The 51,448-nt window shown below is 35.0% G+C and overlaps 2 protein-coding genes and 1 long non-coding RNA gene across 4 annotated transcripts; all 3 read left to right on the top strand.

Annotated features, from left to right (window-relative positions):
* The first annotated feature begins 9,478 nt into the window (after nt 1–9,478).
* LOC110106494 (chlorophyll a-b binding protein 3, chloroplastic) lies at nt 9,479–11,013 on the top strand. The gene is made up of 3 exons (XM_020836428.2): nt 9,479–9,687; nt 9,775–9,936; nt 10,334–11,013. Exons 1-3 carry the CDS (start codon nt 9,574–9,576, stop codon nt 10,841–10,843), a joined length of 786 nt encoding a protein of 261 aa, XP_020692087.1. The 5' UTR covers nt 9,479–9,573; the 3' UTR covers nt 10,844–11,013.
* A 1,856-nt stretch (nt 11,014–12,869) lies between these two features.
* LOC114579548 lies at nt 12,870–14,808 on the top strand. Of its 2 annotated transcripts, none has more exons than XR_003700577.1 (3): nt 12,870–13,133; nt 13,265–13,303; nt 14,564–14,808. It is a non-coding gene; the product is annotated as an uncharacterized LOC114579548 (long non-coding RNA). The 2 variants fall into 2 exon arrangements; XR_003700576.1 differs by lacking the exon at nt 14,564–14,808 and adding an exon at nt 13,759–13,962.
* Nucleotides 14,809–35,939: 21,131 nt separating this feature from the next.
* LOC110106486 (sphingosine kinase 1-like) lies at nt 35,940–38,992 on the top strand. The gene is made up of 6 exons (XM_020836416.2): nt 35,940–36,054; nt 36,141–36,218; nt 36,398–36,468; nt 36,920–37,216; nt 38,233–38,355; nt 38,526–38,992. Exons 1-6 carry the CDS (start codon nt 35,955–35,957, stop codon nt 38,721–38,723), a joined length of 867 nt encoding a protein of 288 aa, XP_020692075.1. The 5' UTR covers nt 35,940–35,954; the 3' UTR covers nt 38,724–38,992.
* The last annotated feature ends 12,456 nt before the right edge of the window (nt 38,993–51,448 follow it).

Raw genomic sequence — 51,448 nt, 5'->3', positions numbered from 1 at the left:
GTATATATTATATATATATATATTATAGTGATATAATATATATATATTACTATTATATATATATATATATATGGGCGGATCGAGATTTTTACGGAGCTACGAAGGAGCCTAAAGCCTCAAGCTATTTCGTGAAATTAAGGCCCCAAAACAAATTCCCCGAAGGAGATTACCATATTACCAAAGGAGATTACCGTATTACCCTCGCACGAATCTATAAAAGTTCGCTTGTGCGCGTTGACAGATGTTCATGTCTGGAAAATCTAATCCCTAATTTCCACTTTCCTTGACGGGTAGACGTTCACATTTTGAACGTGGACCATAGCGAGAAGATAAGAAGAGATAGGAAAGTCTGAATTAAACGACGCCCAAATCCTTCTCTGCACCTCTCATTGGTCCAGAAACAAACCAAGAAATCTCAATCCCCGCCATTCACTCCACTCACCAATCCTTAAGCCACCCTCTCTCCACACCTATAGAAACCAGAAAACCATAGACACCCTTTCGTTCACACATTCGAATGTAAAAATATCACAAACCAGAGGAAAACTCAGCCTCAGAATCAATGGCAGCCACCCATCATTCAGGCAACTCCATTCCTCGCGACAGGCTCGGTCCGGCTCGGCCACCCCAAACCCCTCTCAAGGAATGCCCCTGCAAATGGGAAAACGGAGAAAGTTCAGAATGCGTGAACAATCCAATTCATAAAAAAAGATAACATTTGAAAGTGTTTCATATTCTTCAAAATTCTTATTTTGTGTGTGTCAATCAGGTAATAGCTGTGGATGGACCTGACAGATGTGAAATACTTGGGACCTTTTCAGCACAGGGACACCGTCATACCTTAGGGATGGAGAATTCCCAGCCGCGATTATGGTTGGGACACGCTGGCTCTCGGCCGACCCGAGGGCATTGCCAAAATCGTGCTCTTGAGGTAAAGGATTATTCCTTTTGCATTCAAACTTCATCAAGATTACAGTTTTTCAAGCGCTCCGTTCATCACTTCTTCTCTTTTAGATATTCTTACAGGAGCATTCTTAAATAGTTTCCAGAAGAAAATGCCTGATAAAAAAATAATGACATGGATCTTTTACATAAAAAATTATGCAGCTTCCTCTTGTTCCAAAAAAGTAATGAAATGGTATGTGAATTTTAAAGTTAAATCTTATGAGAAGAATCAGCTTTCCTCAGGACCAAAACTTCATTGAGAGCCAAACTTCGCGTTCTCCAATGCTAGCAATCTTCACGAATATCACAAAGGAAAAGCAAAAATTCAGCTGTGTAATGAATGTTCCTTTTTGTACGATCCTAAGACTTTTACTCCTATTATTAGTTTAGTGATTTGTCTCATTATCAAAAAAGGGGGGAGGATTGTGTGCAAATCCTATTGTCGACATATGTAATGATATTGTAAAAAGACCAGATCTCTTGACAGTACTACTGCTTTCTTTCAAATTCCAGACTCGAAGATCGGTTATGAGCTATTCTTCCAGTGAACGAATCAGCACGAAGCCAGTTCATTGGAGGCATGAGGCGTTAGGGTTTGATGTCAGTCTGTACTTTTGTTTTTCATTTTCTTGAGTTCTACTTTAATGTCAAAAATACGACTCGGGTGCAAAGTATAATATCTCGCCCTTCAGCAACCACACAACTGCGTCGAGAGACTTTTGGAATTTTTATGTTACTCGAAGTATCGAGGCCAGAGATACGAGTCTTATTACATACCTCGCCCTGTGAACGGTCAGGCTGTATAATCATTCGATAAGTTACTAAATAATGGGATTTGAATTTTTTAAGGCACCATCCCATTTAGAGCATTATTGTGTCTGAGACGGATAGGATTATGTTCAAGGTAATATCAGCCACTGCGGTGACGTTAAGCTGCAACAACAGAAAGATATAAGTTCAGCCGCCACTTAGGGAAAAAGTGACGGTGGCTCTCTCATACTGTATTTTATTAAATTTATACATGCTTCAGGAGTACGGAGTCACATTGATGCAAGAGAGGCCTCGATTACCTTGGCTGACTATACACAATTATTCATCCTACAATTTTGGATCACCGGAAATTCAAGGGAGTAATTTAAGGATGGATTTTCTTCACGTATCGACAGTGCATTCATATCGATGTGGCATCACGTATTCTCGTGCTGCTTTGGCTATGGATCGGCCATACGATCCAGTCAAATAACTCAGTTAAGTGTATCCTTCATGCGACAATAAAATTATTAGCCAGCTGTGATTCAGCCGATCTTTCTTAGTAAGATTTCCTCTGATGTATGAACAAATGCGGCCAGGACTGTAACATCGAAGGTGTCCATGGCGATGATATAAAGCCAAGTTGTCTCAGTCGTTCTAGGAGTGCATCCAGGGCGATTGCCTCGGGCGCATTTAGTCTAGGGATATTTTGTTATGAGCTGCGCGTCAAGGCCGTATATCCATTATCGGCTGAGAAGGCTTGAACAACATTAAATCTACGAAATACTTGCATTAATTGAGCTCATCCTGTGGAAGCCTCATTTAAAGAGCTCTTGTCCTACACATCTTTGGGCACCTATCTCTTGTATGCTCTTCTCCTGTTGACCCTCTTTTGAGAAGGCTCCTTTGAGATATCGATCCATAGTTTATAATCTATTGAAAAGAAGAGAGTGTTGAGAAGAGAGCTATGTTGTGGGGCTGGTATCTTGGTGAAAGGATACACGTAAGGGTTGCAATTAAGGGATCAGCTTTCTACTTCTCTTCTTCTTAGAGTTTCTTAGTATAGTGGAAGGGCTCCGGCGTGTGATGCGGATAAGGAGTATACTTTTGGTTTGGTGGTTCTCTCCACTGCCAGCTTATCAGGATTGAATGGCTATATAAGCTAGATGCTTCTTCTAGGCCTCCATTGCAGGTGTACAGTGGAAAAGAGGGATGTTCATAGTTAGAGCTTCTGCCGCCTGCCGTGGGAGACTAAAGAGAGTCATGCTTTGTAGGTGAAATACTGAAGAGGCGGTGCCTATACCCAAGGATGTCACTGTATGCGGTCGAGCATTGACATAGGATAACCACGTAGCCCGATACCACAACATTAAAATTTCGTTTCTTGATTCTTGCTTCCGCACTTTAATTCGGATTTATTTTTTGTTGTTGATTTGTTTTATGCATATATTTTTCCATTACCTTTATTGAAAAAAAATTTTCGTTAAAAATTACAAATTTACACCCCCCCCCACTCTTGTTAGCTTGTCGGGCTCGTACTTCCTTTATAGGCATGCAACACATGGCTCGGCTCTCTATATAACTAAACTTCTCTATTTTGCTTTATTTTATTTAGATTCCCTAAAACCTCTATTTGGACATAACCCATTTAGATATATGTCCTAAGGTTCACAGAGCATAATATATACCGACTTTTTTAGATATATCTTGAGAAGATCATTCTAAAGGACATGCATAACTTTTAAGCGATCAGTTGTCTGTAGAGAAATTAAATTAGTAATGCTCATGATCAATTCCACTTGGGATGCATAGCTCTTCGATTTATAGGATATAGTACATCACTATTAAATATACTAATGCTTTTTATGAATGTAGATGTGACATGGTTTTCACTGTTTAATGATATTTATTTTATTCTCTTTAATCTTATAATAATTCACACAAAATCCAATAAGTACATAGTTCATTAAAATCTATTAAAAACACATTATATTTCATATTATAATCCGAATGTGCCTCATACAACTTTGTATAATTATTATAGAAATAAAATCTACAAAATTTAACGGATTCTAATACAATATTATAATGTTAATGATAAGATTGTATAGCATCATAACTCCAATAAACATCACTAGAATAATAAATGTAATTAATATGACGAGATGTCTAGCGAAATCTATATACTTACCTAATTATTCATTAGGATTTAAAAACAAGCTCTATATAATATCAAATCTTAGAAAATCCTAAAATAAACCAACATATATTGATTAGAAAAACAATGATCTATCTCACTTAAGCGTGGTGTTTTCTTTGTCAATAAAACAGACTACTTCAAGAAACAAAGCAGCACACCTCAATAAGTTTTTATTGTGCATCTCACTGAGGTAACCCAGGGTTGACCTACGGAAGGCCTGGAGTTTAAGTTACACCTCAAGTATGCAAGTGGAATAATAACCCAAGCGAGGCAGCAAATCGTTCGGTTACAATAATATGTGGTATAGTTGGTAAGTAAATATTAGAAAGATTATACAGAAATTATTTAGAAAAATTTATCTTAAGTATTATACTTAAATTAGTAACTTTAATTTAGTAATTATCCGATTTAATCTCCCCATTCAATCTATTATAAACATAATACAATTAGATTCCAAAATAATCCCTGATTGCATCATTTCAAACATCCTTAATTTTGAAATATCACTCAAACCTTACCAAAATCCACTGATTCTTAATTTCACCAATAATAAACGGACCTACACTAGATTGGGGGTCTTGCTTGTACCAACGGACTACTACTTAGGTTAGAGATCTTGATGGCTTTCTAATTTATCTCTGTGTTGTGACACTCTAGCATTGTAATATTCTAATGGTACTAGTGTGTTTCTTTTAGCTTACAAAATAGCTTTGTCGTGATATGTGCTACACTTTACATTTCTAGTATATGTTGTATGAGAGCTGTATTTTAAATTACCCATAGGTATAAGGCACGCTCTTGTTTGAGTTATCTATAAGTTGCATCCTCCCTGCTCTCAGGGACCTTGTGGAGGCTTACTATACTCTAAAGCGTCTGAAAAAGTGGTGTGAATCGCTGTTTAAAAGTTAAGTGTTAAAAATTAAATTGTATAAAACTACTTTAGGACCTGCTTCAATCTAAGTGTGCTCATGTCTCTCCCTCTATATAGATTTTACGCCATATTGTGGCTGTGGATTTAATTTTTTCAAATATCATTTTCATTAAATATAATAGAACAATGATTCTGCTGCTTGATTTTTCTCGCTGGGAGATTTCATAATAATGTAAAGCTTATAGGGAACCGCCGTGCAGTGTGTAGACCTAGTAAATTTTCTTCTTACTTTCGCATTAATAATCCTATATTGAGATTGTAAACAATTATGTGAAATCATAAAATAAGGGCATTTAGTGAATTAAATAAAATGAGAGTCCAAAGGGAAAAGAAAAACTATCCTTACATTCGACAATGTTCCTCTTTTATATTTGAAAGCACATATAATATTATAATATGGAGCATATGCCAGCATAGCAGGAAAAGACCTCGCACTCGCAGAAAAAAGGGAGCGCGACATAGCTTTATCTCTCACAAAGACGAAATCAAGAACGAGGACACAGACAACTCTAAGAGTATTATATAAATGCCTTATTTAAGTATTCACATCATTACCGCCGGTTGTTGGCCGGCGAGGCGGAAACCCACCATCCCTTACTTCTATACCAACGTACTACGTATGCATAAGTGTAAATATTGTCTACACTGCCAAATGAAATGAGACACTCTTTTTCTAGTGCTTATCTTGATATATTTCTCTATCGCCTTTACACTTACTATCTTGCGCAAAGTAGAACCAATATGATCGTTTCCTAGGATGCTACATCGACATGTGCCCTAAGTGCACTGATTCGTTATGCTCTATTCTTAAGATTAATATAGATTCCTAGACTCTACTCAACCAACACATGATAAGAGAATTTCTGATTAACTCACCCTAGAAATATAATGAATTCTAGGGGAGAATAGGCCATAAAATTCGTTCAGGTTGCATGCATTGCATTCTCTCTTCTTTTAGTACAATTTCCCCGCATTTGAGTAGAGTCCGGATAATCTGGCCCTATGGGATGAAGGTGCCGACCTAGGAAGTAGTCATTCTCAAAATTTATATTTTATAAGCTTTTTTTTTTTAGAGCATTTCTATATCGTCCACGTATGATTTGGAGAACTAGTTTCGACCCAGCATATTGGCCTCATTTGACATATTAAGCAAACTTAATAAAATTTAAATTTAATATTGCATTAGTAATTAGTAAGCCGTAAGTAAATCCACTAAGACGTGTTGGTGATCACTTAGAAAATTATCGTAGTCTGATCGCCCGCTCTCAAATCCAAGTGGCTCTAAAACTACTCCCTCCCTATTATCTTACATTGGCCTGACCCAATAACATAGAGATTTTATTTACCGATTAGGTGGTTTTAGCTGGCTTCCTTTTCCATGCATAAATGAAAGAGGTCCAGATGTATTACGTTACAGTCGTAATGATTATGTCGTCATATGTGATTCCGCAATACGACAACACATTCACTTTTATAGATTTAGTCAAAGGTTGATGGTACAGGGCGTATAAACACACCTTCTACACTTGTCATTGGTGGATCACAGCGTACGCATACCTTTACGGAAGCATTAAACCCTACCATCTGCATCACACAGATGATAGCCGTACCTGCTTACCTTCTCATCTAGTGAATGATTGAGAGCATACATACTATAGTGTACTTCTCTCTTATCCTCTCTCATATTTTCTCTTCCTATTTCATACCGCTACTTCCTCAGTCGAATGCGATTTTTGAACCATGTGTGACTTATTTGATACAAACTCAATAAATGAAGAGCTATTATCTTCTCCCTATAATTTTATTGGAAAACTAGAAACCTCCTTTGCACTAATATCATTTGGAGAGGAAGATTAAGTCAAACATCCTTATAGAGTGTCCTAAGTCAAGGCTCAGATATAATTAACTATGGGCTTTGCGCTTCCATGATGGAAACCGATGCCCCATAATCAAATAAATCTCATTCTGGCGTGTGATGATATCGCGCGAAATAGTGAGGGAAATCTGCTTGAATGGGATGGGTAGATAGATCCAATGTATCTACATGACGCTCATGATTAAAGTGGTGTGTGGTAGGAGGAAGAAGCACCTGCCACTTATGCCGGGCCATGAAGCGACTGAATCATATTATAACTCGATGTGGTGTCGTCAACTATAGTAAGGCCCGTCGGTTTGTCGAATTGTAACGAGGTCACTTCTGGTGCATTCTTTATTCATTATTTTTTTTGGTAAGCACAAAGTCCACAATGTACCTTATTTTTATGTGATACATACATAAATCAGGATATATAAAAGTGGTTCGAATACTTCTTTGCATCGAAAACCCATTGACCAAGAAATATCGTTCTTTTGAGGGACACCTCTACAGAAATTCTATTTAGTCTCTATTTAAATAATAATATGTTAAAAAATTGTCTAGTGACCACCATGGGGACAGGTTTCTCTCTCCATCGTGTTGGATGTTAAAATTATCTTCTTGTAAACTGCCCGCCAGGTTTAAGAGTTAATTATCTGTCATTCTTATATGTATATATATATATATATATTGCGTCCTGAAATATTCGCGGCGGTAGAGAAATATATAGTTTAATGTCTTAGCATTGTACGAAGATCCAGCACACAATCAGATAAGTGAGAGGGTGTAACATTCATAAGAGACACTAGAGTTTTTATGTGGAAAACCCCTAAAAAGGGGGAAAAACCACGGGGCCTGGCCCAGTTTTAATGAATCCACTAGTATTTGCAGTCGGTTACAAATGAGGCCCTTTCTTGAGAGAAGGCCTTTGATTGATGTAACAAATGTACATGAAATAGATTGCATTACATGGTGGGAGTTACATATACATATTTATTTGATCAGAAGGACCGTAGTCGGCAGGAGATCGGGGTCAGAAAGACCGTTGTCAGTTGATGGAGGTCGGACCGTAGTAGGCCACGAAGGCCTGAAGTACCGTAGTTGGTAGGAGATTGGGGTCTGAAAGACCGTTGTCTGTTGATGGAGGTCGGAAGGACCGTATTAGGAGACGAAGGCCTGAAGGACCGTAGTCGGTAGGAGACAGGGGTTTGAAAGACCGTTGTCTGTTGATGGAGTTCAGAAGGACCGTAGTAGGCGACGAAGGCCTAAAGGACCATAGTCGGTAGGAGACTAGGGTCTGAAAGACCGTTGTCTGTTGATGGAGGTCAGAAGGACCGTAGTAGGCGACGAAGGCCTAAAGGACCGTAGTCGGTAGGAGACTGGGGTCTGAAAGACCGTTGTCTGTTGATGGAGGTCGGACGGACCATAGTAGGTGACTGAGGTCAAAAGGACCGTAGTCGACAGTATTATGGGAGAACTATGGGCATTAGGTGGTGGCCTAGTGGAGCTCACGACCTTTGATGATGATCTGGCGAAGACAAGGGCCTCTAGCAAAGGTGAAGGTCTCTGGCGAAGGTGAAGGTCTTTGGTAAAAGTGAGGGCCTCTAGCGAAGGTTAGGGCCTTTGGAGAAGGCGAGGGCCTCTGGCGAAAGTGAGGGCCTCAGATGAAGACGTCAGGCCTGAACGTCGGGCCTTGAGCATAATGTTGGGACTTTAGCAGAACGTCGGGCTTGAACGTCGGGCCTTCAGTAGAACGTTGGGCTTGAACGTCGGGCATGAACGTCGGGCCTGAACGTCAGGCCTTGAGGTGGTGGTGCTGTGAAACTTTGACGGTGGTCCGGCGAGACTCCGGTGGTGGTACGGCGAGGCTCTGGCGGTGGTCCGGCGAGGCTCCGGTGGTGGTCCGGCGAGGTTCCGGCGGTTGTCGAGGAGGAGCTTCTTCCTTCTCTTCCTTCTCTTCTCTTCTTGCTTGGATCCCCTCTCACGAGAAATGAGGGCTATATTTATAGATTTTATGGAGTGGCATGGCTCGTACATAGGCGTGAGATCAGGGGCGAATAGGGAGTGGTTGAATGGACGGTCGATATCGAATCCTTTGATCATGTACTGTTCGTTGGACATTTGAAGGTCATAATGATGTTGGAATTAAGTGATCTTGGGCTCGTTGGATTCGTCTCGTCGAGCCGTTCGATTCGAGTATAAGCTCGTCGAAATCGGACCCATTTGGGCTCGGATTGGATCGAACTTGGTGTCGTTGGGTTCGTATTTCCGAGACGCTCAGTTTGACTATACGTTTGTTGAAATCCGAGTTGAGATGGTCTCCAAATTAATTTTTGAAGTTTCCAACTTGATTTTGCATCGAGATTCATGCCCGATCAAAATAATTTTTACATGACGTATCAATTTAATTTTTGCATGACGTATCAATTTTCGGAGCTACAAAGGAACTAAAGCCTCAAGCTATTTCTGAAATCTAAGGCCAAAACAAATTCCCGAAGGAGATTAGCATATTACCAAAGGAGATTACCGTATTACCCTCGCACGAATCATAAAGTCGCTTTGCGTTGGACAGATGTTCATGTCTGGAATAATCTAATCTCCTAATTTCCACTTTCCTTAACGGTGGACTTCACATTTGAAGTGGACCATAGGAGAAGATAAGAAGAAGATAGGAAGATCTGATTTGGCGACGCTCCAAATCCTTCTCTGCCCTCTCATTGGTCCAGAAACAAACCAAGAAATCTCAATCCCCGCCATTCACTCCACTCACCAAGTCCTTAAGCCACCTCTCTCGCCACAACCTTATAGAAACCAGAAACCATAGACACCTTTCGTTCACAACATCGAATGTAAAAATATCACAAACCAGAGGAAAACTCAGCCTGAGAATCAATGGCAGCCACCATCATCAGGCCAACTCCATTCCTCGGACAGGCTCGGTCGGCTTCGGCCACCCCAAACCCTCTCAAGGAAGCCCTGCAAATGGGAAACGGAAAGTTCAGAATGGTGAACAATCCAAATTCATAAAAAAGATAACATTTTGAAGTGTTTCATATCTTCAAATTTCTTATTTTGTGTGTGTTTTCAAATCAGGGTAATGAGCTGTGGTATGGACCTGACAGAGTGAAATACTTGGGACCTTTTTCAGCACAGACACCGTCATACCTTAATGGAGAATTCCCAGGCGATTATGGTTGGGACACTGCTGGGCTCTCGGCCGACCCTGAGGCATTTGCCAAAAATCGTGCTCTTGAGGTAAAGGATTATCCTTTTGCATCAAACTTCATCAAGATTACAGTTTTCAGCGTCCGTTCATCCTTCTTCTCTTTAGAATTCTTACAGGAGATTTCTTAATAGTTTCCAGAAGAAATGCCTGATAAAAAATATGACATGGATTCTTTTTACATAAAAATTTATGCAGCTTCCTCTTGTTTCCAAAAGTAATTGAATGGTATGTAGATTTTAAAGTTAAATCTTATGAGAATTCAGCTTCTCAGTGACCAAAACTTTCATTTTGGGAGCCACTTCGGTCTCCAATGCTAGCTAATCTTCTACGAATATCACAAAGAAAAGCAAAAATTCCGCTTTGTTTTAAGAGAGATTATTAGATGTGCAATAAGCAGCAGTTCTCCATTATTGTGCTTTCTTCCAGGTGATCCATGGGCGATGGGCAATGCTCGGAGCTCTTGGATGCATAACTCCTGAGGTTCTGCAGAAGTGGTTGAGAGTGGATTTCAAGGAACCAGTTTGGTTCAAGGCTGGCTCCCAAATCTTCAGTGAAGGAGGCCTCGATTACCTTGGCAATCCCAACCTTGTCCATGCGCAGAGCATCCTTGCTGTGCTTGGCTTCCAGGTAGTTCTCATGGGTCTTGTTGAGGGCTACCGCATCAATGGCCTGGATGGAGTTGGAGAAGGCAATGATCTTTACCCCGGCGGCACCTACTTTGATCCTCTTGGCCTTGCTGATGATCCATTAACATTTGCTGAGCTGAAGGTGAAGGAGATTAAGAATGGCCGGCTTGCAATGTTCTCCATGTTTGGTTTCTTTGTTCAGGCCATTGTCACAGGGAAAGGGCCATTGGAGAACCTCTTGGACCATCTGGATAACCCCGTAGCTAACAATGCGTGGGCTTATGCCACCAAATTTGTTCCTGGCTCTTGAGCAACAAGAGGTTTTCAAGAGCTTTGGAGATTGAATTTGTACTGTGAATTATGCTCATGATCAATCCATGATGATTTTCCTTTCTTGCTTGAATGTAGTTATGTATATTTTTTTCTTTTCACTTGACAAATTTGAATGTTGAAGGCTTAGGATGAATCAATTTCATTAAATAGTTGAGATGTTGCTTTGCAGCAGATAATTAAGCGATCAGGATTCCCTACAGTCTTGAACAATCTCTGGAAGGGAAAAGCACAGAGGGCTTGTTTGGCTTATTGAAGCTGAATGTATGCATTCAAAGTCATTGTTTGGTTGGATTCAGATAGAAATTAATATTGTTTTGAAATTAATCAACATATATATTGCACTCGACCAATCCTATAATAATCACTCAAATATAGATTCTTAATTTTCACCAATAAAATAAGTCAAAATTAAATTAATAAATTCTTCATTGGTGCAACAAAAATTAAGGTATGGTGCCCTTCCTAGCTTACACTTAATAAATTTAATCTGTTGTGTATAAGTCTCTTCTCTTTTTTTTTTTACAAAATATGAGTTTATTCCAATAATGAAAGAGGATACTATCAGCTTAACCAAAGAAAAAAGAAAGATTACACATCCAAAAACAAAAATGATGAGATAGCCAACTGCACTCAGAAAAAGGCACGTTTCCTGCAACCATCCAGATGTCAAAGGCGGAAACTAACAACAACCCACTAAGAAGTAAATGAAAGAAGCAGCAACATCCCAAACAAGGCCATCAAACAAAACAAGTTGAAACACCACCAGTGGCTGCTGATAGGGCTCGACAGTCCATGCTCATTGCCCATAAAAGGATCGAAGAAGCTGCTAAACCAACCCCCGGCAGCACATCCACCCAAATTAGAGCCAAACACATCTGCAAAAATCCCGAACTCCAAGCAACCAAGAAAGTGACATAAAACAACCAAATATTAGACCTTTTCTTGATTCACCTCTTCTTCACACTTCTTAATAAATCAAGAAAAGAAAATTTTGAAAGATATGGGTGCATATAGTTATGTTAAATGTTAAGACACTTGGAAGAGAGTGAATAACCGTTGGCACTTCTGTGCATTTCTTTATTATTATTATTTTTTTTGGTAAAGCACAAAGTCCACATTTATATGATAATAAAATAATATTAAATTTATAGAATGTTGAATTAGAACATTAGTCTCTATTTAATAATAATATGTTAAAAAAAATTTGTCTACAAGGGAGGAATCATAAGAATTCATCTTAGGAGTGCTAGAACGCTTAACTTTAGGGTTTTTAAAAAAAAAATTTCTCCGGTTATATAAAAAAACGTGTTGATGTTTAGTGTTTAATTCCATTAAAATTAAGGGATTTCACATAAATATTAAAATAAAATTAATTTTCATAAATTGATCCAAATACATTAAAGTAATTATAGTGAAATAAATGGTCCCTAAAATGGTAAGAAAATGTTATGAGTTTTGTTCTACTTTCTAAAAATAAAATAAATGATATTTGAACTTATTTTTATAAAAGGAGCAATTAATTTGAGAAAGTATCGTCGATTTAGCTTTGCAAAGAGTTTTTATTAATTCATTAAATCAATTGAAGCTATGACCTGAATTTTTATATAAACATTTGTCTGAAGTATGATATTTTTAAACTGTTTAAAAGAAGAACAGGGCAGTTGGAAATCATTGAACAGGATCAAAGAGAATTTTCAGAAGTTAGTTTTTTGTTTGATGTTCTTTGCAAAGAGTTTTTATTAATTCATTAAATCAATTGAAGCTATGACCTGAATTTTTATATAAACATTTGTCTGAAGTATGATATTTTTAAACTGTTTAAAAGAAGAACAGGGCAGTTGGAAATCATTGAACAGGATCAAAGAGAATTTTCAGAAGTTAGTTTTTTGTTTAATGTGTCATAACTTTGTATGATATATAGGTTTTGTTTGGCATAATTTTTTGTCACTATTTTTTTATTCATATATATATATATATATATATTAAAAAATTCTCATAGAAAACAGCTAGACAACTGTCAGGAAAGAAGACATGATGTCAAGTGAGCTTCAAGGTGCAATTGCTCGGCTTTTCTTACACAAATTTTCTAACCTGATTAACTAGAATCAGAGTTATCAAGGGAAGCTACAGCTGATGGAGGAGCTCAATTTGTTGGATAGGTTCTCTTATGTCCCCCGGATGGTTTTGGAGCTCCACTAGGGCTTTGCCCTAGCCGCCGCCTATCCGTCTGACAGCAAAATTATGGCTCCTCCTTTCAGTTTTTTAAGGTGGTCTCTTTCCTCTCTTCTTGCTTTTGTTCTTCTCCTTTTGTTTTTTGGTCTCTCAGCATGATTTTCACCTCAATCGCCTCGTCGACCGAATGGTGGACTCATAGTTGCTTGATCCGGATTTCCTGAAGGTGAAGTGGCATTCTCGTTCATTTTTGGATGTTTTTTTCGTAAGTTCTTTTTTAAATGGATTTCCTGATCTTAAGAATTATACATGCATTTCGTGGGCTTCCTTCCCTATGGATTTCCGAAGAGGAAATTTTAGCTTTAGCAGCTCCATTTGAATTTTCTTTAGTTGGTAAATTCCATGATCGTAGGCCATCACTTGATTCAATTAGGAATTTCTTTTTCAATCTTAAGCTTAAGAGAGTTTTCTTTGTTACCCTTCTAAATCTCAAGCATGTGTTAATTAAACTTGAGAATGATTTGAATTATAGTCGCATCTTCTCCCATCGATTGTATTTTGTGCATAACTGCTACATGAAACTTACCAAATGGTCGCCTTTCTTACACGTCAACGTGGATTCCTATGTTATTCCGATATGGGTATCCTTCCCTAATCTTTGTCCTCATTTGTTCTTCATGGTTTGGGTTCTTTGTCCGGTAAACCTTTAAAAATTGACAGTGCAATATCCGTTGGATCGAGACCTTCTGTTGCCCACATACTGGTTGAGCTGGATATCTCCGAGCATTATCCCGATCGTATATGTGTTGGCCCAAATACATTTGGTTTCATTCAATCTGTTGAAATGAAAGCTTCTCCTTCATTTTGCGATTTGTGTAAAGCATTAAGACATTCAGCTGTGGAATATCACAAACTTCGCCCTCATTTAGGTGATAATCTGGTGGGCACTTTGTCCTCACCCCCACATGTTAATGATGTTGTTATTGGTTATTTTATGGATGGCATGGATGAGAGAACTCATGTGGTTAATACTGTGATTAATAGTAGCCCCAACACTGATGGTTTTTCTCTTAGTGATGTTCCCTCTACTTAAAATGTTGAAGTATTGCCTGTTTTTTATTTGAATGAAGGTGAGTTAATTGTTGGTTAAAAGGCTATTGATATTACTAATGTTAGTCTTCCTCCTTATGTTGTTGTTTCTAATTTGGAGAATAACAATTTGTTTGGATCGAATGGTGCCATCAATGATGGCATGCAAGGTGCTGTTGGGCTTGGTTTAAATGTCATTCGTGACTCTACTGATGATAATAATATTACTATCAATAGTAATTTCTTGGTTGTGTCGACACATATTGCTGGTGTGGTGTTCAATGGCGTTCTTAATCCTAATGAGCTAACTCCTTTTTGTGGTTTTAATCATGTGGATTTAATTAGCATTTCCACTGGTATTGTTAATGCTTCCTCTTTGTTGTATTCGATTAAGGATGAGCCTCTTATAGATGTCCCTATTTCTTTTCTTTCTAAGGATGATCTGATAGATCATTTGGGTGTTGATTCGAATGCTAAGGATGTGGTTCACAGTAAATGGCTTGTTGGTGACGATTCCTTAGCTCTTGAAAATGATGGAGAGGATTTTCATGAGCCAGAGGACGATTCTTTGGAATTATATGGATTAGATGTTATTCACATTGTTGTGATGATTCTTTCAAGAAGGATGGTAAAAGGAGGAGAAAAAACAAAAAGAAATAATTTCTTTTGAGTGCTTTCTTCCTTCTTTGATTTGTTGTTGGTCTTTTTCCTGATGGGGTCGGTTGTTGAGCTTGTGTCTTTGGCATGTCTCATTGGGGGGCTTTCTACCATCTGCCTATTGTGTTTCTTTCCTTCGAGGGTTGTTGTCTCAATCGAATTTGTGTTTTTGGTTGTTTCTGGCTGCTTGCCTCTCTTTGTTTTGTAGGTTTTGGTCTTTGATTCATGAGGATTCATTTTTATTGCATCTGTTGTTGTACATGGTTGGAGGTTGAGTTGTCTGTTGATCTACTAATTGGTTTTGATTTTGGTTTTTCTTATTTTTTCTGTAATAGGTAGGATTTCAAGCTCATAGATTTTATTTCAATTGTTATAAATTTAGAGAGTTTCTGAATTTTTATTAAAAAAATTTGAAGCGGCAGCTAATGAAAAGTTCAAAGAGTCTTGGAAGTAGAATCTTTAATTAAAAAAAGATGAAAAGATCGATTGAAAGTTTTAAGATATGATAAAGTAAAAAAACCACAGAAAATATGAATAGTTCAATTTGCCAATTAATCTTCTACAAGTGTAAGCTTACAATTTAACGCAGCTCAGCATAGTTTAAAAAAAATATTCCGTCTCACGACCTGATTATAATGGCGGACTGAAAACATAGTTTGTGAGGTGGATCTTCTACATGTGTAGCAGAGGTGATCAATATGAACCTTTACGGACATCAATTTGAGGAGAGCTCCATAAATATGTGCATCGTAACACGTAAATGAATAGAGTAATTATCTCAGCACTCTAGGCGCCAACTCAAACTAACAGTTCAAGTCTTACAACCCATTTTCTATGACAGGATAAAGGTGTACCATTATAATCTTTGACTCATATTGTGAAATTATTTTAACTACATATTTTGCTTGATTTTTTATATAAAATGTTTATGACTTTTATAAGCTATAATTTATGTATCTGTGTATGTAAAAATTTTATTATTCTAAAAGAGATGAGAATGCTCAAGTCGATGAGTGGTTTCATTCTTAGAGACAAAATGTGAAATGAATATATACATGAAAGGGTTGGTGTAGCTCCTGTGGCAGGCAAAATGGAGAGAGTCGTCTTAGATGATTTGGACTCATCAAACATCAGATTTCTGATGTAGAAATTATTACGTGTGGAGTCCAGATGTAGAGTTACGTCCGGTTATGCGAATGTACACACTGTATACAAAAGTATACTGTGTACTTTTGTAAACAATATTATTTTTTTATTTTTTATTTTCAACTTTTATACACAATATGTATATAAAGTGTATTCTCACAGCCTGAATGTAATGTAATAATTTCTCCTTCCGATTACCTCATTAAAAGAGTAGATATTGGTCTATGTTAAAAAAGATAAAATTGACTAGAAAATATTAGAAATAATATTTGTTTTATTAAATTCAAATAAAAATTTAACTCTTAATATAAACAATAAAAAAAAATTCCTATAGCCGTCTCTTTATGTTGCTGTGAAATTATAGCACGTTAACAACTATACAAATTTCACGGGATGTAGATTTTTGAATCGCGCGACAGAAATTAATCCTCTTTTAAACGGATTTTTATTAGGTTTGGACACTTGACGTAGCTCTACATCCGGACGTTAATAAAATATCGCCACGTGCTCTTACTCTTTACCGCGCGACCCGACGACCCGACCCGGATCGGAACCCAATATTACTATGTATTAGCTAATTTGTACAGACCAGAGTATTGCTAAGTTTTGCTCGGTATTGCTCGGTAACGAGAAATACCATTATGTCAAGACCAATACCTAGCAATACCGAGTAATACCTAGTAATACCGAGCAATACCCCGATTTTGCTAGGTATTGCTCAGTATTGGTCTTGACAGAGCGGTATTTATCATTATTGCTAAGCAATACCTAGTAATATTGAACAAAACCTAGCAATACACGAACATAGCAATACCGGGTTTCCATTCTGGGTCGGGTCGTCGGGCCGTCGGACCGCACGGTAAAGAGTAAGAGCACGTGGCGACATTTTATTGAAATCCGGATGTAGAGCTACGTCAGGTGTGCGGACCTAATAAAAATTCCTTTTAAACAGTAAAACAGGCCAAGTTAAGTGTAAGAATATACATCCCATCTTCCTTGGTTAATTTTAGTGTGGATGTTTTGAACTAAATTTTCACGTTGGAAAGCAAAGACCAATTATTTTGATTGTAAATCTCCACTGATTATTTTAAATTGTAATTAAAAAAATAATAGAGGGTTAATTAGCCATACATTTTTTTTATGCATTTACCACGGCAAGTATTCCAGATGTGCAAACTGCAACTCTTGACATCACGTTCGAAACTATTCACCATCTGATCTCGATCAGACGGACCAAGTTTGCGTCTTCACTAGTTCCTTCTAGAGGAAAGAAATGTTGGAAGCTTCCCGATTTCCCGGTTCTGACTGATCGACATCCATCCTTGGTATGACATGTGTCAAGATACCGCGTGACGAAATATTTTTTTCCCTTGCGCTTAGAATAAGGAAAATTTTGGTCACCACGAATCTAGACCAGGATAATTCTTAAGGCAACGTTGACGCATCTTGGCCGTAAGATAAGTTATTATGTCCGAAAATTAATCAGGATGTGCTAAGTTATTTTTTTGCTCGGTGGCGATGTTGGGTATTGAATGATGTGGCGTGTTTTGATTGACTTCCGCACCGTCAGGTATCCGCACATAATAATTTCTCAACCATAAACTTAGCCGGCCTTCTCTGATCAACTAGATTAGACCGGGCCCAAGGCCCCGAATTGCAGCACAAATCATGTACCATATATTTCACCTTCTTTATAGCTAGTAAGGTTTGTGGCTCGATAATCGTAACAACTTATTTAAATTTAAATTACATAATTTATATTTGATTATTAATTATTAATTTTCAAGTCACTTTGTAATTTAATAATTAATTTTACTAGCTTCAATATTTAAATTTTGTAGCTAGAAAAATGTGAATTTGTAAGGCCTAGGAAAGTCCATCTAGTCCTTATGTAAGCCCTAGCCATTCTAAGATCTAGTCAACCATGTGGAGTACCTAACGTTCTCATGCTTGCCCAAAGAAATGTCAAACCAGTACCCAAACTATGCCTCATAGTGACTCCCCACTATTCCACTTATTTCGGCAACCAAAATTTAACCTTCTCTTTATTTTTTTCTTCCCCACTATTCCACTTATTTTGTAATTATTAATTAGTATTAATTTAATGGTTTCATCATTTTTTATATGGTCCGCAAATTTTTTGTAAAAACTCAAATAATTCGAGATTAAGGTTTCATCATTTTTGATGTCGCTCACAAATATATGTTTCTTAAAGCAGTTTTTTAGTACAAAATTTTAATTTTTTACTAAAAAACTACTTTAAGAAGCAGTAAGAAAGACATCCCAAACAAAGCCTAAATTTACTCTGTGTGCGTGCGAATTTTTATGATTTTTTTCTGGTCAATGAACATTCAATCCTTCGAGGGCAGGTCCTTCAACAACTTCAAGTTTTTTCCATGCCATCAAGCCCTCACCAGTTTTTTTAATTTTATCTTTTTGATTTAATTTGTGATTTTGGTTCACATTTTGGACAAGTATTTGGATTAATAAAAAAATATTTATTGTTCTATTTATTCTTCTATAAAAGACATCTCAAATGAAGCCTTAATGAATGGCTTTTGGCAAATTTTTAGAGGAAAAATATAGCCTAGAGAGAGAAATCAGTGTTTGTCATAGATTTTTTTAGTAAGAGGTCAAGGGTTTTTTTATTAAATTTTGCAGAATATTTGTGGGTTTTTTTAGATTTTATGGAGCAAAAAATCCCTCTAATAATGTATTTATTTAAAAAAAAAAAAGCCTTGGATTGAATTGGTTTGAATCAAACTTGGGTTGAGATTTTTTAGGTTGATTCAAACTAATTCATTAATGATCAAGGCAAATTGAAATGGTTTGAATCAACCCAAGTTTACTTAGTGATCAACTCCCCTTCCTTCCATTTTTTGTCATCCACTTATAGTTTATGTGCTCTAAGGTGATATACACTATAACATCACAGTCACTTGTGTAAGCACCTGATTCTTTTTAAATGAATTTTAAATAAAAATCTGAATTTCTATTTGAAATGGAGCACTACGGCACTGAGCTTACGAACATTACAGTGGCACTGACCTAAAAGTGCAGCGGTGCCAGAAATTGCCACATTGGCATTGAAGGCTTTGTTCTACAGTAATTGTGGATTCAACATGTAGCATCACACTGTTCTGTGGTTGCGTTACGACGCTACACAATAAATTCATTCTACATGTATTTTTCTTTCATTTCTCCCCACTTACGACGTTGGTGACTGTTATCTTAGCTTTGTTTTCAAATATTTTGATTTTGACCTTTTGACTTCTTCTAAATTGAATTATTTCATTTTTTTCGGATTTAGTAAACTTCTATCGTGTAACTTTTTATATGTTATAGTCCTAATTATTTTAGATTTTTTGACTAGTTGATTTATTAATTTTAACATGTAAAATAAAAGTTATTGTGTTTTGTAAGATTTGCACAAAATAATTTTTTTGGCATTTTAGCATTATGAATGAATACGAGAATGTGATTGAGTAATAACATGTTGTTATTATTATAATAATATTATGATAGTAGTATGTGTGAGGATAAGTTAAGATTGATTTTATTTGCATTGACTGATGATTGATTGACTTATACAGAATATTGGGCTGACTTGCTTTCCTTTAAATATTATAGTTTGATATTATCCTCATATTATTTATGTGATTCACTGATTGAGAGTTATAAGAAATTATTATTATGCAACGAGCAAAGAGTGACCACTGTGTTTATGAGCTAACAATTATTAATTACTGATCACTGCTATTAGAAAAATACTATGCAAACTAGAACTTTTTACTAATTTAACGTGATTTCTAGAATGCTTATTACTGCACTATTGTTACTGTACTGTTTTCTATTATACTAATTTCTATTACTGTAATTGTACTGTTTTACTATTACTTCGGTACTTCCTCTGATTTTATGAATATTGATATTGTTATTGATAATATTCATAATGTCACTGATTTTAAGAATATTGTATCATGATACTGTTAATATTGTTATTGATATCACTATTGATTCATTGTTACTATTAATATGATTGATTCAATGTTTACTAATTTACATTTTACAAGGCACATAATTTATTTGCTGAACATGTGATATAACATATTGATTGATACTTATATAAAATAATTGGACATCATGTGTGTACTCTTATACAGTTTTATTACACATATATGATTACGCTTGTTTTATTAATTTTATAAATGTTTCAGTTTTACTAATGTAATTGATTTCCTATTTTATTGGAGAATATTGTTACGACGACTAATCTATCAATTTGATACCTGTATCGGCTAATTGGTTTAGTGTTTTATAGATTACATATTTCACTATTTATGTGTTGTATTACTTTATTGGCATATGTATAATACTATTCTAATATTTTATAGATTTATTATTATTATATATGGTTTATTATTTTCATGCACAAATTCATGATCATATTGATTGCTATTATTATGAACTGAGGGACGAATGCATACTACTTCTTTATCATACTTTTAGTTCAGCTATAGGATTTAATGATATGTTGGGCTTTTTAGCTTATTATATATGATTTTGAATAATTTCAATTCAGAGAAGAGGTTAGGAGTATGAGACTGATCAATTATGTAGGATCCTCCAGGTTTTTTCTATTATTTTGTTTAGTTATTCTTTTATAGTCATGCGTGAATAAATTGTATGTTGTGATCAGTGGCGGAGCCACAGTGGGGGCACAGGAGGCACGTGCCCCCACTGTCTGACCAGATGCAAATTTTTTGGGTAAGTTTTCTGTTTATATATACATAAAAAAACCTAATTCTATTCGTGCTTGTCGACTGCCACTATACGCCTCGAGATGGTTTCATGCCGTCGCCAGCCGTGCGTGAGTAGAGTTCTTTGCTGAATTGTCATCTCTGTTTGCTGAGGAAATTCAAGATTTTGGAGAGAATTTATTGCTTCTGCTAACCAATAAGTTCCTTTGTGTACAAATTTTCTAACTTTTTATATCTATTACCAGTAATGTTAATTCTTTTGTGTAAAGATTTTCAAGCTATTTTAAAGATTTACTTTATTTACAGTAAGTTTGATGGTTTAAAATTTTAAGGATTAAACTAATAATTTTTTTTGGTTTCGTTTTAATCTGAACCTTAATACCAAAATTTTGGAATCAAGCACATCATTATGATATTTTCCAACCTAATTTTAGGTTCACAATTTTGGTTAGTGATTATATTTCTAAGTATAAATTTATATTAAATTTTAAATCTTCAAGAGATTTTGACAGAAACTTTAGAAAAGAGAATTTAATAAACTATAATTTTATACATTTTCAAGATAAGGATAGCAATTTTCGATTCAAGTTAAAATATCTTTTATTAAAAATATATGCTATTTTGTTCAAATATGTTTGTTCTTTTTTATTTAATTATATATCATTATATTTTTTTTGCCATAGAAATGGAGAAATACTTCAAAAGTAAGGCAGAAGTTGTTGAAAAGGATATTTGTAATAATATTGATAATGAAGTGATTGTATAACGCTTTTAAAATATGAATACTCAAAAGAAGAAACTGTAGGTGTAATGCAAAAAAAAAAAAAAGAATATAATGTGCTTTTGATTGTAAGTTTTTTAATTATATAATTTATCTTTTTATATAACAAGTCTAACAAAAAAAAATTAAAACCATCGATACCGGTCCCAAGCCTGTATGAAAAAAAGTTGAGTGTTTTTTAAGAATTCATAATTTGTGCCTCTACTTAAAAAAATTTCTGGCTCCGCCCCTGGTTGTGATTGTATCTCCTAACTATTCTATATGATTTTTGTAGTATGAATACAAATGCATATTAGTTTTTAGATAAATAGAATTATTTTTGCTACTAGTTCATATCATTGATAAAAGGAATCAAATAGCTTTGGTAGTCGTTGCTATAAATTATGAAAGATAAAATGAATAATTCATTCAATTTAAATTATATGGCATGATACAAATGCCTGAAATCCTTCAACTTAATTGCTTTAACAAAAACACATAAACATAAAAAAAAAAAAATAATTCATTCATAATTTCTTCTCAAGGGCCCATAACAAGTTGAGAATTAACAAACATGTATTCGCCTAAATCAACAATAAATGTGTAAGGCAAGTTTAGTACTAGGATTTACATAAATCAAATTGATTAGGGTTATGATGTAAGAAGAGAAATGAGAAGATATTCATGATTCCTTCCTTGTTTTCCTTCACTCTGCCTCATATCGGTCTTGCTGGTCAACTGAAGCCATAAATCTACAAAGTCACTAGCCCATAAAGCCATCGACCATGAGCCACTCCTCTCTCTTGCTAGCACATCCTAAGTCATATGAGGTTGGCATCGATCATCACATATTTGATTCTCTAACGAGGGATTCATAGATTATGTGAGGCTATGGCACTAAAATTAAGGTTGAGGAGGACACTCATGTTAAATTGATTTGTTACAACAATAACAATAATTTCTTTTATTTTATAAAAAAGAGAAAATTCTTACTTCCAACATCATGACTTCAAAGGCCAAAACTGCTCATATTCCACATCATAAAGTGACAAATATGATGCAAAAGGTTAATGGCCGGTCACTATCATTTATTATATATGACATCGTTTATTAAAATTTTTAAAAGTCAATTTAGCAGACGCCTTACCCGACCGAGCTATGTTCTCTCCAGCTCTTTGAATACAACGAAGAATAAGTTATCCGGCAATTCTTGTAATTTAACAATTTGTTCAATAGAAACATGGCAGGCAAGGAAACTTCCCCGACCGTTGTCTTTCGAGTTTTGGCTTATTATATCGATGGAGTTCTTATCCTTCTAAGCTAATTCATTTGTTAAAATAATCTCCAAAATCGATTCGTCATACCGCACTGATTTATTTGCCGGTTGCATTTATCAAATTCAATTGTTGTTAACTGTCAAAGAAAATTAAATGAAAAAATAAAAAAATAAATTCGCTTGTATGGCTAAGATTTAGAAGATCAAAATTCGCTCAAAGATTAAGACTTCATTTGGGATGATTTTTTTATTGTTTTTTAAAGTAGCTTTTTAGTACAAAAACTAAAATTTTTGTACTAGAAAACTGCTTTAAGGATTAGTAAAAAAGTTGTCCCAAACGAAGCCTAAATAAAATTTTGACTTGAGCTCAAAACATTAATAATAGGATAAATTTTAAGGTGCACGTATGAAATTAAAATATGTAGGAGCATACTTCATGAAAAAACTTAAGGAGCGTAAATGCCAAAAAGTTTTAATTTAATGAGAATGAGAGAGATGGGAAGAGAGTAGAGAGAGACGGGGAGAGAGAGGGGATAGATGGGGGACAGAGATATATAAATATAAATATAAGAAATGAAATATATTTATATTTTAATTTATAATTTTATTTATACATCTCTCTCTTACTCACCTGTCTCTCTCTCTCCCCATCTCTCTCTAATCTCTTCCTGTCTCTCTCTCTCTCAATCTCTCTCTTACTCCCTCTCTCTCAATCTATCTCTCTCTAAAACAGAACATTGGAGATTGCACCAAAATGTTTGATGATTTTTTATGGTTCTGAAAACCACATCAAACATTTTAATGATTTCCATTTGAATGCAGATTGCATCAAAGTTTTTGACGTCTACTATCCTTCCTAAATATTTCCCAATCTACGCCCCTTCTACCTATGTGCTCCTTTTTTAAGTTTACCCTTAATAATATAAATATATTTATGTGTTTATATAAGAATAATTAATATTTTAAAACTTAAAAAGGGGAAATTAGCTATTCCAACCTATTTTGATTAAAGTCCGAGTTGATTTGAGCCAAATTAGTTCGAAATTGAATCAATTCGAGCCGTCTTATACAAACAACTTGGACCTGATTTCGAGTCAATATTGAGTCGGTTCTGATTCAGCTTGCTCACAATCCTACTTTGCATGAAATAAGAAGCAATTTTCTTTTATGTAATAATTCAACAAGAGAGCAATTTTATTAGAAATCGTGATTTCTATAAAGAATTTTGCATTCTAAGCACTCCAATGCCCCCAATTGGGTAAAAGCTCGAGCAATAAAACTCGGCGATTCCCTATTGAAAATTTTGAGCCACTTTTAAATTTTCTTTGTCTCTTTCCAATTTGCATGAAATAAGAAGCCAATGTTGATTAGAACGGGAGAAAGAAAAAAACAAAGGGTAGCAACTAGTGATGGGCATAGGAGATGGAAGGAAGATTCGTGGTCTTCCTTTTGTGCTAAGGGAGTGAGCTGCTGACCGGCCCGCTTATTTGCATATTCTTTTTTTGGATTAATGGAAGGTTATATTTGGCTTTTTCTAGTGCGAAGTAGGAGTTGAATGGAGAAGAGAAACTTGAATTGCCTTTCTAGTTTAAGAGCTCCTAATTTATTTTTATACCGGGAGTTTAAGAAAATTGAAAGAAGAAAAAGCATATTAGCCGAAAAAAAATATATTTCAATAAAAATAATATGAAAATTAGTTTGCATAATATTATGCTATTTAAATGTTATTTTTTTATTTTAAAATAAAATTATATTTATAATCAAATACAATTTTTTACCCCTAAAATAATTTTACATCAATAATATATTATGGACAAATTTTTTTTTTTGTTGCTAAGCAAATGAGATACAAAGACACTTATTTGATTTTGATTATCGTGCAGAATAACACATTATCAGGAAGAAAATAGTAAAAAGATAAAAGAGAAATAAGACTCAAGACAACACATACAATATTAGCCTATGTCTAATATAGGGGATATCCTATATACACTATAAGGTATCTAAGGAAAATATTCATTATAAGAAAAGAAATTATTTCAACTCTCTTCATCTGCTCCCCCTTCCTAAGCTCTTTTATAGTATGATAAAGAAAAAAAAATATAATTATTATAATGACTCTTCCACTATAATTTAGCATAGTTTAGGATATAGGTTTAATTAAGTTCATGCATGTCCTTGAAGATTAAGAAAATTAGTATTTTTAGGCAATGAGCTAACGGTGAAAGATCCCCTTCAATGATTATAATGTGTAGGCATTCATTGAATAGTTTGGCAAGATGAAAAGTAATGGGCACATGTCATGCATAATGGAGGTTGATTCCATGTGGCCCACATCATATTATCAGCTTATTAAGAAAGTTTTATTCTAGAAAGTTTCATTAATACATGGTAGAGAGTCATATCAAAAACTGAAAAAATCTTTGAGGGGTTGTTGGTATGATATATGGAGAGTGGCTATGTTTTGATCCTTAATTATCTATGATGGCTGATAATGATTATTAATGATATATGGATAGAAATTAAATCTTTTGTGTGGTTTGTGGATCATTCTAAATGGAGGATATGTATAAGTTAATGGCTTTGATAATAAGAAATTGACAGTTTGGTAATTTTCCAGTCCCATTCAAATATTGCCCACTCAATCAGTTGAATTCTCGTGACACTTGACAAAGTAACATTACTTGGGCCCCACTAATAGTTTATTGATTGAGCTACTCTAATCGTTTATATTTTCTTTTATAGGTCTTGTCATGTACACGCAAGAGAGGCGGTGCAAAACTTGAAGCATTATAATTTTTTGCCTTATTCTAAACCCTATAACTAGTTATTTTGAGAAAAAAAGTTATGTCATTTACATGCATTCTCCTTTTTCTTTTAAAGTTCTCCATAAAGTGATCTTTCCAAATTCAAACCTAGGTTTATATCCCTTGCTTCCAAGGTTTATCATTGTGATGTGTAAGAGGAAGCAATGAAAAGAAAAAAATAGGGCTAATTAAATATTGTGGCATTAATAATGTAAATGAAGTCATCAAAATCTTAGAAGATGTTCTTAAACATTTAAGGTTTGGAGAGCTCTTCCAAGGTTACTTTTTAATTATAAAAAATGATAAAAATGGTACGTGGTAGCAACCTCCATAGAAAAAAAAAAAAAGAGTTGGAGAGTAGCATTAAGGTGGATGATGTAAATAATTTGGAGTCCTTATCAATATAGCGTATTCCTTGGAAAATTATTATAGAGGAATTAGTGATGATTAAGAAAGTGAATGCCCAACATATTAATATAGTTAGTTAGAGAAGCTAACCTCATAGTATCCCATAATGATCTAATTAAAAAGGCAATATTATGTTAGCATATTGATCCTCATAAGGTATCCTTGAATATGACTGATATGGTAGAGGTAATAATGTCATTGACAACACATATATGCAAAAATAAGTTGATGACAATCCCTTGAATATCAACATCTACCATGGTCATTTATGTTCCCATTACGTTGATAATGATAAGTTTGAGCATAAGCTATGAGGTTAAAGATGCTACCTACAAGATAAGGATTACTTTGAAGCAGCTTTGATTAGGTTATGCTAGTTGAATATAGCTGGGTGTTGCATGTAATATCTATCATCATAAATTAAGGTAATGTTTATTAATGATTGTTAATGTTAATTTGAATAGTAATTATAAGCCTTAGAATGTTTAATGTGGTTGTAAGTAACCAAGGTTAGGTTGAAGAATTGAAATATAATGTTGGGAAAATTGTTCCGCGAGTGCTGTGGCATCAGGGTTGGCGGTGCCACAATATATTGAGCTCTCGAAAAAAATCAAGAAAATGGACTTGGTTTTGTGATTCAGTACCGAGTCTCAGTTGAGGCTATTTTAGGGATAATCTGAAAGATTTTCTAAGAGTGCAATGATGTTGGGGAGCTGGGCTTGACGATGCTAGGTCATAATAATGGAATTACACTATTTAAATATCTAAAACTATATTCATTTTTAATTCACCTAGCCACCTTGCCAGAGAATAAAAGAGAAGAATGGGGAGGAAAAGAGAAAGAGAGAAAAATATATGAGGCATTTTGGAAGCAAAAATATGAAAATTGTCTGTTTAACTAGTTTGGAAAATTATTGGGCTTGAGGTAGGTAACCCATACTTTATTATTTATTTAAATTAAAAAATATTTATAGAAAGATATGCTTATAAATATATTTTTCTTGAGTTTGAAAAATGTTTCATTGTATTTAATTGCAAGAACTACATAGTGCTTCCAATTCCCACTTAGATCTCTCTCTTCTCTCTCTAGAGTTGACCTCTAATCATACTGAACAAGTCATAAGGAAATATAATTTATCTTCATAATATGGAAAAAAGTACTAATATCACTTGGATTTGTTGGCTTATATATCTTTCATGATGGATTTGTAAAGTCTATAATTAAATACTTACTTTTTATTATTTGCTTATCTTTGTTGATAATCTATTAATTTTACATAATCTCTAAGCATAATGACAAGAGAAGGGCTAATGTCTTATGCCTCCTTCACCATATCATTTTAGCCTCCAATTGAATGATAGAATTAGTTACAAGAAACTCCATACTATCCTCCTTTCCCTCTTCCATGTCATTCCTAACCTTATGCTCACTCATATGTGTGGCAAAATCCATTTATATATTCTCCTTCACATCCCTATGTATAAAAGTATAGAAAAATTTGCTTAGAACATCTAGTTTCCATTCCAACATTGGCTAATTATTCTCTAATCTCAACTTGATATTCTTTAACTCCTTAACAAGTTTAAAATTCAATTTCAATTAATTAGAGGAGGCCGCCTTTTTAGCATCTAGTTATTCTTTAGTTCACTCTCTTACTTTATCCTCAAGAGTTTCACCACTCACTTAAAAAAAAAAAAGTGATAGACATCTTTTTTCTTCATAATGCTAATTGGGAGATGCTAAGAATAGAAGCCATCTTTTTAAGTTCTATGTAACAGTGTAGGATCAATATTTAGTGGCATTAATCTAGGGCATTCTTTTTATGAGTAATGATGTCGCTGTGTATCATATTCTTATTTAATGCTTTAAGAGTATTCTCCCAAGTTAGCTTACCTCATTGTAATAAAAAAGAATACTTATGCATCTTCAGTCATGACAATCATCTCAATAAAAATATCATTGTGCTTCCTAATATCTACAATATAATATACATATAACTTCTGCACATCGTCTCTTTCGATGTATAATATAAATGCAGCCTCACAGTATACATTAAGTAGTTATAAAACATGCAAATTACTTCCCCTATTCTTCTTAAGTTTCTCCTCAAATGAAAATTATCGAAGTTCCAATCTAGTGATTAGAGAAAATTAAACAATATTAAATTTCACATTCTTACCTCCTATCCTAAACACGAGCGTATCACTTATTCTTCTCATCGTCAATCATCCTCAGCAATAGTTGATTAATTAGGCTCAAGAGAATTACAATATAGGGGGCTTTAAAAAGCTACCTAAGAGAGGACTCTTCAATCCTTTCAAGAAAATCAAATGCAATAATTTATTTAACAATTTTGTACATCACATTTATAGATTTTATGTGACCCGAGCAATAAATGCCTTTTATTAGATATGAAGTGAGCATCATCATACATAACAAATCATCTCAAATAAATCAATTCCATATAAGACACTAGATATGACAAAAGGATTTGAATTATATTCAGACTTTGTTCGAACAATATTCTAACTATGTTTGCACTATATTCGAGCCATGTTTGGACTTTGCTTAAAGCTAGCTCTAAACATATTTAAGTTGTTCAAATTATATTTGATCCTTGCTTGAATCATGTGAGACACGTTCGAACAAGGTTTGAATAAGTTAAAATATGATTTGAATTTTATTCAAACATGATTTGAATAAGATTGTCATAAGTTTTTTTTTACTAGATTTGATACATCAAATAATATGATTGTCACAAGTAACATACTGTTTAATGACATCTAGGGTTTAGGAATTAGTATGTGAACAAGGTTCAAAACCTTCATTATAACTTAAAACCTTGTTAGTTATTTGAACTCAGGCTTCTCCACTAATCTCCATGCTATTATTAAGTATAACTACAAGCAATGATTGTAGTGAAACCTGAATGACTAAAAGTATAATATTACAAGTCTTAAAAGATGATTGGAACATAAACACCATAATTTTGAAGCTTTATTGTAGAATAATCATACAAGCTTTGAACTACCAAAGATTGATAATGTGCTAAGAAGAGGGATCGATGTTTAAGAAAATTACATATTTGAAAGTTGGTGTGAGCCTTCAGTTGAGGTTTATGACAAAGTATATCATCATAAATCTTAAAATATGATTGGAACATAGATACCATCACATTGAAGCTTTATCATAGACTAATTATTCGAGCTCTAAGATTACAAGAGATCTAGAATGTGCTAGGAAGAGGGACATTTAAGCAAATTCCTTATTTAGAAGTTCATGTGAGTCTTCAGTTGATGGCTATGATTAAAGTGAAACCTAAATGACTAAAAGCATAACATCACAAATCTTAAAAGATGATAGGAATGGAAAGACCATTGCTTTGAAGCTTTATTATAGACAAATCATATGAGCTCTAAGATTATCAAATATCAAGAATGTGCTTGGAAGAGGGACATTTAAGCAAATTTCTTATTTGGAAGTTCATGTGAGTCTTTATTTTAGGGTTATAACTCATATTTAAATTACAACATTTGAAGCATATTTTTCTAAATAATATAATAATATATATATCTAATCAATTATGACTATTATAAGAAATATAAAATAAAAATAAATAGGTTGATCTTTTGGTATGGTACGTCTTTAAAAACTAATATTTTAATTTTCACATTATAAATTCCACAAAAAAAAAAGAAAATAAAATAAATCACTAAAGGGTGACTTGAAACATGTAGCCGATCTTTCATAACCTATTTAATTAATCACTCCCTTGCACACTTCAACATTTCTTATCCCTCACTATTATCTCTATATGTAGAGAGATTATTACGTGCATAATACGAAAGCAAGATATGTCCAAGTTTTGTAAGAATACACAATAAATATATAATAAATACATATTATGCAAAGAATTATATATTTACCGAGGTTTATTTTAGAGTGGAGCACATTAATCGTCAAAATTAGTTAAGAGGATTATGTTTACTAAAAGAATTAGAAAAAATAAATAAGCCAAACAAAATAGCGCATTTAGAATATGCCAAAAAATAGAATATTCTAAATGTGCCATTTGAATTGGCGTATTCAACCCAAGTAAGACCGAGGAAGTGGCTACAGAGAGAGGTCGGGAGAGAGAAAAAAAGCGGAATGGGGGGAAGAGAGAAATGGCTAGATCGGGGAGAGAGAAAGGGTTGGATGGGTGGGGAGAACCAACATGAGTGAGAGAGTTTAGATGAATATTAATACTATCTAATTTAATTTAAAATTCTATATTTTATTAAGTTAAATTGCAAAGAATTTAAATATTAATATTTTTTTATTAAATTAAATTAGTAAATTTTTATTAAATTATAAATAATAATTATTAATTTTTTGCAAAAAAAATTAATTATTAATTTTTTGCAAAAAAAATTAATTATTAGACAAAATTATCTATTTAATTAAATCAAAATAGATATAAAATAGATAATTTGGTATCTAGTAATTAATTAAAAAAAATCCTCATCATTATTTAATAAAAAGCTACTAATATTCTCCCTTTCCCTCCCCCTTTTTACATTTTTTCTCTCCCTTCCCCCTCTCTCTCTCTCTCCATCAGCTTTCTCTTTTTACTTTGAGCTTAATGTCTCCATTCAAATGGAGCATTAAAAAAAAAAAATTCATATTTTCAATATATTATTTTATTTGACATATTTATTTTTTCTAAAAATTTTAATAAACATGTTTCTCTAATTAATTTTGGCTATTAATGTACTCTTCTCTAAAATAAACCCTATTTATCAGGGCCGAACCCCTTTATATATGGGGGCAATTGCTCTCAACAAATAGTAAATATAATTCATCATTTTATCTATTCATTTGAATTTCAAAAATATTCTTACAACCAAAATTTATTCTAGGGGCAGCGCCCTCGAAAAATCTTGCAGGGGCACTGCTCCACAGGGACGCTGCCTCTTGACCTAGCGACCTAATCGAGCAATTTGAACCAGTCAGGGGCGCTAGTCCCTTGGATCCCCAATATATCTGCGAAACATACAAAAATATAAATAAATAAGAGTAATTGTTAACTCATTTTAAAAAAATCGAGTCAAATTCTATAGGCAAACTCAATAATTACTTACAAATAACATCTATAATTACTTGCAAATTTGCCCCGGCTATTTACCGTCCTCACTGACGTAATAATCTATCCTATCTGCTTTAGTTCACCATCCGCACTACGTCGTTTTATTCCTTTATTTAAATATCTTTGTTTGAAGCGCCAATGCAGCTTCGTACGCTTCTTGGACTCTACTTCTCGATCTCCTTTGTCTGATCTCAGTCGAGATTTGGAAATGGTGCTCGCGACCACGGAGATGATACGCGTGAATGGGTTGCAAGCAGAGGTGACTCTGAGTGCTGGCGGTGAGCTGCAGTGGCGTCTTGATGGAAGCGGTGAGCAGAGTCTCGCAATAGAGTCGGATGTTTTGGGCTTCTCATCGGAGGGAAGGGAGATTACATTAAGGGGATATGTAAACGAGCCCAGGAGCGGGGATGGAGAGTTGGGGAAGAGGGTGAGGAAGGACTTCGTTCTGGTGATGCCAACGGAGGTGTTGGCGGAGAGTTGGAGCGATCGGATTAGGGATTTTATCAATTCCCTTGGTAGGTGGGATCGTTATACCTATTTCTGCTTGGTTCTGTTCTGGGTGTGGAAATTTTGAGAGATTTTTTGTGTTTTTGATGTTTTGCCCCCGCAGTTTTATTTGAGATATGAATCAAGATTGGGCTCCTTGGTTTGGCAGTCGTCTAATTTCATCTTGAATTGGTTTCGTTTTTTTTGTTGCTTGATGCTTTTAGATACTACTGGCTTGTACTTTGTAGCAATTCAAATAGTTTTTTTTTTCCTTACATTTTTGTGTTTCGACAGCACAATTAATTGATTTATATGAAAAGAAGATATTTTTTCTCTTTTTGTTGATGCTCCTAAATTCTTAATAACTTCAAATTTTTCCTTGAGCTAAGGCTGGAACTAGAACACCGAACTTGTTTGAATTTAGGTTTAATTTTCTTTCTTTCTGTGTGCTTGTACATGTTTTCTATCTTCTTTGTGCTTTGGCTTAATAGTTTTACTGGCTTCACAGTCTTCTAATTTTGTAGCTGATATGGTTCCCAAAATCAATCTAATATATTTATATGAAGACGATCTTTTGTAAGTTTTTCCTTGAGGTAAGGCTGGAACTCGAATCCTGTACTTGTTTGATTTGAACATCAAATTTTCCCCCTTTCTTCGTGCTTGTTCATAAGCTTTTTCTCTTCTTTGTTCTTTATCTTAATAGTTTTACTGGTTGCACAACCTCTTAAGTTTTTACTTGATACGGTTTGCAAAGCCAATCGGATATATTTATATGAAGACGAAGATCTTGCATCCCTTTTTGTTGATACTCTAAATTCTTAATAGCTTGAAAGTTTTCCTTGAGCTAAGGCTGGACCTAGTTTTCTGAACTTGTTTGAATTCCTTAGTTTTTCTCCATTTCTGTGTGCTGTGCAGAAGCTCTCTCTTTTTGTGCTTTGACTTTGTAGTTTTACTGGTTTCACAATCTTTTAAGTTTGTAAATGATATGATTCACAAGATCTATCTGATCAAGCATGAATGCTCATCATTTTTCTGGATCCAAAAAAATAACCTGATTTTTAGTTTATAAACTTTGAAAATTTAGTTTTAAAATAGTGGGATTGAACAAGACAAATCCAGTGAGATCAAAACCGTGCAATTATTAGGTCCTTTAGGCTTTGAATTGCTCAAATATGCTCTGGCCATAACGAATAAACCAATCCGAAAAGCAATAACTCCACCTCTGTCCTACTCTAATTCGGCTATTCATTCGGTTGGTTGTGACCATCCATAGACTCCTCTTCTTGGGAGGATTTAATATCCTCCCTCAGAATGCGACATACTGCTCCGATTTGTGCACAATTCTTTAAGGGAAGTTTTGAAGTTCAAAACTTCTTATAGTGATTGTGACCTCTAATAATGATAAAATTATGAGTTCAACCACTTGTAGATAATTCGGCACTGTTGCAATATGGGTAAGTTAATTTGGCTTGCTCAAGGGTGGGATCGTCCAACCACTTTTTCATCAACTGAGGGTGTAATATGGTGCATCCATTGTTAATAAGAATGAGTAATATTTTTATATTTTTGAATAATTTAAAATAAGGATTGTATTACCCCCTTCCAATTCTATAAATATATCTTGTTCTTGTTTCTTAACATTTTGAACTGGAATTGCCAAGAAATTGTAGAGAATTATGGAGTTTTAACTACTTCGAGAGCCACCAAATAATCACTCAAATATTCCCAAATTCACTAGATATTCGCCTACCAACATATCTAATGGCAATTGACATCCATAACAACCAATGTCTAGCATATGCCAATTGTCAGCATTCAACATCCGCCTGTGAGGTTATTTGGTCTCCCTTTCTATATGGAGACACTCAAGACGGTGTCTTTTGACTCCTGTTGCAAATTTTGTCATATGAACACTAGACATCACTTTCTATCAACCAGTTGATGCTTGCTAATCAACATCTATTGGCCGACTTCTAACCCTTGATGTCGGTTATCTCCCCTTCATTGGCATGAAATGTTTTTCGAGTAATGTCACTCAGTTTCCTAGTGAAATGTTGTCCATGAGTGCCATATACAAGATGCCATTTGTTGCCTTTCATCAAAATTATTATTTAAAGCCTATCATCATTCATCAATGTCACCACTTCCAATAGCTACCGTAGGATGTAGCATTCAAGTAAGTTTGTACATTGTATTCTCATCTTTCATTGATGGGGAAACCCTTTTAATCTCAAATATGGTTGGTGGATCTATTCACACTAAGCTAGGCCTTCTAGTTTTGCCCTTTTTAGGTTTTTCATATAAAATTTTTTCTATTCTCTAGATCTATGCAACTTTGTCTCTTTATCTCTGTATGTCTGTATTCTTCGTGCAATCAAACATGTAACTCTCAATCTATAGAGAATGTTGAATCTAGAATTATCCGTGAAGTATACCAAACTTTATTGAGTGTATTAAGTGAAAAGTGCACAATGACGAAGAAAAAAAGAAAGAAAAAAGTTAGGGTGAGAATCTTTAATATTTCATTTAAATAGTCTTAAGTGCATAAAATTGTCTAAACTGAGCTCATTCCTTGACCACCTCTATTTATAGATGTGGGTTGAGGCTTGAGCATTATAAAATTAGTTGCACAAATGACTATAAAAAAAAAAGAAAAAAAATACTAGATTCATGTAGCCTAATTTCCCATAATAAAATATAATTATCAGGACGCTTGAATATTCAACTTGAGAAAGTCATTTGCTGAACTAATCTGAAGTTGTTGACCTGTTGTGCATAAATAAATGAATAATAGAATAGCCGATTACTAGTTTTCTGTATGAATGAAGTCGTCCACTTGAATATTGCTATGACCGATTTGATAGATTGTACGTGCTTGCATGGTACGAATTCACTGATTGTAATCACCTACTTGGGACGAATTAAGTTAGAGACTTGGCGAATTCCTTTTGATTTGAGGTTGAGCAAGGTAAACTTGAATTGGGCTAACTTGGCTTGAGCATATTTTGGATAATTGTTTGTACAGTCGGCATGAATGTTCTTGTTTGCAAGAGTATCCTCATATGATTTTAGTGAATTTGATGATTTAATCGAAAATGTTAGTTGTTGTTCCTTCTTTCATTCAATATCAATGGATTCCCTAGATCATCTTAGATCCAACAAAATTTTCCTTGGGGCATTTATCTTTCTTCTTCCCTCTAATGCTTTTCTTGTTTGAATTGGATTTTTTGTGTGTTTTTTTTATCTGAAAATTTTAAATGTTTAATGTGTTCTTATATTTCTTAATTTTTTTATAACAAAATTTATCTTAATTGACGACGAATATCAGATGAAGTAATGTATTGTTGTTCATTTTTCTGCGTAAGAATAGGCCGGCCAAAGAGGGTGTTTATTATTTTAAACCCTTATGGAGGAAAGAGATCTGCACGAAAGATTTTTGACACTGAGATCAAGCCCCTCCTTGTTGCGGCTAATATCATGTATACCTTGCAAGGTTGGTGAGCTTTAAAATTCGCATTTTTTTGTCTTTTCTCAACCAATTGTCAGATGTAATTTATTTCACCATGTGTCATCTCTCAGAAACTAAATATCAGCTTCATGCTCAAGAACTTGCCTATAAATTGGATTTGCTAAAGTACGACGGTATTGTATGTGTCAGCGGAGATGGTGTTTTTGTGGAGGTTAGTAATTCAACTTTTAGCTTGAACAATTTCATCCTATAATTACCAACACAACAACAATAACAACATCAAGCCTTTATCCCACTACGTAGGGTCGGCTACATGAATCTTCTTTTTCCATTGTGTCCTATTAAAAGTCAAATTCTCGTTTAAATCTAATAAAGAATGATCATTCATAATATTTTCTAACCAAATCTTTTTAGGTCTACCTCTACCTTCTTAATTTTTTATGTTGAGCTTTTGTAATTGGCTATTGTTGTGGATGGCTTGATTCATGTGAATTTTGGTTTAACCTCTTGAAGGAATCAAGAATTTTGTGATGTTCTTCAACTCTATCGGGCTCTTTATTCTTTCCCTGTGTTGGTTAGGTGGTGAATGGATTGCTTCAACGAGAAGACTGGGACACTGCAATCAAGGTACCCCTTGGGATCATTCCTGCAGGTATATTTCACGAGCTGCTTATTTTACTGTAGAATATCTATAACCTCATTTGAAAACTTTTTTCTCACTCATCCTTCAGTGCCCTTTTGAACTCTGTTAACGTGTAATTCTCAATATGTGTCTCTATTCTTCTTTTCTTGTATTCATTTGAGTCTTTTAGTTGCTAATAAGAGTTTATTTTACCCATTTGGATTTGTGTAATCACATAGTTTGATCCCATTTAGAAATGGTAGTTTACATTTGAATTAATCAACTAATGGTTGTATTCTTTGATACAATGCCAAATGCAGGTACAGGAAATGGGCTAGCAAAATCACTCTTGGACGCAGCTGGAGAAATGTATTCGATACTGAATGCTACTTTTGCTGTTATAAGAGGTCACATATTCATTTTTCTTGGTTGTGGTTTCTAAGTGCTTTGCTTCTAAATTTTTCTTCGTGATCTTTATTATTCAATCATACAGGCCATAAACGGGCACTGGACGTTACTACTGTATTGCAAGGAGAAACCAAGTTTTTTAGTATCTTAATGCTTACATGGGGTATGTAAAAAAACACAAAGGATAATACATTCTAATTATTATTTGTTATTTAAGCTGTCAGACATTTTTTGATACTGTGCGGTGAAGGCAATCACCATTCAAATAGTTTTGTTTTGAGTTTTTACGATAGTAGCCGTTGAACTTTCTGGCATTTTGTAAATGCATAATTTTGTGTGCAGGGTTAATAGCTGATATTGATATTGAGTCTGAAAAGTACAGATGGATGGGAAGAACTCGCCTAGACTTCTATGTGTGTAATTATTCCCTTGTTATTTCCTTCCGGATTTATATTATGTTCTACTTCATCTGCTTTCCACGCAAAATTACTAGAATATGAAGCTCCAATTTTTTTACAGTTTGGAATAATGGATAGGTTGCTTCTATTATAGTTAGAGGTCACAAAATCTAATCAAAGAAATTATATCCTGAAAAACAGAGGTAAGGCTGTGCACATAAATGTCTCCCCATCCCCCACCTATGGTAACTTTTTGCAGTGGGCCAGTGGCTATGTTAATTTTAATGTTTGCCAGAGGGCCAATAGATAATAGCGATTTACAGTTTTTGCATCTGCTGAAAGGGTATTGTGTTTGCTTCTTCTTTGGAAGAAATCTTTTTCCTCTACTGATCTGTAAATCAGTATGTAAAGTTAATGCTTTTCCAAGTTATTGGGCTGATCTTATCTTCATATTTCTTTTTATCAGAGTTTTTTAAGAATAATGAAGTTGCGCAAATACCATGGTCATATTGAGTTTGTTCCTGCTCCTGGATATGAACTCTATGGAGAACCTATGAAGGATGGAGCAATCTGTATGGGTACTGATGATGTATCTGAGAAAGGACAAAACTGTGTTGCTGAAGTCTTGCAAGGTAGCTACCAGGGCCCTAGTGTTTGTTTTGAAAAGTCAGATTGGAGGTTTCTGGAAGGCCCCTTTGTAACTATTTCACTTATGAATGTGCCTTGGATGGGTGAAGATGCTATGCCAACACCTGAGGCCAAGGTATTCTATCTTCAACAGTATCATGTTTAGAATTTGTTCTTTTGTTTATATAGAGCAGACACTATAAGCTCACAAACATGCTGCTAGAATTCATCAACAAATATTCTACTTAGTTTTGTCTCAATTTGATTATCATAGGCATAGTCTTCTTTTCTAAAAGTTTCCAGCCGAAGGATTCTGATAGGAAACATTTGAAGATCTCAAGTAATTCCTATCACTCTTTAGAAAACAGCAAAATTCCTTCACAAGAATCCACACAAAACCGAGTAAACAGTAAAAAATTTGTATTATTTGATGAAATAGAAACGGAAAATGCCAAGATACAATTGATCCTCTATTCGAGAGGAGGATCGATCTCTCCCAAATCTCTAGATGCTGCTAGAGCCCAAAGAAAACCTAAATCTAAGAGATCTCAAATTTCAGCCAAATTCAAGATGCGCTAACCCTAGGAAAACAAACTGTTTAATGCATACAATTCAAAAGGAAATCTCTAAACAGTCCCCACATTCAATTTCCCTCCTAAATTTTCTCAAAAATCATTCCTCAAAGGTTATGTGGAGATTTGTTGTCCGTTCGGCCTCTGCGGGTGAGGCGGAACTTCCGCCTGTGTTCGCCCGGGCCGGTCCCGTGTGGACCGGCTGGACTGGTCTAACAGATTACTACATGTAATATTGTGCCACATATATAGGTTTTGAAGATTCTAGATGTGCGTGTGTGTGTATATATATATATATATATATATATATATATATATATATATATATTTGTTTCTTCAAATTTTAATTGTATTCGATGTAGAATTATGCACTGAAATTTAGTCAACATTTGCCCACCTTTACTCCAAGCTTTTAATATGGCTGGTGGATGGTTTAATCTGTAGTATGATTTTGCATGGAAGCAACTAGTAGTAATGTTGCCTTTGATATGGAATTGGTATCATCTGAGCATCCATTTCCATTGTTGCTGATTTTTATTCTTTGTATCCCTTTTCATGTGATTGTTTGTTTGAGTTGCAGTTTTCTGATGGCTTCCTGGACTTGGTTATGATCAAGGACTGCCCAAAATCTGCTCTTTTATCAATATTGCTTAAGCTTAAAGATGGAAGCCATATTAAATCACCATATGTGATGTACCTAAAGGTGAGCCCTCCCAAAACACTTAATTTTGTTGTTTCTGTAGCTGAGCACCTCTGACAGCTTAATTGGCTAATTTTGGATGGAAAACATGTTATACCAAACCAACACTTACTTTCTATAGATCAAATTTCACAGTTTTCCTGTTCTAAAGATAATTGTTCTAACTGTTTCAGGTGAAAGCATTTAAGCTGGTGCCAGGCAACCGTGTGGGGGATCCCACAAAGGGAGGCATCGTAGACGTTGATGGTGAAGTGGTTGCTAGGGGTGAAGGAATTGACTTGTGTGGTCAAGAAGGAGATCTAATGGCGTACGGACCTCCGATCCAATTAACAGTCGATAAGGGTCTAGCGACGGTCTTCTCTCCGAGGTGATCAAACATTGTCAATCTTCACCACGGTCTTCTCTCCGAGGTGATCAACCATTGTCAATCTTCACCATGTACTTGATTCTCCCTCCAACTCCTGGCTATTAATATTATACTGAATATGCACAAGTTGGGGGATGATCTTGTGTGAAGTAGAAATAATCCTCTAATTTCCATGCGTTCTTGTTTTTTGTCTCTTCAGGTCTGTTTTATCTGTTGGCCTGTTTTATAGCCATCACTTGAATTCAGCAATCCTGTTGCTGGGCTTTCCCACTATGGTTCTTATTGGTTTTTGAGTTTTTTGATTGAGAGATTATTCTGTGTGGACACCGGACACAATTTACCGTCCATAGACAAATCAGGTTCAGCCACGTCATCCAGTACCGAGGCTCGGTACTGCGCAGTACCGAGCCGCGATACCGAATAAGAGGTGATGCGGCGCATTTTTATTGGCTCTGGATGGTTTTCCGCGTCCGCACCCTTTCTGATTCAAGGATAATTAGATCATGCTTAGGACTAAACATGAAGAGATTTTGGAAAGATCCAGCTTGTTTAGGGTGCTGTACAGCGCATTCTATATTAATTAGTAGATAATTTTTAGACAATAAATAATGGCGGCCTTCCATTGTAGAGACATGAGAAACGGGTGGGGGAGAATGAAGGGAAGGGATAGAAAAATGGATAACTGGAGAAAAGCTTTGGGCATCACACTTTTTTGTGTCTCACTAGCCCAGTCTGCCAGCGAATGTTTTAGAAAATAACTATTATACATCAAAATTATCAATAATATAATTAGTAGTTATTAATAATGTTAAATAAAATAATAATTTTTAAATGTAATGATTTCGTGATATTGCTTTTATGTTTGATTTTAGGCAATGTACTTACACAGAACTCATTATGGTCATAATATATCAAATCAGAATAAAATTAGCAAAAATAATATTTTTAGAAGATTCCCAAAAGAGAAAAGGATGTTGCCAAAAAGAAGTTTAATAAAATGGAGTTTTAATAATAATATGTTGTTTGAGTAATATTTTTTTTAAGTGCTTATTAATACTAGAAAGTAAATCTAAATTATTTGTTTAGGAGTTCAACTTTAGTGATTTTATTATAAAAAACTAAATTACTTATCTATCAAATTTAAGTATACGGAATTATTTTTTTTTTATTTACAAAGTAAAGTTTATATAAATGTAAATATAAACATTCGGCATAATATTTACTAAAATTATGATAAAACTTAACTTATAATAATTTTTTATTATAGTTACAGTATTTCGTTATTTATTTTTCCATTAAAAAAAAAACTCATCTTCAACTATAGAAATAAATTTATGTTGTTAGGAAATAAGCATTTCTGTAATTTAAATATTATTTCAGGCTTATTTCTTTTCATATCAAGATGTCTACAAATTTCCTAAATCAGAATCTTATTTTATCTAATTCCGTAAGAATTAGAAAATGGCAGCGAGGAAGAAGAAGGAGAAGGAGAAAATACCTATGGCAACTTCCAAGCTATTAAAAATAACAAATTTTGACGTATTCAACCTCAAAATGGAGAAATTAAGCCGAATCAAACGAGGCCTAAGCTTCCATTGTCTTTTTACTTCTTCCTACAACTTGTCTTTGTTCCTTGAAGTCATTTGTCCACAGACTTCAACGTTGATGAATGTTCAATGATTTTTGTATTGCTCATTTGTTGAAGGCCGAATTTAATTAGACTAAATGTTAAGGAAATAATAACATAATGTCTAAAATTGAAGGAAATAAAATACCCTTCTTACTATCTTATAAAAGTTCACATAAACATGATTAATAAATCATATTAATAGAAGAAGTATATATTTACTCACTTAAGTCCAAATTAGATTTCATTATCAATATTAAGCATTAACATAATTACTCATATACAAAGAGATGGTATCATATATTCTATTTAAGTAATCATCCAGCATAATCCAGAGAAGCAATATGACATTCAATGTTGCTCTATTAGTCAGAGTAGATTGTGTTTGTTATGTATGAGGTTTCAATATCAAAGTAGAGATCATCGAATGAGTCACTTCCTGCCAAACCAACTAGTTCAATAATGCATAGGCCTTAAGAGGCAGAAATGCATACCTTCTAAAAAAGCGTATCATACTTCAGCTTCATTTGGGACAGCTTTCATGCTGCTTCTTAAAGCAACTTTTTAGTACAAAATTTTTTAGTTTTGTAACTAAAAAAATTACTTTAAGAAGTAGTAAGATAGACAACCCAAATAAAGCCTTACTATGACGTTGTGAAGAGCTCCAACATGAAAAGTAATTGGTCCAACATTAGAGGTGTCAATTCGGGTCAACGGGTTGGGTTCGGGTCGAATCCAGAACTGACCCGGCACTATTCGGGTCAACCTGAACCCGACCCATTTTTAAAAGTTTCTGGACCAGAACACGACCCGATTCAGGTCCGGGTCAACCCGACCCGACACGAATGACTCGAAGTTGACCTAAAATTGCAAGTTTTAGGGTCATAAATCTTCGATTTTCGGGTCAAAATCGGGTAAAAAACGGGTCAATCTCTGGTTTCCGGGTCAAATAGGAGTTACGTGTCAATTTTGGGTCATTTTCGGGTTGCTAGGTCAACCCAAACCCGACCCGATTTTTAAAACAGGTTGATTTGTTGAACCCGAACCCGACCCATTTCAGGTCCGGGTTGACTCTAACCCGGATTTTTCCGAGTCGGATTCGGATCGTGTCAAAAATTGCACCCCTATTCAACATAATCGCCATTATACAAGAACCTATAGTTTAAAGGTGTTATAGTTCTTAAGAATAAACAATGCTGTCATTAATACATTGGATGGTAGCAGCATTAACTTGAAAAAAATTGAGGAGATTGTCAGCATACATAAGGTGAGTGATATAGATATTATCATTATTATTAAGAGAGCAGCAAGATTTTACATAGAGATAAAAATCTGTAGTCCGATAAAATATTTGCCTGTGTTCTCAGAACTCTGTTGACAGTGAAATAGGAATGTGAAGCTTCATTCTTCAAGTGCCACATAGGAATTGAAGAGGCAATGTGCTGAAGAGATAGTTTTAGCAGTTTCTTGTGAGGACAAAGGATCTTCTCCTTGTCAGAACTCCCTCAGCTTTTTTTTTGTATGCTGAATCTGTCTTTCTAGAATAAGTCTCAACTCAACATTTCCTCAACGTAGCAGAAAGCATCAGAACTCTGGACTTGATTATTTTATTATAGGTTAATGGTTACCCTAATTCTTTATTATTATTATTAGAAATATGAAGTGGACTTGATACATCGTCAAAAAATTATCTTGATCGGGCACGAATCTTGATGCAGAATGGAGTTGGAGACTTCTAAAATTAATTCGGAGGCCATGTCAACTTCAATTTCAACGAACTTATAGTCAAACTGAGTGTCTCGGAAATACGAATCCAACGACACCAAATTCAGCTCAATCCGAGCCCAAATCGAAGACTCGAAGTGCTGTTGGAAGGTTCGAATCACAATCTGAGTTACCAAACTGTCTCTGATTTTAATGAGCTTATACTCGAATCGAACGGCTCGACGAGAGGAATCCAACGAGCCCAAGATCACTAAATTCTGACATCACTAAGGCCTTCAAATGTCTAACGAACGGTGCACGATCGTAGGATTCAATATCGGCCGTCCATTCGACCACTCCCTATTCGCCCCTGATCTCAGGCCTATTTACGAGCTATGCCACTCCAGAAAAACTATAAATAGAGCCCTCATTATTCACAAAGAGCGACCCAAGCAAGAGAAGGAAGAGGAAAAGCAAGAGAAGAAAGAGGAGAAGGAAGAGAAGGAAAAAGCTCCTCCTCGACTACCGTCGGAACCTCGCCGGACCACCGGAGCCTCGCAGACCACCGTTGGAGCCTCGTCGCACTTGCTCGTTGGCTATTTGATCAGACAGCGTCCCTACTATGAAAGGCTTCTCTCGGCTATGAAGAAGGCTTGGAATCTTAAAGGTTCGATGTCTTTACTTTCGCTTGCAGATGGTTTTTTCCTTATGAAGTTTACATCTCTGGAGGACCTGGACATGGTATGAACGGGAGGACCTTGGTTTTTGCTAGGGAAACCATTTATTCTGCAAAGATGGTCACCGAAATTCAATCCAGTGCGGGATGAGACTGCTTCTTTCCCAATCTGGATTAAAATCATCAACCTTACGCTAGCCTTATGGACTCCGACAGGTATTTCTAAGATTGCTAGCTATGTCAGAGTTCCTATTTCGGTTGATACTCTTACTGCGAATCGGACCAGGCTCACGTTCGCTAGAGTCTGTGTCCAAATCAATAAAAATTCTCCTCTTCCGGATGTTATTCCTATTGAGATTGACGGAGATGACCTGAACCTTAAGGTGGTGTATGACTGGAAGCCAACTCCCTGTGAGGGCTGTGGCACTCTGTTCCATCCTTTTTCTCTCTGCTCTGCGAATCCTAACCCCAAACTCCAGATCCCCAGCAATTCCAGACCCAGGGGAAGAAGCACCAGCCGGCACCCAAATCCCAGAATTTTGGGCCAGTCATCTAAACCTCCCGATCCACGACCTTCCTTGGAGCCTCCAATCTTAGGTCCTCCCCCAGCTTTGCCGCCAGTTGCAACTTCTGGTTTTGGCATACTTCCCATGGTCATCCCCGCTCTGAAATCCCCAACCAAAAGTTCTAAAGCTGTGACTCCTTCTTCACAATGCCCCTCTCCCAAACCTAATTCTCCTTTAATCCCACCTCTTCCTAACCTCAACTTTCCCACTGAAGTTTCTTCCTCCTCGGACCGTCCCTCATCCTTTTGTCCTCCCCCTCCCTTGATTACGACTTCCAACAAATTTGCTTCCTTACTTCCTGAGGAAGAAAATACTGTGGATTCTTCATGCCCGCCTCTTGTTACTTCCCTTTTGGTGGATAAAACTCTGGTCTCCTCCACTCCTAAACCTATTTCTTCTCCTAATGAGCATTGCTCGTCTTCTGAGAATGCCTCTAATTCCAATTCCAAATCCACTACTGTCAAGGATTCGAAGAAGGGCAAGGCCAAGCCAGCAAAAAGGCCAAAGGTTCCCGTTATTAATGTCTTCTACGCCTATAGCATGCTGGAACGTGAGGGGGTATAATGACCCTGAAAAAGTTAGGCACTGCAGAGATTTGGTTACTTCTTATAGTCTTAAAATTTTGTGTATCCTTGAGACAAGAATTAATGTCCAGTCTTCCTTGGACCCTTGGTTTCTTAATTTGCACAAAGTCTTTGATGATGAATCGTCCTACAACAATTTCAGTTTCTCCTCGCCTGGGAGAATCTTGATTAAATGGGATAACTCTTCTGTCGCCTTTAACCCAACGTTTACCTCTTCTCAACTGATTAATGGTGTCTTTGTGGCTGGAAACTCTCCGCCTATCCATTTATCAGTTGTCTATGCTGCCAATGAAATGAGAGATAGGAAAACTCTTTGGGAGGATCTTCGTTTGACATCCCCTCCTGCTGATCAGCCGTGGATCATCCTTGGGGATTTTATCTGGGAGAGTTTAACAAGTGCATTTTTTATTGTGGTGTTCAAGATCTTGCTTCAGTTGGTCTTTTTTATACCTGGTTTAATCAAAGAATCGATTCTCCTATCCATATTAAGTTAGATAGGATGCTGGTTAATACGGCACTTCTCAGCTTATATCAATCTGCGTTTTATAGAGTTGCCCCTCCTGGCGGCTCAGACCATTCTCCTCTGATCTTTTACTACAAGGCTCCTCCGTCTTTTACTCCCAGATTCATGTTTAAGAATTATTGGTTTAATATTGACCCCTTCTGGGATGAGGTCTTAAATGCTTTTAATATACCTTCAATGGGCAATCCCATCTCCTCCTTTTATCATAGTCTCAGGCTGCTTAAAAGTTCAATTAAAGGGAAAAATTGAGGATCATCCAACCATTTATCCAAAGAAATCTTTTAGCTTCAAAATATGCAAAGTGATATTTTGATTGATCTCCAAACTTCTCCTTTATCTGCTGATTTGAACTATAAACTAAAACTTGTGAATGCTAAGTTGGCTTATCTTCATTCCTCTTGGACTTCCTGTATTTCTCAGCGTGCAAAAGCTTACTGGCTAACTAAAGGGGAAGATGACTTGGGGTATTTGTACTCAAAAATAAAATCTAGGAATAACAAAAACATTATCAGAGAAATTACCTCTGTCTCGGGTACCTTCTCTTCTCATTCTAGCATTTCTGAATCTATTATTTCTCACTTCAATTCTCTGTTTAATGCTCCGATTGCTGCTGTGGTTGAGGATTACAATATTCCTGTTGGAAAAGTTATTCCCTCTCAGCTTATCTCGCTACTTACTGCCCCGTTTTTAGATGAGGATATTAAAAAGATTGTTTTCTCTCGCAAATCCATTGTGGCTCCTGATCCAGATGGATTTACCTTTGAATTTTATAAGAAGACGTGGCATTTACGGGGTCCTAAGATGTGCAGAGCCATTAAAATCTTTTTCACTACTGGGTTTTTACCGAGAGCTACCAAAGCCACTGCAATTGCTCTTATTCCCAAAGGACTGCACGCTTCTCACATTACGGACTATAGACCTATCTCTTTGTGTAATGTGTTCTATAAGGTAATTGCTAAGCTGCTTGCTAATAGAATGAAAATTGTCCTTCCCCACATTATCCATGAAAATCAAGTGGGATTTATTTCTAAAGGAAATGCTTCTGATAACATTATTCTGGCGGCTGAGTTACTTAGGGAATTTAAAGCTGGCTCCAACCTTTTTTGTGCTAAACTTGATGTCAAAAAAGCCTTTGACTCTTTATCCAGGGAGTTTCTTTTTCAGCGCCTTAAACTCAAAGGTTTTCCAGATATTTTTATCAATTGGATTAAGGGTTGTATAACTGACGTCTATTTCTCTATTTGTGTCAATGGCTCACTTGAAGGTTTTTTCAATTCCTCATCTGGTCTTAGGCAAGGCTGCCCCCTTTCTCCTTTGTTGTTTTGCATAGCTATGGACGGCCTTTCCTCGTCCCTTCACTCCCCTCACTTCTCAGGTTTGTCTTTTAATGGAGTAGACATAAATCACCTTATGTATGCGGATGATCTTTTAGTCTTTGGTAAATCTGAGGTTGTGAATGTTAATTTTCTGAAGAATGCTTTATATGAATTTGGGAGAGCTTCAAATCTTCATATTAATCCTTCCAAGAGCTCCATTCTTTTTGCTAAGGATACTTCTTCTGCCAATGATATTGCTGAGATTTTGGGTATTGAGAACTTAAATACTTATTTGATTTATCTTGGGCTGCCCATCTCCCCCAAAAGGCTTAACGCCTCTCATTTTCAACCTCTCCTAGACAAGGTTACTGCTCTACTGGCGGGGTGGAAGGTGAAATTCCTATCCTTTGCTGGTAGATTACAGTTCCTGAAATTTTCTATTTCGAGCACACTGGCTTATTGGATTAGGGGTTCTATCATACCCAAAGGTTGTCGTTCTTTAATTACAAAGCTTTGTTCTAAATTTATGTTACATGGGAATATTGAAGATAGGAAATTGCATTTAATTGCTTGGCACAATATTTCGAAGCCTAAATCCTGTGGGGGGCTTGGCATCCTTTCTTTTGATGCATTTTATTATGCGGTGATCTGTTCTTTTATTTGGAGATGGTTTAACAACCCTTCGCTGGCTATCTCTTGGTTAAAAGCCAAATATGAATCTCCATTTAAAAGCTCTTCTATATCTGCTTCTAAGTTCTGGAAAGGAATTTGTGATGTGGCTAGCAAGATTAAAACTGATATCACCTTCTCTGTTGGTGGTAACTGTAATTTCTCCTTTAATTGGGACCCTTGGATGGATGGTCTTTCTTTGGGGGATATTGCTTATGATGCGAGATTGAACTTTAAAATGGTAGATGGTTTTATTTTGAATGGTGTGTGGGCTTTACCGGATTTCTTGTCGCCTCAATTATCTGCGGTTGTCTTAAATGTGCCTATTCAGGAGCATTCTGGAATTACCTGGGCGGGTTCTGTTAACCCCACTTTTAAGTCTTTTTGCAATCTTTTTTACTCTACTTTGGAGGAGGTAGATTGGCATAGATTTATTTGGCACAAAAAGAGTTCTCTTAAGTTTGCAAGTTATGCTTGGATGACAATTACTCATAAATTAAAATGTGCTGATGTGCTGATTAAAAGGGGGATGATAGTTTCTGCTGCTTGTTCCTTTTGTGCCAATATGACGGAAAACCATAATCACATTTTTTTTAGTGTGATTTCTCTTTCTCTGTTCTTTTAATGGTTTTTCCATTATTTGAAAGGTTTCTCTTTACTCTTTAGGCCCAACTTGCTTCAAGTCTATGACCTTCTGGATTCGGAATTTTCCTCTAGCACAGAAATTTTTTTTTTGCTTTTCTATTGTGGCTTATACTGTGTATCATTTATGGAGGGAGAGAAACAATAGGCGCATTTCTAATACTTGGTTAGCTCCGACTGGTGTGACTGGCAACATTATCTCTGTCATTAGGAAGAAATCTTACTCTTGGAAAAATGTGGAGGCACTTAAGATTAAATTCCCTTACCTTTTTTGAACAATTTTTCTGGCTGGAGGTTACTGAGGTTTTACTTGTAGATGATTTTGGCTTAGGCCTGATTTGTTTGTTTGGTGGTTGCAACCGAAAAGCTAACCTTAATCCAGGATTGATTAAGCACTGTCTTACATTGCCGCTGGAGGAATTTCTGGAGGAAATTTTGGGTTTCTGCATTGCTATTGATGCTTCGGTTCATTATTCTGATTGGTCTTTATGGCTATCATAAAAGTTGATTCGGTCCCTGGGAGTATTTTTGCGGACAATGATGATAGCTGCTGGTCCATTGTCCCCTTGGAGGGTCATTTTTTCGGCAACCAGGGGATTTATGTGCGCTTACAGTGAATTTAATGGGTATCTCGTCTGGGTCGGCAGCCTGAGTCCTAGACGCTGTGCATCTAATTCCACATTTGGTTTCTTCAATAGTTTTTGTTTAATTTGGGTGGTTGTCTTTTGTTATTTGCTTATTATTATTATATTTTTTAAAGTTGAAATCATGAAATGTGTGTGTGTCTTCGATCATTATGGGCATAGCTAAATTGACCATTAGTCTTTTAACGTCTTAATTAAGCAGTATAGTAAAAAATTTTATAATAAAAAATTACTTGAAAAATAGTGAAAAAGCTATACAAAAAAACCTTAGTTTCACAGTTACAGTTAAGGGATATTTGTTTTGCATAAAAAAGAACATAGAGTAAAATAAAATATAATGTAGAATTATTGTAATATACTTAAAACATTTAAAATTATTTAGATAAATGTTATTTTAATAGTTTGGCATGAATATATTTTAAATGGCTATTATTACAATTATCCAAATAAATCAACATAAGAAATAGAATGAGTTATACTTTGATGAACCGATCTAAATGGAAAGAAATTAAATATATTTTTATTTAGGAGAATGATAGTTAATTTATCTAAATATACATAGTGAAGTAAATCTTTATTTTCTTATGTGATTTTATTTGAGGAGCTAAGCTTTACATTTTTCAGTTCTCTGATATAAAATTAAGATTTGTTTGGGACTATTTTCTTTAAAATAATTTTTCGATATAAAAATTTAATTTTTGCATTAAAATTTTATTTTAAGCAGTAAGAAAGTCATTCCAAACAAAGCTTAAATCTAAGATTTCTTTTGGGACAAATGCAAAAAAAATTTGAACTCAAACTTTTTGTACTAATTAAAAAGCTATTGTAGAAATAATAAGAAAAACTCACCGTTGCTTAGTTTGGTTGGTGAGCGAGTATGGTTGTGAATCCCCAACCCGTGCTCTATTCCCCTTGAGCAGAAGCGCCTCTTTAGTGGGGCACAATCAAGTGCGGACAAAGAGATTTCTGAGGTGGGTACGTGCCTCTTCTAAGCCAGCAGAGAATTAGTCACGCCGTCAAGTGCCCTATCAGGATGGCAGCAGTTAGATACCCCATTCAAAAAAGGAAAATTTACATACATACCACTTATATAACATCCTATTTACATATAAAACACTCAAAACTTTAATATTACATGTATACCACCCTATATTATTTTAATATCAAATATATCATTTATATTTATTTCCTATCACTCATATATTTCATTTCTATCACTCATATTTGATATGAAAATGAACTATGGGTGACATGTATGGAATATTAAAATTTCAAATGTTAAATATGTAAATAGTATAATATAAAGTGGTATGCATGTAAATCTCCTTAAAAAAAAAACAATAAGAAAACGTCCCAAACAAAACCCTCGCATTTTTTTAGGGGAACTATAGCTCTTAAGATTCGTGTTTTTTTTTTTTTTTTGGAAATATTAGTTCATTACTTATCATCTTCTCTAACTCCAGTCGCCGGCAACCCACTTGCATTCGATGCATCATCTTCTTGAGATCAGCCGTCCATGTTTCCTCATCGACGGCTACAATGCTTTGCCAGGATCGTAATTCAACGTCTCTTGAGACTAGCATAATTTCTTATAAGAATTATTCGAATTTACAAAGCGAAGCATAATTGGACAATTTGTCCAAGTCAAAATGCGGGGGCAATGCGGTCGCCCAACAAATGGCAGATAGTCTTTATATATACTGTAAAGAGAAAGGAAGCTAAGACTGATTGTAGAAGACCCAGTCATTTTTCCGGCAATGGAGCGACCTTTCTTTTTATGTGAACATTTCCTCTTAAGAATTCCTTAAAGAAAAACATTTAGGTTGTGGAAATCGGTTTGAAAATGAAATGAGAAGAAGATCAGCTTTAGGGGCTGTTTGGTAGAATGTAGAATTTCATTTAAGTAGGATTTCTTAAATCCTCCAAATTCCGGATTTACGAAATCCTGAGGGGTTAAATCCTGAAAACTGTTTTGTAACATTTATGATAAATCCAATTAAATTCTGTTTGACTGTTTGACTATAAAGCAGGATTTATCCAAGGAACTCTTACTCTAGCGCTGGATTTCCTAAATCCCGCAAAATATAGGATTTCCGAAATCCCGGATTTCGCTTGAATCAGCGGAATTTTCCGTCTATCCCGGATTTCACTTGCCGTGAGATTTGGTTTTGCATTTTAGGCCGTTTGGCTGGATTTCGCTCAAATCCGGCATAAATCCTGCTGCCAAACAGCCCCTTAAAGTTTATTGCTTCAATCGGAGTTTAATGGGAAGTATAGCTGAAAAAAAAAGGAAGTATAGCTGAAAGATGTAATAAATATTATAATTATTTAATTATAAATTAAATAATATAATAATGATAAAATCATACAATAATATGAAAAAAAAAATAAATATAAATAATACATGCATAATAGGTAGTTGTGTGTTTAATTTGATTGTGTCGATTAATTAAGTTGTACTGTTGACTCATATCTCAATTTTATCGATTGAACTTATCAGGTGGTTGCAAGGGGTCCTTCCCCTGCTTATGCACTACTATAGAAAAGTCAACAGTTTACGGTAGAATTTTTTTTTTCTCAAAAATTGCAACGAAAGTTTTTGTTATTTTTTTTCTCGATAGATTGCAATGAAAATTTCACCACACAAGTTGAGGCGGAATTTTGCCACAAATCTGTCGTAAATTCCACGCAAATAACCCTATCTAAACTAACTGACTGGGTGTTTGTTGCATTCGTTCGTTTTGTTCTCGTCTGTGGCATTGCTCGACTCTTTCGACGATGTTCCTTGTGGCATCGCCTCCTTCGATGACATTCCTTCTTGTCATATTCGTCGAAGTCACACTTCCTCGTAATTCTTCTTTGCAGCTGTCGTCTCTCCTCCTTCCGACCGTTCTTTTCGGCAATCGTTGCAACTCCTTTGCGACCATGTCCTCAACTAAAGTCGGTTTGAGACGGAGCTTGCACATTCATAAGGTATCCATCTTTCTTCCTTTTGTGCGCTTCTTCATCCAAAATGTTGTATCCAAACTCACAACTCCTCACTTTTTTTTCTATAGCAGTTGAATTTGAGCAAAATGGGAGCTTGGTTGTTGTTAAGGTATCCATTTTTCTTCCTTTGTGCGCATCTTTGTCCAAACCTTAAATTTCTGCCTCAAATTTCAAAATGACTATATTGGTCAAAAAATATGTCATCCAACGTAAGAAAATTAATTAAATTACAACATATGAATAATAGAATTCCTTACAATGAGAAATTTTGTAAATAAGTTTTGTATTGGATTTTTTTTTCTTTTAATAATGGGAATGCCATAGATATTTTTTTATGGCTTCTTCGTTGAAAAATATTATTTTAATATTTAAAATTCCCTTTAAAAAGTTATACATTTTTATTTTAAATCAGTTTTTATAAAAAATTTATATTAATCTTATTAGTTCTTCAATTTAAAAATATATAAAATATTAATATTTAATAAATTAATTCACTTAAATTTTTCCATTGCATGAAAGATCAAAAATCTAATAATTAATTTTTTAATAATGATAAATCATAATTCATAAATTGTAATATATGTTTTTTAACTATGAGTTAAAATATTACGTCGATGTTTTTAACTTATTAACGTGCACTATATCACGATTAAATTTAATAATATATTTTAATATTTTGTTTTATTTTTAAAAAATAAATGATTGTAATTAATAATTTTTTTTGGTTACCAAAATAATAGTAAACAGGTGCATTCGAGAATTATTTGGCCCCGGTCCTCCGCGCAACTAG

The sequence above is a fragment of the Dendrobium catenatum genome, unplaced genomic scaffold (assembly GCF_001605985.2).
Source record: "Dendrobium catenatum unplaced genomic scaffold, ASM160598v2 fragScaff_scaffold_488, whole genome shotgun sequence".
NCBI lineage: Eukaryota > Viridiplantae > Streptophyta > Magnoliopsida > Asparagales > Orchidaceae > Dendrobium > Dendrobium catenatum.
This window is presented reverse-complemented; position numbering and strand designations above follow the sequence as displayed.

Bases quoted from the DNA above. Each gene is read 5' to 3' on its own strand.
- LOC110106494 (XM_020836428.2), top strand. From the start codon at position 9,574: ATGGCAGCCACCATCATCAGGCCAACTCCATTCCTCGGACAGGCTCGG. The intron at 9,688-9,774 runs GTGAACAATCCA...TTTTCAAATCAG, and splicing joins GAAACGGAAAGTTCAGAATG to GGTAATGAGCTGTGGTATGG. The intron at 9,937-10,333 runs GTAAAGGATTAT...GCTTTCTTCCAG, and splicing joins CCAAAAATCGTGCTCTTGAG to GTGATCCATGGGCGATGGGC.
- LOC110106486 (XM_020836416.2), top strand. From the start codon at position 35,955: ATGCCAAATGCAGGTACAGGAAATGGGCTAGCAAAATCACTCTTGGAC. The intron at 36,055-36,140 runs GTCACATATTCA...TCAATCATACAG, and splicing joins TACTTTTGCTGTTATAAGAG to GCCATAAACGGGCACTGGAC. The intron at 37,217-38,232 runs GTATTCTATCTT...TTTGAGTTGCAG, and splicing joins TGCCAACACCTGAGGCCAAG to TTTTCTGATGGCTTCCTGGA.